Source organism: Nuphar pumila, chromosome 8, assembly GCF_984573655.1.
Source record: "Nuphar pumila chromosome 8, dmNupPumi1.hap1.1, whole genome shotgun sequence".
NCBI lineage: Eukaryota > Viridiplantae > Streptophyta > Magnoliopsida > Nymphaeales > Nymphaeaceae > Nuphar > Nuphar pumila.
This window is the reverse complement of record NC_143256.1, coordinates 95,224,117-95,296,205: the sequence shown is the minus strand read 5'-3', so window position 1 is coordinate 95,296,205 and position 72,089 is coordinate 95,224,117. Positions and strand designations below refer to the sequence as shown.

At 36.7% G+C, this 72,089-nt stretch overlaps 1 protein-coding gene across 1 annotated transcript; it reads right to left on the bottom strand.

Moving 5' to 3' along the window:
• Positions 1 to 19,568: 19,568 nt before the first annotated feature.
• Positions 19,569 to 64,412, bottom strand: MEE55 (Serinc-domain containing serine and sphingolipid biosynthesis protein). Its single transcript, XM_090015359.1, has 12 exons — positions 64,076 to 64,412; positions 62,621 to 62,694; positions 61,550 to 61,709; positions 60,845 to 60,869; positions 59,366 to 59,452; positions 57,815 to 57,986; positions 57,614 to 57,687; positions 21,549 to 21,618; positions 20,802 to 20,873; positions 20,592 to 20,725; positions 19,895 to 19,968; positions 19,569 to 19,640 (listed from the first exon to the last, which is right to left on the bottom strand). The coding sequence occupies exons 1-12, from the start codon at positions 64,410 to 64,412 to the stop codon at positions 19,582 to 19,584; spliced, it is 1,338 nt and encodes a 445-aa protein (XP_089871485.1). The 3' UTR covers positions 19,569 to 19,581.
• Positions 64,413 to 72,089: the final 7,677 nt, after the last annotated feature.

Sequence of the window (72,089 nt, the reverse complement as noted above, 5' to 3'; positions counted from 1 at the left end):
ATATGAATACTTATTAAAAACCAAAACTACATGACTAATCAAATTTTCATAGTGTCATGGATCAAAAGGCCACTGATACACAACCTTTTAATGCAAAACACATGAGTATAAAATATTCTAGCCCAAGCTTATATGCATCTAATGATCCATGACATGGATCATCCACAAAAATCGGTAATACCCTAATGTAAAGACTTAGCAAACCATTTGAATCATCAAATGAATTTGGTTTTAGCATGAAAATAATAGTGGACAGGATTTTTATTTTGAAAAGGATGACAAGAATAAAAAATACATCCTTTTTCATGGATTTTCTAAAAAACATTGTATGAAAATCCAATCTATATCAATTTCTCACTTGATTCAAGAGAGAAAACTCATACCATGAATAAAAACTTGAAGAAAAACAATGGTGAAAATTGAAAAACATGGGTAAATGGTTGGAGATGGCCCAAACTCCTCTTCTTCCTCCTTTTTCCTCTCTTTTCCTCACTTTATCTCTCCTCCTTTTTTTCCTTCTCTTTCCCTTTTATCTCTCTTTTTGGGGGTCTTTTTATAGGCCCCATAGGGGAGGTCTCTCCTCCCTTTTTCTCCAGCCCTCTCTAAAAGCGTTTCCAAAAGATGAAACTCTCTCTCTCCCTTTGTTTCCTATTTTTTTTTGAAACTCTTTCAAATGTTGATTTTTTCAGAATTTTGTTAAAAAAGAAGTCTTAGTCTCTCAAATCCTCTTGAACGCTTTCATAGGTGTTTAAAGGCTCTTTCAAGAGTCCTAAACAAACCCCAAAATAAATTTTTTGAATTGCATTAAATTAATTAATTAATATTAAATTATAAATAAATTTCTAAAAGTTTTCAAAATTACCAAATTAATGTTGGAGGCTTCTTAACATAAATAAACCCCAATTTAAAGGTTTTTTATGAACTTAAAGTTAGAAAATTATTGGGCATGGATCTGGATCCAGATCCAAGATCCAAATCTACATCTGAAATCCAAATGGGTTTTAAATTGAATCAAATCCAGATTAATATGGGTCTAGGATAGGGTCCAAATCCATATTAATTTGAATCAAATCCCTCAGATCCGGTTTGATCCAAGTCCGAATCTGAACCGACAAACTACTTAATTTTTAAAAAAATGCAATTTTTGGCCCAACCGTAGCCTAAATCAAGAAAAATAAAATAACATTGCGCTCAGAATTTTGAGATGCATCCAACGACATATTACATAAATATCAAATTCTGAATTTCATGCAAAAACAACCCAAATTTTGCTCAAATTTAAAGGTCAGAAATAAAACTTTTTCTCACATTTTAAGTGGCTCATTTAGACCTAGTTGATGAGACCTGGGCCAAGCCCAGACTCAAAAGCATCAATCTAAAATAGCGGTTCAAACAATTTTTCTTTTATACTTAGACAAATTTTCGAAAAACCTAAAAATGACTAAGTATAAAAATATGTGATATTATAATAGACATCACGATCACCTAACCTTTTTTGGGTAGACATAAGACGATTTCAAACCACAGAACATTTTGGTACCTCCAGTGTAATGACCCAAATGATTTCAAAGCAAAAATATCATTTTTTTCTAAGGTTAAATTTATATTTTTCTTTTCTTTGTTTTTTCTCTCTAAAATATAATAATGCAACGACTCATCAACAGACTCGTTTTAACCGTACCAAGTACTAGATGGCTCACCTGAGCACAAGCACAAGCGTGTCTTAGCCTCCTAGTACCAGATCCAGTATGAAATCATCCATTAACGAATCTGATTGAACTATTACATAAAAGAAATTATTAATATACCAAGTTTTTCATCATTGGCTTCACCTTAATCGAATCAAGCTCTAGGAAGTCAGCCTATGCATGCACCGACGTTTAATAGCTCCATAGAATAAGGTTCAAAGTTAAAGCATCTAAATGATAAAATCTTTATGTTATTATTAGGTGAGTAAACACAGTGAAAAATATTAATTTTTGAAATCAATTTTATAAACTGGATTCTTAGTTAAATCTCCAGACAAATTACATTAAGAGACTACTACCATCACATATCCGAATAGACAGTGACTATGCACAAAGTAACTGAAATTCAAAGTTTAACTAATAATCAAATGTCCAATTAAATAGTATTTTAGCAATTCAGAAATTATTAAAATTTAAATAAAATAAGAAGCCATTGGAATCATAAAAAACATCAGTGTGCACAATGCCCTCTAACTTTCTGCACTCGCTCTGGCCATCACATGTCTCATGAAAAATATTTTATTTTGAAAGAATGAGACTTTTAAAAGTCTCAGTAAAACTCACATAACTAATGCAATGTACAACACATAAAGCTTGCATGATATAAGTATCTCCGAATTTTTATCAACTATCAACAAGCCAAAAATAAAGTTTCAACAAGCTATTCATGAATTCAAAATTTATAAGTATGGAATAATAATCTTAAATATGCTAACATTAAACTCCACATGAGAACAAGACATATATCAATGAGCATGAATTTATCAACTTTCAGGAACAAGAATAATTTGCAGTAATATAAAATAAAGTAAAGCAAAATACAGTAAAGTAATGTGAGCAAGTAATTTATGTTTCATCTCGATTTTCCGGTCTACCTGGGCATGACATAGACCAACCCGAAACAGGTTGACTAGCTCCGGTGTTTATTATGCTATGTATTTTTTTATGCCCGAGTAACCCCCTGAGTCGTATCCCCCAAGGACGAAGCTCAAAACCATGAGAGGAAATGGCCGCTCTGAGAGAACTCTATTCAGAAACGTGACACCAGCATCATAACAATGATCATGATCACTCACTTTTGTAGAAGTACTCAAGAACTGCCACCTAGGACGAATTGACAGTCCTAGTCTCTCAAATCTCTCTGGCAAGGAAATGCCTCTCACGAGTTAAACTGAAGGGTCCAAAGAATTTCATACCTTCTACCCTCTCTAAGGTAGATCGCTGCCAAGCAACCGGTTAAGCATACCTTGATGAAACAAGGCATACCCAGAAGGGTTATCACAAGATATCTTTAAATTAGGCCATATGTAACATATGCAACTGCCATTTAGGTTAGTGCACTTTCCATCTCATTGTTCTCTCTTATAGAACCATTATTATCTTAATTTCATTAAGCACATCAAGTGCCCATCAAATCCTATGAGATATCACACTTCCTAGATGTATTTACAAATACTGCATACTAAATTCATAACATGCATTCTCAAAAGTCCAGAATTATGTTAACATGCCATTTAACAATCCACTCATGCAGAATTATATTATTTCCAATATTCTAGGATAAACATGCAACAATATCATATATACATCATTATGCATCTGCATTTATGGCTAACATGAAACAACATTAACATGCTCACTAATCATTTTTCACATGCTTTGCAATTACAGTCATGCTCAAAATCGATTTATCATAAAAATCACACAATCAAACTGCTATAATTGAACAGGACCATAAATCTCACTTGCAACATATATAGAAACAATAAATCTTACCATTAACTCTATCACAAATACTTAAAGCACTGAATTTATGAAAAGTTTAAAGAAACATCAAAACATAATCAAAGTCATTAACACAACTTTCCTGATAAGAGCTCCCATAAATTCTTACCAATCAAATCGATATGATTATAATTAATATTTTAAACTTTCAGTCCTCAAATCATATTAAACCTAATTAAAATATCTAAGGTAGCATACACATTAAAGACCTCATTACAACTGGCCCGTAACTAAAAACACATAAGTCTTTTTCCCCGATCCAAGCTCTCATAAGCCCGAACCGGAAAGACTCACATATTTTTAATTACATTTAATTGTAATCCTACTTAAACAAGATGAATACACATTACTTAAACTCAGTTCATGTCATACAAACTACCAACAATTCATATCTCAATGGAATATGCCTTTCAGAATCGATCAAAATAATAAATTTGCAAAACAATATGAAAAGAGTTATGTTTTACACATACGATTTACATAAACATCCCAATCAGATCTTCTCACATGGATAGATCATTAATCTTGATGCAATATAACATAAAATCATTAATAATATTCAATACATATCAGAAATATATCAAAATTATAAGTTTCTCACATGTTGCTAATTAAAAACAAGTATAAGTTATTGAAACAAATTCAGATCTTTGGTAACTCAATTTTATAAAATCTGTCAAGAATAGTAGAACACTGATAAAATCATGGTATTTTTACTGTGGTTACCTGTACTGTGCAGAAAACATATAAGTGATGATAAATGAGCAATAACACGATTATACCTGATTTTCTGAGGAAAAAGCATGGATGATTGCAATTTTTAGAAAAGTGAAAGGAAAAAGGTTTTACTGTGGAGGCATGTACATTCTAAATCTATCGTGATAATGTAATTGCCTGAAATAATTTCTTACACTAATTTCTTAATTGCCTAATGTTCTCATTCATGCATGACAAAAATGTTTGTGGGTAGCATCACTATAAACCCTCACGAGACCTTACTCATCCACTAAGGTAGCCCAGGGGTTTAAAGAGATTATTGCATGAGCTAAATTTAACCGTGATTCCTACGAAAGTGAGTTAGACTAGTTAAGAATTGTATATTATTATTTGTTATCATTTGCATGTTTATTATTTTTGAGTTTCATAGGTTAGATAGTTTAGCTTTAGTTTGCTCGGGACTAGCAAACATTCAAGCATGGGGGCATTTGATGAGGCATGAAATGCATATCATTTTTTACTAATAATTCATGCATTTATATATATTTTAAAGGATAAAAACTCATGTTTATGTTGCTTTAGGTATAAATGAGCTACAGTTCAAATTTCACTCGAATCAGAATTAAAATGAGAAAATAGAGCACTTTTAAGGTTTTAAAGCAATTTTCAAGACCATTCAGATCCAGATCTAACCCAAGAGCTCAAGTTTGAATCATGGATTAGTTATCAAGCCAAATTTATCTAGTATTCATGTGATCCAAGGTTTGAAATATGAAAAAATTCAAAAGATCCTCCTAAAGGTGGCGCCTAGGCTAGCTTGTAATTTATTTTAAGTGTAGTATTGTTTTAAAAAAACTAATTTTTGCTTAAGTAGTTTTAGGAATTAACACTAACTTAGGAGAGTTTAAAAACTAAAAAGAAAACCCTAGAGAGACATCCCTACTGCTGGATTGGCGCCTCTCTCTCCCCTTTTAATTCTTCTTCTCTTTCTTCTTCATCTTCTTCCATATTTTCTCAAAATTCCATCTATTGTGTGCCATCTTCTTCTCCAACGTCCAATGTGTCTTCTTCCTTTGTCTTTTCCTTGTTCTTTGTGTGCTCTTTTGTTGTGTTTTGCAGATTGCAGCAGTCCAAGTGAAGGACTTGTTCGGATTCGGTTCACCGTCTACCACTCTCAAGGATTGACTGTGCTCTCTCTCCACCATGACTCTTCCTCTTCGCATCTCAGTTTTCACTTGGACACAACAACATAATGAGTGTATCAGCCCTACCAAGGACGTGTGGAGAGTCATTCATCACAAGGGACTGCTCTTTCTCTCTCCAAATTGTGGACGACTGTGAGGTACGTCTTCTCGTCCCTTTCTTCTAGTTAAAACTGTGTCAAGTGTCGAGTTGTGTCCGAGCGTCGATCTAGGTTTTAGGCATCCATGTGAATATCAAATGTTCATTTTTGTTTAAAGATCTTATTGATTAAAGGTCTGATTGTGTTCTTGCATGAACAAGAACCGATCTGTGTTTTTAGTCCAGCCGATTGAGTCAAGCAACGTCAATTTCAATCCTTGAGGCTGCAGCCGGCTGAATCATGTACATAGATTTGTTTTTAATTAAATAAGGATTTTTTTAGTGATCTGATCGTGATTTAGCTACAACTAGATCCGATTGTAGCAGTTCGGGTCCTTAGAATTAGAAGTTATTTGATTTAAGTTAGTGGTTGGATTTGGTTAATTGTAATTAGTAGGTCAATAGGTAACTACTTAATATTGAATTTTATAGTCTTGATTCGGTTATTAACAGTAGGTTAACATTAGTGATTAAATTATATTTTCTTTTGTCAAGTATTGAAATTAATTGTAGTTAGTTAGTTAGTTAGTTAGGGTAACATTACATAATTGGTTTTAGGGTTAATTGAGTAGATTAATTTCCTTTACATTCAATTTTGTCATTAATTTCTATTTAATCTAATTAGGTTAAGTTAGGTTAATTAGAATTAGGTTAATATAATCTTTTTAGGTCATAAAGTCATGAATTAGCATATGAGGTTAGTATAGAATTTTTATTTCAATTTTTTAGTAAGGATTGACTTTGAATTAGGGTTGTAAATTTTGGCTAGGCTATTTTTGGAAATTAAATCATATTTGCTTTGACCTTAGTGTAATTTCCCTTTTCAATTCTTAAGTGGGATTCTGATTTTAAATTGATTAGAGTAATTTCTAGATTTTGCTTGATTTGTTTAATCAAGGTCATTGATTAGGTTTCCTTAGAAATCATGTAGTTGGTCATTTTAGGTAATCTATTTAATTGTTTTCTTTAGCCTTAGCAAAATTCTTATTTTAAATTCTTAGGTCAATTTCACAATTTCATTCCATTGTTTTGATTTTGGTAAGTATTAATTCTGGTAGGCTTAAATTGGTAACTAGGGTTATCTTTGCATTTTTTAGCAAGAATTGACTTTGCATTAAGATTTTCAAAATCGTGTAGTAGGGTGAATTAAGTAAGTTAGTTGTTTCTTCCATTAAGTTTTGAATTAAACTCTTAAGATAGTTTCCAAATTTTTTATTGTGTGGTCTAATTAGACTAGGTCATTCTCTTTGGTAAGTAAATCGAGAATAGCTTTAATTATTTTAGACGGTTTTCAAATCTTGTTTTCAAATGCTTTCCTTTCTCATTCTTGAATTTATTGTTAGTAATTTAGTTTTAGTTAATATATTTTGTTTACTTTCTTTATTTAATTAGTTAAGCAATTGTTATTTGTTTTGTCAAGTGTATTTAGTTCTTAGTGGGGTCCACTAACATGAGAAATTAAATCAAATAAATTCAAAAATTGCCCCTTGTGCCCTAATTAGGTTTACTTCACTTAATTTAGTGTTAAATTGTTTTAAGTAAGATAGTTTAGCATGCATGAAAGGAATATCAATGATATGAAATCAACACAACTATAATATGTAAACCTAAGTTACTTAATGAAATACACAACTAATTACTTAAGTTACGTATGGACTAACTAATGTTTAGAGTAAGCAAATAACTCATGTAACTTAAAACAATAAAAATAAATTAACTTATGGTACTTAACGTATACTATACTAAGTTAACTTGAATTTAAAGATGGTAGTTCCTTAGTAGGTAATTTATGATTAGTTAATGTGTTTAGTTCAATTAAGTAATTTAGTTTATTTAGAATTTCTTAGTTAACGCTTAGATTTGTTAGTGTAATGGTAGTTGGTTAGTTCAATAGTTGTTTCTTTATTTATTTTGTTTAATTCCCTGCTTAAGATTAGGTTTAAAGTCATGCATTTTCTGTTCTTCTTAGCAGTAATTAAGTTTTTATCAATTAGTTCTCTTGCTTTTACCTTTTTAGTTAATTAATTAGTCAATCAAAACCAAAATAATAAATCCTGCAGACTTCAGATTTTCAGTCAACTTAAGGTTGTTATTTCATGAATGTTTTCAACGAGTTTTGACCTGAATTTTTTACACTGGTTTTATCAGCATGTCTATTGTGCCTTTGCCAAATTTCAGAATTTTTCATGTTGATTTGGTTAGGTAATTAAATTTTTTTTGAAAACTGGTTCTGTAGAAATTACTGTTTTGATTCATTGCTATCAAGGAGCATTTTTATAATTTCAAAAATCATTTTATAAAGATTTCGGAAAAATTTTTAAACTTTGTAAATTGGGCATGATCCCTGAGTGTGTCTAGCATCTCTCTGTAAAAATTCAGAGCAATCTTATCTTGGTTACACTTTCAAATCCCCAATTTCCCAAAAGTTGTCCTAAAGTGTCTTGTTTGATCAATAGCTAGGTTAGTTTAGTAATTTCTTTTAGAATTAGGTTTTAATTTTTATTGTAATATTTTTCTGATTATTTTTAGTTAGAATAGGTCCTGTTATTATGTCAGAAGTAAGTAATTTGGTTTTGATTAATTTAGTTAAATCATTAGTTAATTAACTAATTGTTTGATTCATTAGCTTTTATAGTGTAGTTGTAATTGCATTCATCGTAGCATTAGTTTAATTATTTTCTATTCATTGCATTTTTTTATTGCTTTATTAGTTAGATATTTAGTTGTTAATTATTTCATTGAGATTGTCTATGTATGTTTGTTTATTGTTAAGTAGAGTAAATACTAACATTGTTATTTTAGTTGCATAGAGTAATTTATTTTAGCAGGCATATAGAGGAGGGCGTGTAGTGAAAGTTGATCATTTGGTTTCTTCTCCAGACATTGGAGTCCCAGAGTATAGATTAGGATTTTATTATTTGTTATTTGTGAATTTATAGTCATTGTAATTATGTATTTTTGAGTTATTAATAAAGTAAATAATTCGGGTGAATTGAGTGTTGCCTTATTTTGTTCCCTGAGTTCAACTTGGTCTTACCACTACTGTAAGTTGGTATTTTATCATTTGATGAATGGTTTACACAAGAGTTTTATTGAAAAATATTGTTTTGAAATTGTTTTTATAAAAGTTACACCACTTTAGAATCTAATTATTTTTTGTTTGATCTAACTTAATAGAGGTTAATACATGAATAACACCATAAAAAATCATATTATGATTAGATCTAATACGAAATAATAAAAAAGCCCTAATTTCGCATGTTTCATAAAATTGTTTTTGGGAAAAATATAATATTTATATTTTTTATTCAAGAAACGATTTCTTCAACCAAAAAAACATGTAAAACAAATCAAGAACATATTTAAAGTTGTTGAAAATCAAAACACTTCAATCATACATACTAAGTGTGTAAAAACATCGGCTATGTAAATCTTACCTGTCTACGATCGATTTTTATGGTAGGATGAAGAAAATGAGTGATGTGGCTCCTACTCCAGCACCACCAATCAAATAAGTGTAGGTCTAATGGCTGCACAAGAGTTCTCCATACCTTCTACACGTTTTGGAGGAGAAAAGAAATTAAAAAACATAGAAAAAAGAGAAAAGAGAGAGAGAGAGAGAGAGAGAGAGAGAGATGATTAACATTGTTAATCATTCTCATGAGGGCCTCTAGTTATAGATGAGCTTAGACAAGATTTATATCTCTAATATAAGAGGTTAATATTTATTAATTTCTTTTATTAATAAAATAAGAAAATAAATTATAATACCTAATTTATTAAATTTCGAAATTACTTAAGCTATAAAAGAAAAGTAGGGACTTCTTACCCTGGCTTGGGCTCTAGTGATATGATAACCTTCTAGGAGGCCTACAAACCTAAAGACTCATCAGAATTGGATGTTTAAATAGTCGATTTGATAGCCCTTAAAACATAGACCATTGTGGTGATCTTCGATTTAATCGTACATACACATATTGTCAACAAAATTTAGTCGATGTCGAAAAATGTTAATTTTTGATATATAATTAGGCATAAACTTTGGTTGGTGATAAAATGCTCAAATCTATACCAATTTGGGCATGTAGATAGTCTATTTTGATGCCCTCAAAAAGAGAAACATTAAGGTTAAATCCGATTTGATAGGTGAGTTACTAATCGACCAAACTTTTGTCAAAATAATAATGATATTGTTCAGAGTGTTCGATGCTAAGGGTCCAATCCAATGATATTAGATCAAAATCCAAAATCCATAGTCTAAAATTATTTACTTTCTTGTTTAGTTCACATATTTTAGCTTTTTCAATTATTCTTGAAATAATCTTCATAACTTGAGACAAAGGTTCATAATTAATCAAAATCAAGAAAATAAAAAATTTACAATTATAGTCATAAATACACCAATAATTCATTATTTATTCACTTTAATTATTAAGAAAAAAATCTCAGGTTTTACATCCACGGTGGATAGTGTACTACTACGCGCTTCCCAGAATATTTCCTCTCTTAGCTCAAGGTTATTTGGGACCCATATCCTTTCTTCCATCCATATTTCTCCATCTTCTTTCAAGTGAAAGAAAGTATCGTCCTTGATAGCCCTTGCTTTCAATTTGATATATTGGTGGTTTTTGAATTGTTTGGCTACAATATGGTTGAAGATCTCAGGATGCATTGTCAGACTTGACAATCAAATCTTGCCTGGATCAGCCAAGAATGACTTCCAGTCGACAAAATCTTTCATCAACTTTCATTGTCCTGCGAGACTGGCAAGAGTGCCAATAATCTTGCGACTAAGGGCATCGACTACAACATTTGCCTTTCCAGGGTGATAGAAAAGCACGAATTTGTAGTCTTTGAGGAATTTCAACCATCATCATTTCCGTATATTCAGTTTTTTTTTAGAGAAAGGGTATTTCAAACTTTTATGGTCCGACATGACCTCAAACTTTTTTCTATACAGGTAGTGTCGCCAAATTTTAAGCGCGAACACTACCACGGCAAGCTCCAGGTCATGGCTTGTATAATTCTTTTCATGTATCCTCAACTTCTTGACTAAAAGGTAAGGTATGGATAGGGGTCATAGTAAAACTCTATTTCAGAATCTCAAAACACTCCTTACACTGGTCGTTTTATTCGAACTTAACTCCCCTTTTCAACAGTTTTGTCATGGGTAAGGCAATTCGGGAGAAGTCCTGTATGAACTTTCGGTAGTATCCAACAAGTCTCAAGAAGTTGCGGATATCAGTGATATTCTTCGATTGTTTCCAATCCAGCACAACTTCTACTTTCGAAGGATCTACTGTAATTCCCTCCTTAGAGATTACATGACCAAGGAACATCACTTTATCTAGCCAGAATTCATATTTTGAAAACTTGGAATAAAGTTGATTATCTCGAAGGGCCTTCAAAATAATTCTCAAGTACTCCATGTGTTGTTCCTTGTTTTCTGAATAAACGTGAATGTCATCGATGAAGATGATGACAAATGTGTCCAAATAGGGCCCGAGTACTCGATTCATCATGTATATAAAGGCAGTAGGCGCATTAGTGAGTCTGAACGACATTACTACGAACTCATAATGGCCATATCTCGTTCTAAAGGCTGTCTTGGGTATATCCTCCTCCTTAACTCTAAGTTGATGATACCCAAACCTGAGATCGATCTTAGAGAATAGTGTAACACGTGCGATTTTGATGTAGTTTAACTTTTAAATTAAAGTTAAAATAAAGTTAAATTTAGGCAAAATTCAAGAATTTAAGTTGAACTAGGGCTTTAGTTAGATCCGTTATGAGGCGTAGATCTCGTAGGAGATCCGATTAAGTGAATTTGGATTTTGGTTGGTTAAAAAAAATGCAATTTCTTGGTTTTCTTAAAATTCTTGATTTTCTTAATTTTTTTGATTTCGAGTTATTATGAAATTAAGACTCAAGTTATGAAGAATATTTCAAGAATAATTATAGAATTTAAAATATATAGCTTAAATAAGAGAATAAATGATTTTTTTCATACATTCGTATTATGGATCTTGGATTGAATTAGGTTCAGATCCAAACCTGAGTTGGATATAGTGTTGTTTTGGATTTGGTGTTTGAATATAATTCTCTATGATGTTATTCATGCATTAACCCATATTAAGTTAGATCAAACAAAAAATAATCTGATATATTTTTTTAACCTATTTTGAAAATAAATCGATAACTTTATGAATATCAGTCCAAAAAATCTAAATAAAATCACTACAATTATCTATACATCTTGATCTTAAATTTAGAATCTTGTTTCACTCATTTTGGATCCTTATTGATGCATATATGCCTATTTTAATATAGCCCCAATTTCTAGGCCTGTTTACAAGATGATTTCAACCTATCTTTGATAAACATTATAAACGCCTATGAAAAAGAACTCCAAATATTTTATAAAAATTTAGGGTGAATCTTAATACCTAATATCAGACTGTGTCAAAAGGTTTTTGTCAAAAATATTTTACAAAAATTCCAAGAAATGTCTTAATCAGATTAAAATCTTAGAGATTACAGATACTGGATCAAAACTCTGTCAGGACATGGTTTTGTAAAAGATTTTTAATTATTTTTATATTTATTATTTTTGTAAACGGTCTATTGAGTTGTATTCTTGATAGGTACAGGTAACCACATGATTTTATAAGTATTCTGTTATTCTTGACAGATTTCATAAAATAGGGTCACCAGAAATCCGAATTTGTCCTGTAAACTTATATTTATTTTTAGTTACTTAATTAATTAAGGAAAATAGTAACAATATACATGGATTAGGACTCTGAGAGATTAGCCCTAGAGTGTACCACGTGAATTGGTGCTCCAAGGAGAGGAAGCCCCCCCTTGGGTGGATTTTAATTATATTATCTTGCAGGAGCAATTAAACACATCACCTTGTGTTAGGACGTTGCAAGTTCGAACCCAAAATGGTATGGTTGTATGACTGGTAGGGGTCTGCTTAATCCCAGCTTTCTTTATCAAAAACAACATAGCCTTAAAAATGTTTTTGCCAAAACCTTCATTAAAACGATCTTTTGCATACAAGAACATTGATTCAAGCATATAACGATTTTTCAGATCATATAAAACCTATATTTCATCAATATAAACTAAGATTAGCATATTAATTATACTGGAATAATAAGATCCACCAAAAACATTAAAGAACCTATCCCCAAAACATTTTTTTCTTTACAAGCTCGTAAATCGTCGTGTTTCAAAAATTGCTTTTCTTTTTCTATTTTTTAATAACATACATTCATAAAAATATGTTCTCTAGATTGAAAATCAACCTTAGAGAGGTGTTTCAAGATTTGATCCACCATTGGTTTAGATATGAAAATTGCCTCACGCATATTTCATGCGTTTGGAAAAATCGGTGTCTACGCGATTGATGTACCTACCTTAATCAAGTTTTTAACCATAGATCGACCTTCATCTCCCATCTTAGAACCTTGGTAGAGCTCCAATGGCTGTTGAAAAAGGTCCAAGAAAGAGAAAGAAGAAGAAGAAGAAAAGAGTTGGAAATAAGAATAAGAGAGAACTCTCTTTTTTTATATATAATAAAAATCCACCAAGGGGTGGCTTCCCATCCTTGGAGCACCAATTCATGTGGTACACTCTAGGGCTAATCCCTAAGAGTCCTAATCCATGTATATTATAACTATTTTCCTTAAATAATTAAGTAATTAAAAATAAATATAAGTTTACAGGACAAATTCAGATTTCTGTTAACCCTATTTTATAAAATCTTTCAAGAATAGCAGAGTGCTTATAAAATCATGATATTTTAACTGTGGTTACCTGTCCTGTCAAGAATATAACCTAATCAACCGTTTATAAAAATAATGAACATAAAAATAATTAAAAATTACTTATGATTACAGTAATTTTATTTAGATTTTTCAGACTTGTATTCATAGAGTTATCAATTTATTTTTAAAACTAGTCAGAAAAAATATATCAAACATCATAGCTTTAGGTTTCTCAGAAAATGATTTTGTAAAAACCTTTTTTAAGATTATAAAACCTTTAGAATCTGATTATTTTTTGTTTGATCTAACTTAATACGGGTTAATACATGAATAACACCATAAATAATCATATTCAAACACCAAATAAAAAAAATACTAGATCCAACTCAGGTTTGGATCCAAACCTAATTCAATCCAAGATCCATAATACGAATGTATGAAAAAAATCGTTTATTCTCTTATTTAAGCTATAATTTTTAAATTCTATAATTTTTATTAAAATATTCTTCTTAAATTGAGTCTTAATTTTATAATAACTCGAAAAAAAAACAAGAAATTCAAGAATTTCAAGAAAACCAAGAAATTGCAATTTTTAAAACCAACAAAAATCCAAAATCACTTATTCAGATCTCCTATGAGATCTACAGCTCATAACGGATCTAACTAGAGTCCTAGTTCAACTTAAATTATTGAATTTTGCCTAAATTTAACATAATCTTAACCTGAATTTAAAAGTTAAACTACCTCAAAATCGCAGGTGTCATATTCTAACCCTCTTAAAGAAAATTTGATATAGGCATCAAACAAAAGAACTACCAAAATATAGTTCATCAAGCTTTCACTACGCACTCTGATAAAATATTTACCCTCAAAGATTAATACTTATTCATTAAAAAAATAAATATTTATGTAAGTTTTAAGACCCTACAATCAGGTTTGTCATGTGAGGTCCCTATCATGTTTCTATGTTCTCGCATTACACTATATAGTTTCAACAACAGAAATCAAATAATCAAAAATTTAAATCGGACCATACTTATAGTGATGATTGAATGCTCGACGGGCCAAGAGTCACAAATTCTTTAACTTAGCTATGATACCAAGACTATAACACCCAAATTTTTTAAACCGAAAATTTAAGATTTTTTTTCTTTCTTTAATGTAATAATACAACAGTCTCATCAACAAACTTGTTCTAACCGTACTAAGTACTAGATGGCCCACCTGAGCGCAAGCGCGAGCGTGTCTTAACCTCCTTGTATCAGGTCTAGTACGGAACCATCGTCAACGAATCCGATTGAACCATTACATATAATTTTTTTTTAAAATAATATTTCATCATTGGCCTTGCCTTAACCAAATTTAGCTCTAGGGAGTCAGTCTGCGCATGCACCAGTGTTTAATAGTTTCGTAAAACTAAGTTTAAAATTAAAGCATCCAAATCACAAAATTATTAAATTATTACTTTTCAAGAAACACAGTGGAAACTTTTTTAAAATATGATTCAAGCCTTGGGCAGGTTATAGATACAACACACACGTATAAAACTAGAATAATTAAATCAAACAATCCATTTAACAAATCAAATACTAGTCTCAAACTTTATCAGAGTTGACATGACTTAATCAAGTAAATAAATGTCAAAATATTAAGTCCCCTCGAAGCCGTAAAGAACTATGACCCTCTTGGCGCTGGATTATCCAAGAAAGAAAGAAAAAACATAGTTACCATAATCAAATGTGCGTAAGAGAAGCAATGCATAAAGCAACAATAGAAAAATGAACATCAATAATATTTATAAATCATTTGAAGCAATAAAGGAAAATGTGCAGGAAGTGACGTAGAAAGAGAAGAGAATAGAAAATAGGGAAAAATTCATTTAAGGGCCAACCTGCCCTGGGCAAGCTTTTCCTGAAAACCCTCAAACAAGGGTTTGCATGTATTATTGTCCAAGTCAAATTACAACGGTGGTCTTCATCATTAAAAGTTTACATAGTTTACTGTTTGTTTTTTATACTTTTCAGTTTTCAAGGGACAATACAAAAAACAAAAAAGGACTCATGTTTTCCATTATGATGGGTGTTGACCTGAGGTCCCTATTTGACACTTTCAAGAAAAATTTGTCTTATATTTGAAATTTCATAAACGTGTGACTCATATTTGAAATTATGGCCAAAGGTTGCCTCCCTCCCAGATGGAATTTTCCTAGAAAATAACATGAAATGGCTATAAGTTAACATAAAAGTGAATATAAGCATGTTATAAATGAAAATAACACCTGATAATGTAAAAAAAAAGGCCACATGTGAAAGCAATTGGGAAGAGAATGAGAAGCGCGATTTCCACTAGTGACAAGTGCATTTCCTCACACTTAGCAATACAAACTGATTGGGTTGAATCTGAGATCTTATTATCGGGTATAGATAATCGAATTAACATCCCTAGATTGGGTTAGGGTTTACACATTCAAACCATTTTTGGAACTTGGATCAGGTTTTAGACAACATTCTATATTGGATCTACGTTCAAATTAGATATAATCCAATTTATTTGTACAATTGACATGTAAAAACCTTGATATCGGTCTCCTACTAGAACCAGTATCACCATATAGATTTGGATCTCTATTCAGTCTTACATCATATCATCAGTTTCAAACTCGGATAGACTGCACAAAATTCAGATTCAGATTGGGATCAGACAAGGTCTTGCCTCTACGTTACCTCTTGCGTTGACTGCTGTCAGAGTTTGGTCAGAAGTTTGGGTAGCTCTTTAGAAGCTTCATTAACTATTGTATTTACCATGGTTGCTAGTCGAGGAAGCGGAAAGCAATACTGGAAGCGAAAGCGGAAAGCGGAAAGCGTGGCACTTTCAAAATTTTAGGAAGCGGGAAGCGTGGGACGACTTAAAAACAAATCAAGAATCGTCTCGAAAGCGACCCAAGAAGCGAGGGGGAAGCGGAAAAAAAAATTACAAAAAAAATATAAAATGGGGAGAAGCGCGCTTCCCATAAATGAGAAGCGCGTTTCCTAAAAATGGGAAGCGTGTTTCCTATAAATGAGAAGCGCATTTCCTATAAAAGAGAAACGTGCTTCCCAAAAAAAATCGACGCTTCCCAGTGCATTTCGAAAGCGCGACGTTTCACGCTTCTCCACTAGGCTAGGCGCTTCTGGTAACTCTGGTATTTACGCATACCTATATATATATACTTATATATCTATACACATTAGGTTTTAGTGAACTTGGCATAGCTGTTGCTTTTCTAAAATAATAATAAAAAAATTCTTTGTTTTCTAGTGTTTTCTCATTTAGGTTTAATCGCTTCCGCATCATACACTTGGCGTGAACGAGACCGACCTCCCATAGTCGGTCATGTTTACATCAGATTGCCACTTGTTCATGTGAACTTTCCACACATAATTCAAGTGTTATATATGATTTGATAATACTCAGAAGAGAAAAATCATCTTACATGGCTGTATGGGAGAGTCATGACTACTAAAAATCCCCCCATGGCATAATAGTAAATTAGTTGCTCGTGCTTATGATGTTAATTGCTTTTCTGAAGTATATATGACAAACTGAACCTTTTGGTAGAGCACATCTCACTGATTTATAGGAGAAGAGAAGGCTTTGGATTTAGAGGATCTAACCAGAACATTGGAAGGAAGGGAAGCAGACACCATATGTGGATATGGGGTAAAGATGTCTTTTAGTTATTAATTGCTATTTGTCATTGGTGGAATACTTGACATGATCATTCCCCACAACAGTTGCTTGGAGCTATGGTCCTTCACCAAGGATCATCCATTCCTTTGCCTGGTTGGTACCTTCCTGTAAGCCTGCTTGCATAAATTGCAAGCTGGAGGGTGATACTTGATGGATGAAATAATGTTGCATTTCACACATTTCTTTCTTCTGGCCAAACTTTTAACTTTAGCATTTTCCGAGCGAAGAGGGGCTTTTACTTGTAGAAAATCGTTGTTGGGTCAGTGGATTTGAGATAGGGAATGGTTCCATATTCGTAGATGGTGGCTTCTAACTACGTTGTGGTTGTTAAGTTATATATATATATATATATATATATATATATATATATATATATATATATATATTTGGTTCATATTGTAGATATATACATATATATGTTTTATTTATAATGATGTAATAGGTAAATACGCATTAAGGGTATTTTGATCATTTTAGTCATTGTAATAGGCTGTGCCCATGAGGGGCACTTAAGTACTTTTACTTTATTCTTTTCTTTTTGTTATTTTTTGTTTTTATAGGGACTATATGGTCAAATACCAAATAAGGTTGTTGGGTTTTTTTTGGACTAGTAAACATAGAGTTGACTAGTCAATAGAGTTGTTGGAACAGACCAACAACTCTATTGTGGTCTCTCTCTGTCCTGTATGTGTATAAATAGGGGCTTTTATCCCCTTTCATTTCTTAATGCTTCTCTTAAGCATTCATGCTCAATAAGATGAATATTTTTTATGTTTTGTGTTCTTCTCTTAAGTTCTTTAATGTCTTGAATGCACTTAGCGCTTGTGTTGTGCCTTTGTGCTCTTGTATTGTCCCTTAGTTGGACTTATGTATGTGCATGTGCACTTTATGTTTATAATCTTGTAAGCCCTTAAAGGCCCTCATTTTGTATTTTCAATATATTTCATTACAGTGGTCCAATTGGAGGCTGAGTGATGGGCATATTTTTAATGATGAACCTCATTACTTCACTCCAAACATGCACATATCAAAAGATATTTATGCTTTTGATGACCCTGCAAAATGAGTTAGGTGTACATCAGTTTCTGTTCATCCTCATCCACATCCTTTGAAGATGAAGTGGATAGAGTTGTTCATAGGTTATGTTTATCCATTTTTAGTCCATCTCTGAATCCATATCTGACTAGATCCATCTCTTTGTCCAACCTGTTGATATTCAACAGCATTTGTTTTATTTAATTTTTAAAATATGTGTTATACAAAAGATTTGTATCCATGATGACAGAATGTCATCCATGACATGGATCACATTCTGGGTGGCCAATTGATATCCAAAAGTTTTCAGTCTTATCTCTTGGGCATCCATCAAAAGGAGTCAACTTCTTCTGTATTGGACCTTGTTATGTGAATGGGATTCCCCACTTGATGGTGTTTGTTACTCTTATTTCTTTTACTCACTTTGTACTTCTGGGTGGCACATTGCCACTGTTTCCTTTGCCTAAAGCTTTATCAATTTGTCTTATATAAAAGCTGCTGTTTTGTCATTGTGAAGCATGCTTTTGCTTTCTAATTTGCTGACATCATCATTTTAAAGCAGTTTGGCTGTAGGCTTGGTTGTTTAGTTTATGCTTAAGTGCAGAAAGTTAGATCTGTGAACATGTCTAATCCAGGTGGTCCTATCTGGCTCATTGCCAACAATGTTCTTTAATTGGCAGGTCAACCTATGCAGCTGGATCTGTGTTCTGGCCTGATACAACTTTCTGGGCCAACTCCAACTAAAATGGATATACTTCCATTTCTTTTCAATGATGTTCACTTGCAGAAAACAGTGGAAACTTACAAAGATAGTGAAGCAGGTAAGTTGCTAAAGGATTTATACATGATGAATTGACAAATTATGCAAAATATTTAACTTAACAATATCAAATATAGGCAGAATCCTATAGTACGAGCTATATGTTTTCCTTATATGAAAAGCAAGTAAATCTGATTAGTATTTGAATTGGAAAAATATCTATTGCATGTGCGTAGGGAGGCTGAGCTGCAGAAAGTATTACAGTGTAATTAACAAAGCTTGTAGTAATCCAATACAGAAGGAATCTGAAAAGAGGTAGGATTTAAAAGGCACAAACTTATCTAATTAATTGCACGAAACTGCATGACTTGGTAGGAGATCACCTGCCCCTAATTCTCTTCAAACTAAATGAGCACTGAATAAAGACCATGAGCCAAGCATATAAAATACAAGCTTTCCTACACAATATAAGGATGAAGAAACAAGCTTTGAAGTTTTTTATTCTGGGGACTTTTACAAATACTTATAGAGAGTTTCTATATGGCCATAGCTATCCTCCTGGTTGCTTGGTAGACATGATTAAATGTAGTCAATTTCTGTATTGAACTATAAAATACAAAAATGGAATTTAACTATGTACATAAGAAAAGGAAGATAGGAAATAAGGAATGAGGTGAAGTATCATTCAACATCAAGAAGTTCCAATAGACAGCCTGTTGTTCCAAACAAGTGGCGCAATCAGCATCCATACTGCACATAACAGATAATTACAAAATTACACCAGTTTACAAAATTCTATGTTTTCAATTGTTTTTCATATGTAACATATAAAACTAATAGATAAATCTTAATCACGCCTTTCTAAAAATGGAAGAAAACCTAAATTGAAGTTATATGTCAGTTTTGAGTGGAAGCATGTTGTAGTTACCTTGAGGTTACATTGGTATTATTTTGGAAATATTAGTTGCTTATAAGAACTAGATGTTATAACATCAATTGCTCACCATAAACACCTGCTGCAAGCCATTCATTGAGAACTCGTACCCAAGTACTGGTCCATCCGACATCTATTGTCCACCTTCAAAGAAAAAATCAAAGGACTTCTTTTGAGTAATGAATTGCAGATATCAGGAGAACTGCTCTCAAAGGAATAAACAGACAAACTCAAAAATGAAGAACTGATGAACAGATGGAATAACATGTTATTCCTGGAATCAAATAATATTTTCTCTGTTTGAATCAGGAGTTATAGGAGAATCTCATATATTCACATTTATTCTTCCAAGCAACATTACTTGGAGGATGTTTGTACCAAATGAGGATGATGTCTCTCATGATTTAGATCAGTTGACACTCTATCCTGTATCGGGCAACTTTTCGTTGTCTGGTATTCAGTTTAAAGTAACAAATGCTAGGCAAAGATATTTGAGCTCAGAAGCTAACTTTGCGCATTTGGTGATAATGGTTTCAATGCAGAATAATTTTACAGAAGAATGATTAGGTTTGACATTGTTATACAACTCTTCCTTGATGCATGGGATCTTAACCTGGCAATTCATTGGCTAAAGTCTCAAAATTCACTTGCTTGGTAGTTTTTGTTCTAACATTTTATGACTAGGAGTACCTGATGAGTTCTATGATCTGTTGAGCATTTGGTAACAGAATGATCATGTTGGATGCCCAATGATGGAAGAAGCTTACTTTTGCAGAGTTTGATGTACATTCCAGCCTATTAGTAGCATGGCGAAGTACATGGTCCCGATAGCGAATACAAAATGAAAGAAACCATAACCGTATGGTACATTATCTTCTGATTGGGGTTCAACCTTCCTGAACTGCAAGTATTATGATTAGAAAGTTTCTTACAGAAGATATCATGAAAACTAAAATCAGTTTGACATGGCCGTGCACCTGAAAAGTTTTATAGTCGATTCCAGCAGAAAATGTTGCTATCGCAATAGCTATAAATGCAATTATGAAGCTCTGTTGACATGGAAATTCCAATTAGACATAAACATGTTCATTCTGTATGATCTGGCTATTGCAATTCAGATGAAAGGTTGAAAGTAGAAAATATACAAGCAAGAAATTAGTCATTATTAACTAAGTGCAGAAATGTGTGATGGTGTTTCTGAAAAAACTAGTAAATAAAAAAACTGAAGATAATCCAAAAAAGTTGCTGCTCAAAATTGTTTTGAATGATGTATGATGAGATGGTGATGTTATTCATTTACAATTTACAAGTAGTTTCCTTTAAGTAAAAAAAATCCTGCAAATTGTGTAGGAAATTTTCTTCATGAAATGTAACATGATTTTGATAACCCTATGTTTTTGTGTTGAATTGGTCTAAAATGATGGATTGCTCAAAGTTTTCTCATGAATATAGTGTGATTCAGAGTCTTATTAAATTGAACAAGTAACCAAAAGCACTGTAATATTGATATTATTCATACTCCTGTTGTTTTCTCTTTTAGCAATGAAGTGAGAAGATAATTACTGAATAAAGAAGAAAATAATGACAACAATGCTGTGATAATGCAGATATCATTGGCTAAGTTTATGCTTTGCTTATTATCAAAGACTCATTTTAAAGGTAAGGATCTCTGACAATATTTGTAGGTTCCTGTGCAATTATAAGAAATCTGCTATATGCATTACTATGATGGTAAGCGAGTCTCCACTCCCTGCAGCCTCTGATTTTGTGCCGCAATTTGATGTAGGTGGTTCACTGCCAGCACATGTCAGATACAAGAACTTGTGAATGAAACCAAGAGACATATAAAACTGAAATAAAGGTACTTTCAGTTTTTGCATTAGCCAAACAGAAAAAGTAAGAAAGAAACCATTAATAAGGCATGCAGTTTAATTTTCCAGGCAGATAACATTAGATAATGCAAGGTAGCTGATTCATGACAATAACAATCTTTGATCATGCTTGCTGATCATGCATATTTTACTCATATTTTTATACATTCTTATGCATGATCTTGTGCATATTTAATGTTTAAATGCTCATGTTTAGTTGTTTTACGTGTGTTTTCTGGTAGAGAAGCCAGAGGTAAGTACCAGTCAAAATTCAAAATTTGAGATTTGATCCATTTTAGAGGGCCTAAAATACCTTAACACCCCTAGTGGGGCGTTAACCACTCTTTAGAATTAGTGTAAGTTCTAACATTGTTTTAAAAAATAATTGTTGAGTTGAGGTGTTTTGTAAATTTTGAAAAAATAAGTCTTTCTTTAATAATTTTACAAAACTACCCATCTAACCCTAGAATAGCCTATTTAAGCTTCATTGGGACATGTGAGAGGGCGTCTTTGCCTCCTTGGAATTGCCTCCCCCTCATTCTTCCTCATTCCCATTTCTTACCCAAGGTGCCGCCATGCCCTACCTCGATTGTTACGCCATCAGAGCCTCCTCTCCAGCCTAGATGCCGGCTGAACCCTTCTTTCTCCTTAGCCGGTATCTTCTTTTCTCCTGCACACTTTTCTCATATCCGTTGCTCGGCAAAGAAGGCGATGCGCGATTGAGTGAAAGGTGAACCTTGTGGATTTCGACTCGAAAGGAAGGCAGCCAAGTGTGTGAACAGGTATAGACCACTCTCTTCTTCCCCAAGCTCCTCGGAGGTGCCGAAAGGTACGCTCTTTCCTACCTCTTCTTTAGTTTAGGTGCATATAGATTAGGGATTTTGTTTTTCTTCTTTGCTGCATATTGCGTTGCATATATTTAGTTGAGGGTCACGTGTTTGCACCTGTTTTGCATTTATTTTAGCATTACAATTAGATTTTATTTTTGTTAAAACTTGTTTTTGAAAATTGGCAGCTAGCGCAGCCAGTCGGCCCAACCCAATCTGCCGGCCAGGCCTGGTCAGCAACAAACAGTCGGTCAGACCTGGTTTTGTGTTGATTTTTTGTTAGGTTTAGTCGTCGATCAGTAGCTTTACTAATTTTTATATTAGGTTAGCAGGTTAGTTAGTGGTCAGCATGTTATGTTAACAGTTTTGCAAAAGATCCAAGCGAGTTTGATGATAAAAACCTGGTTTTGAGCAGTTTTCATAAAACCGAGTTTTATGAAAACTCACCATTTGTCATAATTAAGTTTATTTCAATTATTTGCTTTATTGGGACTAATTGTAGCTAGATTAGATAGTCTAGTTTTTCTTCTTCGTTTTTTTGTTTGTTTCGTGTTTTTTAGGTGATGCCGTGAGTTTCATTGAGTTTAGGTGGAGGGTGGGCTGAGGTGAACATATCGAGGCACGCTCGTACACACGAAGACAATAGGAGTTAGTTCGCGAGCAGACAAAGACTTGTTATATTTTTTAGTAGGGCATTAGGTCAATTATTTATGTTGGGTTGTATTAATTTTTATTTTCGCTCAAACATTTGTAATAGGCTTGATTGAACATTTGTTTATTTTCAAGGCAATAAAGAGTGTATTTTGTTTGGAGTACAAGGTTTTGACCCGTTTCCCTGTGTTCGACACAGACTTCACCACTAGTGTGAGCCGGTATTTATAATTTGTTGCACAGTTTACACTGACAATTTTCATTGAAAATATCTTTTTAAAATACCTTTGAGAAAAGTGCTACCAAATTTTGGCACCGTTGCCGGGGAAACGACAATTTAAAAACAAAGTACTCACTTTATTGTCTTTGATCACTGATATTTAGGATTGTTAGTTTGCTTTTGCATTTTTTTTAGGATTGTTTAATTTATTTTCCTGCAAATATTCTAGGACTGCTTAGTTTGCTTTTGTTTCTTACTTAGGATTGTAGAACCACGTTGAGTGTTAGCCCTAGAGACAATTTAATTTTTTTGCTGCCCACCTACTAGGATACCCCTTTTAGGCAACTGAGCATCTAGTTTGCTTTTTGTTTCTTTAAGTGTAACACCCCAAAATTTCAAACTTGCGAACCATTCAGAAAACAGACAAGAGGGTAGAAGAAAATATCTTTCCTTTCAGAGTTTGTTTATATAATCAGTGGAAGATAATTCTTTTGTTGAATTTAGAAAGACAAGCTGACAACTTTGAGCACGTTAGCTAAAAGAACCAAAAAGTACAAAATTCGGATATCCAAAGGAAAACCCGTGACAAAACCCCAAAATATCCAGGACGCGAGCTAAGAGCAGGAAAAAGGAAATCTTGAAGCCATCTTGTCATCGCGCCATAGCCCGTGGTGTACCTAATCATTACCTGTACCCATAGAATGAGTTAGTTTCGTGAAAAACTAGTAAGTGCACAGGAGAGACTACAAGAAACTGAATTAAGAGCATTTAATTCAGCATGCTAAGCAGTTTAAAGAAATGCAGTTAAACAAATAAGTCATTCAAAACAGGTAAGCAGTTCAAAGCAAGTAAGCAGTGCAACTGTCAAATGCAGCATGACGATTCATTTGATCGTAAGCTATAAACTACCACGCAACAAGCTTGTTTTCATTCCTAGAACGGGGTCTCTGCATTTAATCATTATCAGGTCATCGTTTGTCGCTCTCACTATTTCTAACAAACTCTTTGTCCTGAACAACCTTAATTTATTCTCATCTCTCAAGGCCTTACGCGGCCAACTGTCACCTGATATGACTCACTTAAGGCGTCATACTTTCTCATAAAAGCCTACCCTTCCATAGAAGGTCCAAAACATGATCTTGATCAATAAAGATCTGATTCTTACATCTGAGTCCTGCATGAAATCATGCTAAAACAGAAAAGCCAAATCTATAGATTCATAACTGACTATTTTAATCAATCTCAGAAGATCATCACAGCTCATCATAACTTTTTATGATAATAAAAAATCACAAGTTTCATGTCGGATTGCTTAGTCTGGGAAATGTACGACCTCACAAGGAATTACCGCCCTAGATGGTATACCTGGCCTTGGACACTACACTTCCTCACAGGATTTCACCGTCTTTGCGACTACCCGCTCTTAGACAGTGTACATCCTCATAGAGATTCTACTGCTCTAGCCGATTACCAGATCTTGATCATACATACCCTCACAGAGAATCCTTTGGAAACCCGGTCCTCAACAAATGCTATATCCAATAAAAAATATTGTGATACATGTATCAACACAAATGACCGCTCTCAGGGTCGATAGCCACTATTATAATTAACAAGATCAACGCCGGATCACCTGGTCTGAGAAATGTACAACCTCACAAGGAATTACCGCCCTAGATGGTATACCTGGTGTTGGACCATACACTTCCTCACAGGAGTTCACTGTCTTTGCGGCTACCCGCTCGTGGACAGTGTACATCCTCACAGAGAATCTACCACTCTAGCTTGGTCACCTGATCTTGATCATACACACCCTCGCAAATAATCCTTTGAAGATAAGGTCCTTAACAGATACCATACTCAGTGATGCATACATCAATACAATCGACTGCTCCGAACAATTGACCGCTCTAGGGGTCAGTAGCCATAAATATGGGCATAAGCATGTATAACAGCAATATGCATCGAATCACTTCACATAGTAAAACAAATCACAAGATCACACATTCCTCCAATAAGGTTCCATGAACCATGAACATTTATCGCATGCTTTCAACATTTCTTATCACGTGGCATTTCAATCACATCATACAAAACCATATAATACTACGCATCGTATCATTGCCACAAGGAACATTACATCCTTCAAATAGGACCTCAAAGCATGCATAAACAAAGCATGAGTTCTATACACATGAAAACACGCAGATTACATAATATGAATAAACTAAACATCAACATATGTAACTCCTACGTAGTTCAATAAATTTACATAGGATTCAAGTTATATGTGCAAATATTCAAATCATTGCATCATCATATGCATTCATAATTCTCATCTCAAGGCACATCGCGTGTAACCCATGGACATATCTTCAAGACATATTAATCAAATATTCATTATACTTATCAATCATGTTATACAGGTGTGATATATTCACACAAACAATCATAATGCAATCTTCTATAATACAACTATGTAGGCATGATGTGTCATTTACCTGCATAAGCATCATAATCATAAGAATCTCGGAGACACTAAAGTCATATGTAATTTCATCAATAAACTTTTACTTGACAAATCCAAAACACACGAAAGTCTTATGACCCATCAACCAGTGTGAATAAACTTTATGTTTCGATATTACTGGCCTGCGGGTACGCGCAGACAAATCATAAAAACAACGAAAACTAGTTCGGGCATCTGTTATTCTATGTATTTTCAATAACCCGAATAGCTAGTTGAGTCCGCTCCTAAGAGGACGACTTTAGCCGAGAGAGGATTCCCCAAAGGCAAGTACTTGACAATAGATGCATCCAACTTCTGTAGAAGTCCATGGGATCTACCACCTAGGATAATGTCTGGTAGTCCCTTCCCTAATTCCAATGACTGGGGAGGCCGGATCTTTGCCCGTGGGGTGGTTGTTAACAACCTGTCTATTGGAGTTTTGTACCGCTCTGTCCTCTCCTTTGACAGACTACAAGAAACAAATGGGTGCGTTAGGTGTTGCTTGACTAACGACCCATTCTAATGCTGTGGTTTTTAAACCACTCGAGCATCTTGCTTGTGAAGGCGAATAATCACCATTTTATGTGATTACAACATTATGCATTAGGCACTGTTCGAGGTCGCACGACCGTCTCATCCGATCATCACAGTACTAGCGTGTAGTGAACGACTACAAATACTCTAGGATGAAAGGGGTATAGTTCCTCAATAGGAGCCTCAACAAAAGTGTTTCACAAATATGTAATGTTTCTCAAACTTTATTTTTGACATTCTTATCTTTTGAAATAGCCAACAACTTGTGCCAACATTTGGCATGCGATTTCTAGAATCTCATCCGCTATCGTGGTATCTACATGCCTCACATGACTCGATACCGACCTCGATAGACGGGATACAGGTTTCTCAACAGAACCCCCACTAAGAAGTTCGCTCAAGCCCCAATTTAGGGTTACCCGAGATATATCGGATAGATGAACAGAACCAACCAATCACATTCTTCCAAATACTTTGATTTAGGCAGTCATGATGCTTTTGCGCAGCTTCCTAAATTCTCAAGTCTACTTTGCAGGACTGCTCATTCGAAAAGCCAAGATCCCTGCTAGGGATCCCTCTCCTTAGACGAGAATGTATCATTAATCTCCTGACTCAACTCTTGTCGCAAGAGGGAGAGTGGTAAATGCCTCTTGCATCCTTCACGAGGATGCCTTTATAGCACATGCAATGAGCGAAAAGCCTGAGTGTCACCTGCAATGGCAAGACAGTAACAAAACATTTGCAAAAGCAGGAGCTTGGGCGCTAAGCGCGACGGCAAAGTAAAGACATGACAGAAGGTAAAGGACAAGGATCGCGAAACCCCGTCCTTAAGTTAAATGCGTACTCGTATAAATATATATATGCATATATATTTATTTATTTATCCTTTTTAGTTAATTGAACTCAATTCAATTGTCCAAGTCCTCCGTGCAATCTTCCCCTACCTTGGGGAGTTGTGAGTCCTCGTACGCCTGCAGCGTAGGTAAGCATGAGCTCGAGCCAAGGAAAGGGCGAGCTGGTTCCGCCGTTCAACCTGCGATGCTAAAAAGGTTAGTATACCAAAATACAAACGAGAAGTGGGTCTTGTAAGACCTGCAGCAGTACCGGACCCTCATACGAGGGTAGCTCAACTCCCTACAAAAAAGCAACAAAGGCAGCAAGGCAAGGGCCCCTCAGTTCCCTGCCTGCTGGGACAACAAAGGCCCCCTCACAGGGCCTTGCTGACCACCAACAGTAAGCAGTGGCAGAGGCGGAGAGGCCTTCTCCCAAACATCAGCGATGCAGAGGCAGGGGCAGAGGCACTGCACCCTGCCTACAAGGGTGCAGGAGGCAGGGGCCTCACTCTTGCCGACAAAAAGCCACAGAGGCAGGGAGCTCATGCTCCCTGCCTGTAATAACCTCATTTTTTGACAACTAATTGTTTAAGTTTAATTGGAAAATAACGGGTATTTTTCTAAATTTGGGTCTGGGATCCAAATTTCAGATCCAGGACCCATAAAGAGATTTTTCGAATAAATTTACCTTGTAAATTTGATATGTATGTATAAGTATAATAATTTTTAATTAATTAAATAATTCGGGGAATAATTATTTAAAAGGGGTGCGTAGATGGGTCTGGGATCCACATACCGGATCCATATACCTATATATATTTTAATATATCTATATATATGTATAATCATAAATAAATAAAATTTTAATTTTTAAAAGTTAATCTGAGGATCCACAGTTGGATCCATATGGTTTGGAGTCGGGTTACGGGTCTCGGGTCCGGACCCGAGCCCCACCCTGTGTAACAACCTTTTAAAAAAAAAAAAGGGCAACCCGATAAGGGTTGCCCGATAATGCCATAACAGAAACAAGAAAGGGGGGCAAGGGGGGGGGGGGTTACGTAGGGCGTAACTGACCTCGCACCTTTCCGTAGAGGAGGGGTTTTGGGGCCGATAAAAGGAGGAGTGGAGAGAGGGTTTTGCCCTCTTCTCTTGAGCTTTCCCTCTTCCCCCGTCTCTCTCTCTCTCTGTCAGTGTACGCACGCCGGAGGGAGGGTCTTGTCGCTGGTGAGCTTTGGCCACCAGCAACCACCGAAGGCCGCGGCAAACAGCAACCGCACTCCCTGTCACGGCAGCAGGGAAGGGCGACTCCAGCCAGCTCGATACTTCCGCCACGGCAGCCTCCGATTGCCGGAAAGATCGTCGGAAAATTCTTCAAAAAGGTACAGTGCTTCTTGGATTTGGGGTGAGGGATTGAACCTGAGTTCAATTTCGGGTAGTGATTTGAGAGGTGGGGTTCGTAACGCCGGAAAAATTCTGAGAAATTTGGGGTTTTCGGTAGGGATTCGGTTTCTTTTCTTTGTTTTGGTGTATTCGAGCATTGATGGGATTTCGGTGGTTGGTAGGATGCTGTGTTTTTCTTTAGGATTATTGAAGATGCTTAGGTTGTGATAGTTGGGGATTTTGGTAAATCCCATATCGGAAAACCCCAAATCTTTGATTTGGGGGTTTCGGTTGTCACGAATAAGAGAATGGGAGAAGATTATGAGGGTTGACGGAAACCCCAAAGCAATCAAAATTGGGGGATTCGGCTGCCATGATCAAAATAAAATAAAACTTGATTTGGGGGTTTTTCGATCTTGGAAATGATAACTCGAATCTATGTGGTTTCGAATTCAGTTTAGGTATACGAATTTGGGCATGGGGTTCTTTATTTTGAAAGTGCATATGGAGAGTAATGTATAACCTGATTTAGGCAGGTTACATTCATACAATATAAATCAGTATGAAGTTTTCAGTCAGATCTTTTTATGCTATGGGATTAAAAATTTCATATGTCCTTAGGAGGTAGAACAACCAGTGTAATTTGGTTCTGTTATAATAAGGGTGAATAATGAATTGATGGTTTTATGGAAATCTTCATACTAGCCCTGTACATTGATGTGTTAGGTTACTGAATTTCACTCCTACATGTTTTGATAAATCTGAAAATGTTGGCATCAACGAATCTGCGTTTTTGGAATCTCAATTCAAATCTGCTTAACGGATGTCTGAGTATGTTTAGGTACTATCATGTTAATGTTACAAACTAAGGCACGTTCTGATCATTGTCCATGCTAACTATAACTGAAATTGTAATCACCTGTTCCGGTTAATTTACTTGCTTAAAATTATAGTGGGTGCAAACTTTTAAATGTTCAGAGGTTTCTTCATGTCCTGAGTATACTCCCATGCTTAAAAGTATCACATGTTCTAAATTTTTATATTCATATTTTTGTGTGTTAAATCCACAGGGGCTGATTTTATTTTTAATCTCGGTTTAGGTATGCTGTGTTCTATGGACATGATTGAGTTTCATCAGTCTGTGTTCTGAAAGTTAATATTGAATTGAGTTTTGGTCTGAGAATGTGCAATTTGATGAATTGAAGTAGAATGAGTTTTAGTAAGGACAACTTGACAATCTTTAATTACGATTCAGCATATATAATTTCATCAATCAGGGTTCGGAACTGTGATTACGTTACATGGTAAAAAAAAAAATATAAACACATGATTATGTACCTTTGAGTAGACTACAATTTGCTCGGCAACATTTACTGTTACTGTTATCATGGATTGGGCTGCAATATATCACTTACTGATCAGCAACGGTTGGGTTAAAGATAGATTAAGTCTTCATTGAATTTATTTTGTATGTTGTTCATAATGTTAATATTGTTCATTCATGTTAGGTTGACACATGTGTTCATGCATGAAAGTTATAAGTTCTGCCCAGCAATATGTATATGTGGTTAATCTTGCTAAGCAGTGGTTCATTGTCCTGGTGATGCTATCATTACTGTGAGAATGTGTTGTCATTTAACTACCAAAGTTATTGAGATTTTTGTAAGCATGTATGCTTGATGAGTATGTGTAATTTATGAGCACACTCACACTCAAAGGAAATGTGCATTGGTTAATACACGTATGTGATGTAGCTACCAAACATAGTAAAAGTGCATATGATTGAGTAATTTCATGTACATGTTTGGGTTTATATTTGCATGAATATACATGCATTTGACACTTTGGCTTAGTGTATGAATAAATATTACTTGGGTTTTATTGTGTGATGCATAGATGGCCTAAATGGACCATCACCGGCCTGGAGAGCCGTGGGTTTGGTTTGCTTTCACATATGTTTTTAACTGCATCACTTGAACCACATAAGATGGTTTGGCACATTATTACAATGTTCTAGTGGTTTATACGGGCTGAAGTCCCGAATGGGTCCCCCGCAAGGGAGGATGCGGGTTTTCACTTTACTTTTGCATATGGTGTTGCAAACTTAAAGAATTAACTTTAATAAAAATATAATAAGAACAGTGTAATATACATTCTGGGATATCTCATCTGGAGTATGAGAATCTTAGAGATCCGGTCTTGGTGAGACTGTGAGGATACAAAAACTCCGTGTGCTGTAATTTGGTCCCCTGAACCCGATATTGAGGTTCTTTCTTCTGGCCACGGTTTTAGGGAGAGTACGCCACTTTACCCGGGAGTGGTGTGTTTGACACAACTGTTGTTATGGTACCAAGGAAGTGGCACATGTGGGCGTGGGGTGTCCCTTGTGTCCCCGACATTAGATGTAGAGGTCTAATGTTCCGAAGGTGATTCGGTCGAGGGCTAAGTTGGAACCCAGTAATAAAATACAAATTGTGTATTAAGCTACCCTGAGAACCTACTTGACCTCGGGGATTGTACCCGTTTGGTGTATCCGCGGGCAACGGTAATTAAAAAGAGGAACTTAAAGTTGTGTGCATTTAATAGGGCATGCATATGGAAAGATGAAACTTAAATGAAAGATAACAAAAAAGGAATCATGCATTGCACAGAATCATGCATTTTCCTGTTATGCATTAGATCATACATGTTTGAATCATTCTCTATATCATGACATGATTTGGTGGTAGCATATGATTTACTTCTTGAAATCATGCTGCAAGGTTTGGTCATTTAGTTCTTGATATATGGTACTGCTTTACTGTTCTTGACTGGTAAGCATATGTAATTGTTGGTAGATATGGATATTTGAATCCTGCAAATTTTATATGTGCACTCACTCAAATCATTGCATGGAATCTTATCCATATTCTTTGTCTCACCTGATTTCTTTAGAAGTAGCTGTGCTCAGAATTTCGGTTCTGACACCCTACTTTGTTGGTTTTTCACAGGACATAGTGAACAGTGAGGCTGGACTGACTACTGGAAATGGATGAGAGTCATACTTGAGCTTGTCAGCTTTAGCAGGGGACATAGTGGCTTTATTTTTGCTTCTTTTAGTTTTTTTAAATTTCTGCAGTTGTTACTTCACTTTTGAGTTGTGTATGAGACTCTTATTGGTTCGTTAATAAAGGAATTGGCTTGGTTCTTATGGATGATGGTTGCAACTTCGTTTGTGGTGGTTGGGCTATCCAATGGAAATTGGAACTGTGAGGACCCCAGATCTCTGGGAAGGTTTCCGCATTGAAAAAAAAATATTTCGCATTTTCAAAAGGTATGGATTGGGGTCGTTACACTGCCTGCCAGGACAGAAAAGGCAGGGGAGGGAGCAGAGACTCCCTGCCAAACCTGCCACAACAGGACAGGAGGGGGGGAGGGACACCCCCTGTCGGAACGCGAATCAAATGTCGTGTCAAGACCGGGGAATAATGTGAAGACCTATAGACCTCCTCATTTCAAGAACCAAGGTCAAGGAGGAAATGATCGGTATGGCAAAAAAGACTATAGCAAATTAAATTGCCATTTTTGTAAAGAACCACGACATATCAAACCCATGTGCCCTAAATGGAAGAAATTAATTGCAACGGCTATGGCATCCCAATCGGAGGAACGACCTTTATCATCAAGTGGGTCTCTTTCTCTTCAACAAATCGTAGAAGCATTACAACCTCTTCTCAAGGGAGGCATTTCCGGAGCCGCTATGTCATATTCTTCTCCCCCCGGTAAGACATCTTGGCTTTTAGATTCCGGGGCATCTTTTCACATGACCCCAAGTACTTGCTCTCTTTCAAATTTTTCTAAAAACTCTCTTCCATCCTTTGTCTCAATCGCGGATGGAACACCTCTTGAAATTAAAAGAATAGGCAATTTTGAAAAACAAGATTTCTTTGTTCCAAAAATTCGTCTTATCTCAAAACTAAATTTAAATCTTCTTTCTGTCTCCCAACTCTCGGACCATGGTTGCGATATAAAATTCCCTTCTAATAAATGTGGGATACAGGATCGCCAGTCCAGGAGATTGATTGGGGAAGGCTCTAGAAGAGGAGACCTCTATTACGTTGATTTTCTTCAAGTTCCCAAAAGTCAATTTTGTAATGTTGTTCAAAACAAAGATATTCATGTATGGCATAAGAGATTGGGTCATCCCAATATTGTTAAAATCTCCTATTTTCCTTTTATTAAACATTTTTGTAAAAGTGATTTTTTTATGTAATGAATGTATTCTTGGGAAGATGAAGTGTTTACCCTTTCCTCAAAGATCCATGTTTACAACAAAACCTTTTGAAATTGTCCATTCCCATATATGGGGTCCGGCTCCTGTGATATCTAAGGGAGGATTTTCATACCATGTGATTTTTGTGGATGACTACACTAAGTTTTGTTGGATTTATTTTCTTAAACATAAACATGAAGTTTTTTCAACTTTTAAAAATTTTCATATGATGATTTTAAATCAATTCAACTCCGCCTGTGTATAACTATTTAGTTATACACTGTCGGTCCCAAGCCCGGATAAAGGAGGAGGGTTGCGGTAGGCCTGTGACAGCCAGCATAAAAACTTAGTCATACCCTATGAAAATGAACCAATATGAGAATTTCGTTGGGGCGTTCCCTACTGAGCGACACACTGTACTCTCTAGGCCCGGAGGCAGTGATAAATGGGCAAGGGTTGCTAGGTCGTCGCCCAGAAGCGACGCGTCACATCGGCGCCCGGGTGTGGTGTCAAATAGGCAAGGGTTCCCTCACTTTGTTGGACGGGTGGGGGTAAAGAAGTTAGTCCAAGACCATAAAATTAGGTTAGCCACTTGGAACATAGGGTCTTTAACTGGTAAGTTGGTAGAGTTAGTAGATGTTATGTGTAGGAGAAAGATTGATATTTTATGTCTACAAGAGACCAAATGGGTAGGTGAGAAAGCAAAAGTGATAGAACCTTGGGGATATAAGATTTGGTATACAGGAATAAATAGGAATAGGAATGGAGTAGGGATTGTTATGAGTCGTCAGTTTATAGATAATGTAGTTGAGGTCCGTAGGAAGGGTGATAGAATTTTACTTATTAAATTAGTATTAGGTACGGATATTATTAATATTATTAGTGTTTATGGACCTCAAGTGGGTTTAGATGAGTCCATTAAGCATCAATTTTGGGAAGATTTAGATGTAGTACAAGGGATATCTTATGGAGAAAGGTTTTTCATCGGCGGTGACCTTAATGGGCATGTAGGCATTAGTAGGGATGGATTTGAGAGTATCCATGGAGGCTATGGTATAGGAGAAAGAAACTATAGTGGAGAAAGGATTTTAGATTTTTGTTTGTCCTATGATATGATCTTAGCAAACACTTGGTTTAGGAAGAGGGAGTCTCACCTAGTAACATTTAAAAGTGGGGTTAATACGAGTCAGATAGATTTTTTCCTACTTAGAAAGAGACATAGGGGTCGTTGCATCGATTGTAAGGTTATACCGGGAGAAAGTGTAGCTACACAACATAGAGTCTTAATTTTAGATCTTAGAATTAGACAATGCCGTAAAAGGGATAGACATAGGATAGATCCTAGAATTAAGTGGTGGGCACTGAAAGGAGCTAAACAAGGAATGTTTGTAGAGCAGGTAGTTAAGGAAGCTGATTGGTGTCTCGAGGAGGATTCAGAATCAATGTGGAATAAGATAGCGGGTGGCATGAAAAAAGTGGCTAAGGAGGTATTGGGTGAGTCTAAAGGCGGTGCACCACTAGGTAAGGATACATCATGGTGGAACGAGGATGTCAAATTAGCTATTAAGGTTAAAAGAGAGTGTTATAGAAATCTAAGTAAGAGTCGTGATAATGAGAATTTGGAGAAGTATATGATAGCAAAGAAGGAAGCTAAAAAAGTAGTTCGAAACGCGAGGGCTAAGGTATATAAGGAGGTTTATGACAAGTTGGATACCAAAGAAGGCGAGAAAGATATTTATAGGCTTGCAAAGATGAGAGATAGGAAATCGAGGGATTTGGGTATGGTTAGATGTATCAAAGATGAAACGCAAAGGGTTTTAGTCAAAGATGAGGAGATTAAGGAGAGATGGAAAGATTATTTTGATAAGCTATTTAATGATAGTCATGCTCAAGATCTTGGAGACTTATCCATTCCTTTTCATGAGATAAATCGTGACTTTATGTGCAAGATTCAAAAGAAATAAATTACAGAGGCTTTGAAGAAAATGAAATCAAGAAGGGCAGTTGGCCCAGATGGTATACCTATCAAGGCTTGGAAATGCTTGGGAGAGAAAGGTTTAGAATGGTTGACAAATCTTTTTAACTTGATTTGGCGAACAAATAAGATGCCTAATGAGTGGAGGAAGAGTACTTTGGTGCCTTTATATAAGAATAAGGGTGATATACAAGATTGCACAAACTATCGTGGTATAAAACTCATGAGTCATACTATGAAACTTTGGGAGAGGGTGATTGAGTCTAGGTTGAGAAAGGTTGTCATGATATCGGAGAATCAATTTGGTTTTATGCCTGAAAGATCAACTATGGAAGCTATACATCTTCTTAGACAACTTATTGAAAGATATAGAGAGAGGAACAAAGATTTGCATATGGTTTTTATTGATTTAGAGAAGGCATACGATAGAGTACCTAGGGACGTTCTCTGGTGGACAATGATGAAGAAAGGTGTTTCTCTCAAGTACATTAGTATAATTAAAGATATGTATGAAAGAGTAGTAACCAATGTCCGCACTTGTGGAGGGGTGACAACCAATTTTCCGATAACGGTTGGGTTACATCAATGATCTGCTTTAAGCCCTTTCCTATTTGCGATAGTGATGGATGAGCTTACGAGATCAATTCAAGAAAATGTACCGTGGTGTATGTTGTTTGCTGATGATATTGTTTTGATTGATAAGTCTAGAGCTGAGGTTAATGCTAAGTTAGAATTATGGAGACAGACATTGGAAGCTAGAGGTTTAAAGTTGAGTAAGAGTAAGACTGAATATATGGAATGTCGGTTTAGTAAGCAACGAAGTAGTGATGGGAGTGTAGTGAAGCTTGGTGAGCAAGAAATACCGGTGAATGATTATTTCAAATATTTGGGATCCATCATTCAAAAGTATGGAGAAATTGATGGAGATGTAAATCATAGGATAAAGGTTGGGTGGATGAAATAGAAAAGTGCAACTGAAGTGTTGTGCGATCGTAGAATGCCATTGCAGTTGAAGGGAAAGTTTTATAGGACGACTATTAGACCCACTTTACTATATGGTACGGAATGTTGGGCTGCCAAGAGACATCATATTCAAAAAATGAGTGTAGCTGAGATGCCGATGCTTAGATGGATGTGTGGAAATACAATAAAAGATAAGATTCAGAACGAGGAGATACGTAAGAAGGTAGGTGTTGCACCCATTGAAAATAAGATGCGAGAGAATCGTTTACGGTGGTTTGGACATATTCGGCGAAGGCCTAATGATGCTCCAGTTAGAAGGTTGGTGAAATGGGAAAATATATTAGTTAAAAGAGGTCGGGGTAGGCCTAGGAAGACTTGGATGGAGATGATAGGAAAGGATATGAATGCTTTGAACCTCACCGAGGACATGGCATTGGATAGAAATGATTGGAGGAAAAGGATTCATGTGGAAGACCCAAAATGAATTTCTTTTTTGGTTCATATCGCTGACCCCAATTGTTTTGGGATGAAGGCGTAGTAGTTGTTGTTGTTGTTGTATGATTTTAAATCAATTCAATGGAAGCCTAAAAATCCTTAGGTCCAACTCTGGAGGAGAATACCTCTCAAATGAATTCAAGAGTTATCTTGAAAGTTTTGGTATTCTTCACCAAAAATCTTGTCTGAAACCCCTCAACAAAATGGGTTAGCCGAACGAAAGCATAGGCATATCATTGAAACAACTAGGACTTTGGTTATTTCACAAAACATTCCAAAGAATCTCTGGGCTGAAGCATCCCTTACCTCTGTCTATCTCATAAACAGACTTCCATCAAAAAATTTAAGCAAAATTTCTCCCTTTGAAAAATTATACGAAAAGGAACCTGATTATAGCAGGTTAAGGGTCTTTGGGTGTAAATGTTTTGTTCTTACTGATAAAAATAACAAACTTTCTCCAAAGGCCATTCTTTGTGCATTTCTTGGCTATTCTGAAACCCAAAAGAGTTTTCGTTGTTATGATGTCAAAAGTGATAAACTGTATGTTTCCAGAAATATGAGTTTTTTGGAAAATCTTAGTGGCTTCGAACATTGTGAATCTCATGATGAGAATGTAGATTATTCTTTTCTATTTGATCTACTAGATAAAAATGATGATACTAGTGATGATGAGTCAGATCAAAATGACTCAAGTGATATTGAAACTGAGGAAAACATTCCCTTGCTCTCTTCATCTCATCAACATATTGATAAAGGATTACCTAGAGATCCTATCATCTATATTCATAGAGACTGAAACACCTTTAGAAGTGCACTTGAAAGATATGATAATGCTAGTCCAAGTGCTCCTCAGAGTGAAGTGATCCCCCGTAGAACCGAAAGAAGTAGAAAAGCTCCTTCTAGGTTCATTTCCTATGACTCTTTTTCACCTAAATATAGAGCATGTCTTAGTGCCATTCATTCTTATATAGAACCTAGAAACTTTGAATAAGAACGAAAGTGCCCTGAATGGATTACAACAATGGATAATGAACTTGGAGCTCTGAGAAAAGCCAAAACTTGGGAGTTTCAAAATCTTCCTAAAGGAAAGAAAACAATAGGGTATAGATGGGTTTTCAAAGTAAAGACTAAAAGTGATGGATCCCTTGAAAGATATAAAGCTCGATTGGTTGCAAAAGGATATAGTCAAGAGTATGGTATTGACTATGAGGAAACTTTTGCTCCCGTAGCTAGTATGATCATTGTTCGATGTCTTATAATTGTTGCCTCTATCAACAAGTGGAACATCAATCAAATGGATGTTAAAAATACTTTTTTAAATGGCGATTTAAATGAAGAAGTTTATATGGATGCTCCACCTAGAATGAAGGTTCCCAAGGGAAAAGTGTTTTATCTTCAAAAATCACTTTATGGTCTAAAACAAGCCCCCAAGGCTTGGTATGATAGATTTAATTCTGTAATGATTGAAAATGGTTTTTCTTCTTGCTTTACTGACACCGCTCTATTTGTTAGAAAATCCAATGCAGAGATTGTGATTTTATTATTATATGTGGATGACATGCTCATCACTGGGAGTAATTCTAACGGGGTTAAAAGTATAAAATCTATTTTGAAAGATAAATTTGAAATGTCTGATTTGGGTTTTCTAACTTACTTTTTGGGGATTGAAGTAACATACTCTCTTAGAGGGTATTTTTTATCTCAAACTAAGCTTGCTTCTAAGATCATTGATAGGTCAGGCATTACAGATGAGAAGGTTTGTGAAACTCCTGTTGTAGTAGGGGCAAAGATGAAAATTGATGATGGTGTTCCTCTTTCGGATCCTACACCCTACAGACAGCTTGTAGGATCTTTGATGTATCTGAGTATTACCAGACCAGATATATCTCATGCAGTCCATACTACAAGCCAGTTTCATCATACGCCTACATCAGTTCACATGAGTGTCATCTTGCGAGTCGTAAGATACATAAAGGGTACTCTAAATAAGGAAGTTTTTTGTCCTTTTCTTCTGATTTAAAATTAATTGCTTATACTAACTCTGATTGGGGAGGTGACCCAAATAACCATCACTCCACCACTGGTTTTTGTGTATTCTTAGGAGACTCACTAATTTCGTGGAGATGCAAGAAGCAACAAAATGTGTCGCTCTCCTCAACCGAAGCTAAATATCGTGCTATGACGACTACTACCATGGAAATTGTATGGATTCATCAGTTGTTAGAAGACATGGGGATCACAATAGAAGAGCCCACCAAGCTGTGTTGCGACAACAAGAGTGCAATCTACATTGCGAAAAATCACACTTTTCATGAGGGGACTAAACACATCGAGATGGACTGTCACTATGTTCGTGAGGCGTATCTCAAAGGAGTCATTGACCTTCCTTATGTCACATCGGAATATCAGTTGGCAGATTTCTTTACTAAAGCTTTGTGTGATCCACAGTTCAACTTCCTCCTTGGCAAACTCTCGGTCATCTTGCCCTAAGTTTGAGGGGGGGTGTTAAATTATGTAAATCCAATATGTAATTTAGTATATATATTATATATATATAAGGTAATACATATACATATTATATATATATATGTATCTACCTATTATATATAAAATATATATATTTCTATCTTTAATCTTAGGGGTAGTTTAGGTATTTTACACATATTCTTTTTCGTGAATATGTTTGTATTTTTATTTTCCTTTTTCTTAATTTCTTTTTCTTTTAATAAAGTGATAGTGTACTTGCCTTGGGAAGGGTCCAACCCACTAGTCGTTGGACCCCTCCAACAGTCACATTTATGACCGTTGGAGGGGCTCCAACGACTATGTGGAGCCCCTTCCAAGGCCTCCCAATGCCCTATAAATATGGGCACTATTTCTTGTATTCTCTTAAGGGTTTGGGGACTATTGCCCAACCTTTTGTTGTTTATGAATCTTATGAGTGTATTTGCACATTTGTGAGTTCGTGTTTTGTGCTTTTGTGCACAAGTGTTTCTTGTTGTGCGTATGTGCACGTATTTATTTTCAAGGATATTGTTCTATTGATTATAGTATCTTGTTGAAGATACTTTATCCTCCCCAACTGGTCCCATGGCAGCATTAAAGATGTTTAATCGCACATTCTTGTTGCCAAAGGAGACGTCCATCCCCCCCCCCTATGGCAATTAATGCATGCATTAGCCGTTTCTAAGAACGGCATGCGAAGAATAATCGGGGTCTGTCGATGGGCATCAACTCCCTCCATGTCCAAGATTATGAAGTCAATAGGGAAATAGAACTCGTCGACCTTGACTAAAACATCCTCCATGATCCCTCTCGGAACCTTGATGGATCGATCTGCTAACTGCAGGGTCATCAAAGTTGACTTCATCTCTCCCAACCTAAATGAATCATAGAAGAATCCTAACAAGATGTTCATATTCACCCCCAAGTCTAGCAGTGCTCGCTTAACGGTGATGTCTCCTATTACGCATAAAATAATTGGGGCCTCTGGATCCTTGAGCTTTGGTGGCGTTTGGTGTTGTAGCATTGAACTCACCTGCTCGAGGAGCACAACTCTGGTAGGAATCATGGCTCTAGATTTCCTCTTCTGCGTACATAACTCATTGAGGAACTTGGCATAGGTTGGGACCAGTTGTATTGCATCAAGCAAGGGAAGATTAATATGCACTTACTTGAACAAATCCAACATTTCCTATATCTTCACTCCCAAAGGCCTAGGGTTCTGAAGTGCTTGGGGAAAGGGAGGCTTGGGAATATAAACTTGGGGGTTCGGTTCCCTTTTCCCCTAGACTTTCTCTTTTGGGCCTTAGGTGTAGTTTGGTCTTGTCTCTGTGGCTTAGAGGACACTGGTGCCTTACGATGGTACTGCTTTCCGCTCCCAATGGCTAGGACTGTCTTTGCCTGCTCTAGATGTGAATCAGTCATGTGCAGGCCGACAAACATAGGTTCCTTCCCTTTGGGGTTTTCTACAGGTTGGCTAGGTAGGCTATCCTCCCCTTGTCTGTTCAAGGTCTCTGCAAGTTGTCCCATCTAAAGTTCTAACTTAGAAATGTACTGGGAATGAGAATGCAAGAACTAGTTATACTTTTCCATGGCACTTTGGTTGCTTGCTTTCATGTTTGTAAGTGCCTGAAAAAATCTCTTTTCGAATAGTTGGGGTGTGGACCATGGTTGTCAGTCGAGGAAGCGAGAGCGGGAAGCGATACGGGAAGCGAAAGCGAGAAGCAAGGCACTTTCAAAATTTTAGGAAGCGGAAAGTATGGGACGACTTAGAAGCCAATCAAGAATCGTCTCGGAAGTGAACCGGAAGCGACCTAGGAAGCGAGGGGAAAGCGAAAAAAGAGAAAAATAAAATAAAAATAAAATGAAAAAGGGGGGAAGCATGCTTCCCAAAAAAAATTGGTGCTTCCCAAAAAAATTTGGTGCTTCCTAGCGCATTTCGGAAGTGCGACGTTTCGCGCTTTGGAGAAGCGCGCTTCCCCACTTGGCTAGGCATTTTCGGCAAGTCTAATGTAGACTCTACAGGAGGAGGTATGGTTTGGGTAGGCCTCGAGTATGCCTGAGGAAACGTAGGCTACGACTGGTCAAAAGCATTAGGTCTGGCCTGGGATAGAGGTAAGGCAGAAATAGCAGGCTGAGAGTTCTTTCAGGAAAAATTTGGGTGATTCCTCAAACCTGGGTTACATGTGTTGGAATATGGGTTATTCACAGGTTTGGGGAATCCCTGAGCAATTTGGACTTGCTCTTGAATGAACTCGGGATACTGGGTTGCAGATGGGCACTCAGTCACAGAATGGGCTGGACTAGAACATAGGGTACACACTGGATGGATTGTATAGGGTCCTGCAAGAAGATGGTCAAATTTCTGAGTGAGCAAGTCCACTTTGCTCTGCAACTCAGCCATCACACCAATTTTGAGGACACCTCCTTTCTTGGGGTTGCTCGGTGTGACCCTCTCAAATCGTGAGGTAGAAGTATGATCAAGCGAATTTTCACTCAACGTTTCAAACAATCTCCATGCTTCATCCTCGCTCTGAAGCCTGAAAGTACCCCCACATGAGGCATTAATCATCCGATGGTTTCATTCAGACAATTCATCATAGAAGCACTATACCAACTGCCATTTGAGCACCTAGTGGTGGGGACACTTCCTGAGGAGATTCTTCATTCTCTCCCAGATCTCATGGAATTGCTCACTGTGTAGCTAAAAAAAAGTCGTAATGGCTCGCTTGAACTGGTTTGTATGACCTATGGGAAAGTATTTCCTAAGGAACTCCTTTTGCATTTGATCCCATGTGTGTATCTCAACAGTGTCCAAAGAATGAAGCCAATGCTTAGCTTTATCTGAGCGAAAACGAGAACAAGGTAAGACGCAGGGCATCCTCATTAAAATTTTGGATCCGGACTGTAGAGCAGATTTCTAAGAACTCCTCGAGGTGCCTATAGGGATCTTCATGATTAAGGCAACATTTGAATAACGTTGACCTTAATCTCGTACTGTGGAGCTCCTATATCGGATCTTCTAATGCAGGAGGCCTGGGTATACTCCATAGGGACGAAGTACTCCCGAAGAGATCGTGCTGGCGCAATTTGCTGCAGTTGGTCACCCATTGCATTCAGTTTGTGAGAAGAGTATAAAATCTTCTTGGGATAGTCTACAAATGGATGTAACGGGGCATGCAGCAACCGACGGCGTTGCATAAACTGACACTACACCAGGTATGCACCTAACCTACTCGAAATTCTATCTAGCATACAAACCATGATAGATAATAAGCTAAAGCAAATAAACAACCACCACTTAAGTGCACTTAATGTAAAACCTGGTAAAAAAAATTGTTTGGATTCGGGCCGGATCCGACCCGGGTGATAAGTCGGCTGCATGCTTATAAAAGTATGCAGCGGCAAAGGGGGAGGCTTCTCGAAACCCCCTTCCCCTCTGCTCTCTCATTCTCACTCTCGCCTATTCTCTCTCCTCTCCGCCTCCTCTCGTCCCCCGCAGCCACCAACGCCCACAGTCGCCGGCGACCGAAGCCGTCGGCCACCACCTTCTTCCTTTTCTCTGCTACGAAGGCGCCGACAATCCGCCACCACCTTTCGCTCTGGCAACCTCGGTCGACATCCCCGACATCGCCCAAGCTTTCTCTCTCCCGTATTCTCTCTACGGCCAGCGACCACCGCCTTCGGTGACCCGCCGACCCCTTCTTCCCTCTCTTCTACCGCCTGTGACCACCGTGCCTGGCGATAGCAGCCGCTGACGACGGTGCCACCAGCCTTTTGTTTCCTCTTCTCTGTACCCTCCAGCCATTCGAAGCCTTTCTCGTTGTTTTCACCAAAACTCCAACGCTGGTGGTTCCCAGGTAAACCCCCCTCGTGCCTCCTGTGGTCTTCCGGCAGGGGGCTCTGTCCCCTGCCCCCATCCTGTTTTCGCCCCTGCCTTGTGTTCCCCGACAAGGGGCGAAGCCCCCTACTCTCCTGTTGCTTCCCGGCTGGGGGTCCGACCCCCCATGCGTCCTGTGTTTTCGAGCAGGAGGGCGCCTTCTTGAGTAGAAGAGGCAGCAAGAATGCTAGGATTACTCTTGCTAATCCCCATACGGGTTTCTTCACCACTTAGCTTAGTAATTATATCTTCAAGTGAGAGAGATGTGAAGGCGAAGAGAAGAGAGGACCGAACTTGTTCAAATTCGGGTCTAAGACCATTTAGAAAGTTGAAGAACCGGTCTTCCTCAAGTTGTGTGTGCCTTAATTCGATTGTTTCTCCACTTCATTTTGGTTCAAGGATGGTAAGCTCGTCCTAAATAGAGGATAATTCGGTAAAGTACTCCCAAATGGACATCTCATTTTGTTGGAGGGTCAAAGCCCTCTTTTGGAGATAGTACTTGTGAGATAAGTCTCTTGAAGTGTACATTTTCTCAAGATACAACCAAGCTTCATAAGCTTTTTTAAACTTGATGATATTGGCGTTTATCTTGGTCTCAACGGATGAAAAAATCCAAGATAAGATCTTGAAGTTCTTCATCTCCCAATCATCATGCTTTTTAGAATATTCTTCAAGAGGCCTTTGTCTTTCTTCCCCTTCAAGGATCTTAATATCCCCTTTTTCAATGATGGTGATTTTGGGTTCCGGTTCCGATATTGAACCATGAACGTAACCCCAAAGCCCCTTTCCTTTAATATGGGCTTCCATATTACCGGCCCAAACATGATAGTTTGAGCCATTAAGTTTAAACCCAAGAGAGAAATGTGTCTTTTTCGCCCATTAGAGAGGAAAGAAGACAAGAAATAATACGTACCTCAAATATTTTTCGCGTCTTTCTTGATAAAAGAGACTTCTAAAATATTGCCCGAAGAAGATGATCCACTTCAAACTTCAAAAACTTGAAGGCACACTTTTCGAGGTACTTAAACGAAGGAGACTCGCAATTCTTCTTCTTCAACGAGGCTTTGATACCATGTGAAAGTATCTTCAACAAGATACTATAATCAATAGAACAATATCCTTGAAAATAAATACGTGCACATATGCACAACAAGAACACTTGTGCACAAAACACGAACTTACAAATGTGCAAATGCACTCATAAGATTCATAAACAACAAAAGGCTGGGCAATAGTCCCAAAACCCTTAAGAGAATACAAGAAATAGTGCCCATATTTATAGGGCATTGGGAGGCCTTGGAAGGGGCTCCACATAGTCGTTGGAGCCCCTCCAACGGTCACAAATGTGACCGTTGGAGGGGTCCAACGACTAGTGGGTTGAGCCCTTCCCAAGGCAAGTACACTATCACTTTATTAAAAGAAAAAGAAATTAAGAAAAAGGGAAATAAAAATACAAACATATTCACGAAAAAGAATATGTGTAAAATGCCTAAACTACCCCTAAGACTAAAGATAGAAATATATATATTTTATATATATAATAGGTAGATACATATACATATATATATAATATATGTATATGTATTACCTTATATATATAAAATATATATACTAAATTACAAATTGGATTTACATAATTTAACAACCTGTTTCCAGATTAATACAATACAGAAGATTTTAGAAGCAAATCCATCAATGTATATTCCTAGCGATTTGTGGCAGTCTTACACTGTTTTGTACGATGATGTAGATGCCATCGATAGTGTAGAGAGTAGGAACTTGTTAGGTAGGATGGATGTGTTTTTCGTAGAGTCCAGACCACCAACGCATTCATAGAAATTTGAATCCCTTCCTGAGCTAGCCGAGTCTCATACCAAACCATCCATAGAGATCCCTCCTGAACTTGAGCTAAAGCCCTTATCGGCTTTGCTTAAGTATGCCTTTTTAGGAAAGGACAACACGCTGCCAGTTATTATTGCAGCAGATCTGACTCCTCAGCAAGAAGAGCAATTGTTGCATATGCTTAAAAAGTATAAGACAACGATTAGGTGGTTTGTAGCGGACTTGAAGGGTATTGATCTGTCTTTCTGCATGCATAGGATATACTATGATGAGAATGTCAAGCCTGTGCGAGAAATGCAGAGACGCTTGAACCCAAACATGAAGGAGGCCGTTAAGAAAGATGTGGTTAAGTGGTTGGATGCGGGGATCATATTCCCCATCTCTGATAGTCAGTGAATGAGTACTACGCAAGTAGTGCCCAAGAAGTCGGGGCTCACCGTGGTTCAGAACAAAAAATGAGCGAGCATCCCCACGAGGACAACCACTGGGTGGCGAGTCTGTATCAATTACAAAAAGTTGAATGTTGCCACGAGGAAGGACCACTTCTCGTTGTCATTCATTGGTCAAATCTTGGAGAGACTCGCAGGCCAGAGCTACTATTGCTTCCTGGATTAATATTCAGGATATAATCAGGTGGTCGTACACCCAGAAGATCAAGAGAAGACTACGTTCACCTGTCCCTACAAAACTTTTGTGTTTTGACACATGCCATTTGGGCTTTGCAACTCCCCGGCTACGTTTCAGCGTTGTATGATGGTCGTATTCTCTAACATGGTGGACAAAGACTTAGAGATCTTCATGGACGACTTCTCTGTCTATGGCCCTTCATTTGAGGATTGTCTCAAAAAGTTGAAAAGGGTATTACAGAGATGTGTTAAAACAAACCTAGTATTAAGTTGGGAAAAGAGCCACTTTATGGTGCACCAAGGGATAGTACTTGGGCATGTTGTATCGGCAAGAGGCATAGAGGTAGACAAGGCGAAAGTTGAGGCTATTTTCAAGTTGTCTCCGCCGATATCAGTTAAGCAAGTGAGATCGTTTTTAGGGCATGCAGGTTTTTACAAGTGGTTCATCAAAGATTTTAGCAAGATTTCTAGACCGCTATGCAACCTGCGGAGCAAAGACCAACCATTTTCCTTTGATTCAGAGTGTGTAGCGGCCTTTGAGCATTTGAAGAAGGCCTTGACCACAACACCGATTATCCAACCTCCTGACTGGTCACTACCCTTTGAAATCATGTGTGATGCATTAGATTATGCTATAGGAGCGATCTTAGACCAGCGAATAGATCGAAAACCCCATGTCATTTACTATGCGAGCAGGACTTTCTCTGATGCTCAATTAAACTACACCAATACGGAGAAAGAATTGCTTGTTGTAGTCTTTGCTTTAGAGAAGTTTAGGTCTTACCTGCCGAGATCTAAAGTTATTGTCTTCTCGAATCATTCAACACTCAAATACTTGTTATTCAAGAAAGACACCAAGCCTCGGCTCATTAGGTGGGTTCTGCTACTCCAGAAGTTCGATCTCGATATTCGAGACAAGAGCAGGAGTGAAAATGTTGTGGCAGATCACTTATCTCACCTGACAGTTGAGTCCATTGTGGATAGTACGCCTATAGGCGAGACTTTCCCTGATGACCAACTGTTGGTTGACCAGACTCCAGAGCACATGTGTTCCTTGGTTTACACACATTGTAAATTATCTGGCAACTAGATATGTACCTTAGCATTGGTCTAAAAGTGAGATACAACACTTTAAAGGCTCAGGCAAAGTACTATTTCTAGGAGGACCCAGAGTTATTCAGAGCATGTGTGGACCAAGTGATTCGCAGATGTGTACTAGAGGAGGAGGTGGAATCGATCTTGAGTTTTTGTCATTCTCTAGTGTGTGGTGGCCATTTTAGCGATCGCAAGATGACTGCTAAGGTTTTACAGTCTAGATTTTATTGGCCAACACTGCATAAAGATGCAGCAGAGTTATGCAAGAAATGTGTTTGCTGCCAACAGATCGGCAATTTGTGTTAAAATACATGTAATCAATATATATATATTCAGTTATACCCAATAAAGGTATTCCTGTAATTCTGCCCAATAGGGGCACTATAGTCTTTTTTTTATTTTCTTTTTTCTTTCTTTTATTTTTTTGTTTTCTTTTTCCTAAAATGCATTTAATGCATTCACATTGGGGGTCCCAACTAGGAGTCGTTGGGCTCCCAACGATCACAATTATGACCATTGGGAGCCCAACGACACCTTGTTGGGCCTCCCAATGTGGTGTCTCTCTCTTACTTTTCTCCCTCTCTCTCACTCCTCCTTGCCTATAAATAAGTGGGGTCTCCCCCTTTGTAAAGCATTGGCTTCTTGAAGCCCTTTCTTGCATTTATAAGAATTTATGTTTGCAAGCCATTATTGACTTTTGTGTATGTCCTTTTGGACTTGTGCTTTGCTTTCTATATGTGAATGTCCATTGTATAACATTGTTTTTAATTCCGCATATTTCATTACATGGTATCAGAGCCAAGTGTATGCTCTTGATTCTTGATATAGCTAGTTGACTAGTTATATTTTTCATTTTGTATTTCTCTTTCTTGGTTTGTCTTCTTGAGTTTAAAATGGAAGGAGAACAAAAGATTGATCTCTCCTTCAAACTTAATGGTTCCAACTACATGATGTGGGTCGCCGCTATGGAGAACAACCTCAAGGGTAAAAAGCTTTGGGGATATGTCATGGGCACTATTCCGGAACTGCAACTCCAACTCACCAAGATGGATGGTGATCAAGAAAAAGCTCTTGAAGGAAATGCCCGCATGAAGACCATTGAAGATCACCAATCTAAAGTGAAAGATTGGGAAAGCAACCATGCAAAAATTCTTGCTTGGTTCATGAACAATGTGGAGCTTAAAATTTGCGTCAACATTGCTAAATTTCGGATGGAAAATGAAGCATGGTTCTTTATGAAAGGTATGTATACTCAAAAAGACCTTGCTTGTCAATTCTTTCTCCAAAAAAAAATCCAGACTATTAAGCAAGGGGAAATGGGTGTAAGAGATTACTTTAGCACCCTTGGACCTTTATGGGAAGAGCTATCTCTACTAGAACCAAAGTGGGTTTCTAGTGAAGATGTGGAACTAAGAAGAGAACAAATAAAAAAAAACACTTTTTCCAATTTCTACATGGGCTTAGGCCCGAATATGAACAAGTTAGATCTTCCCTACTTCATAGATGTAAGCCTCTTTCTTTGAAAGATTTCATAGCCGAAATATGCTAAGAAGAAACTCGTCTTGGCATGATTAAGGGAAGAGATGAAGTTTTGGCGGTGTCTAAACCCGACAATCATGTGAAAGCCTATAAGCCTCCATACTTTGGGAGGCAAAATAACTATAATGGAAACTATAGAAAAGCCATTTGCCATCATTGCTAAGAACTGGGTCATATAAGACCTAATTGCCCTAAGCTAAATGAAGCACCAAAAAATAAGGTTGCCTCCGTTGAAGAAATTACTCAAAAGAAGGAGACTATCAAAGGGAAGGAGTCAATCTCTCTTGCTCAACTATCGGAAGCACTTCAAATTCTACTCAAATCGCCATCAACTTTGGATGTCGCCATAGCTTCTTCTTCTCCTCTAGGTATGTCTTCTTGGATTCTTGATTTTTGAGCCTCCTTTCATATGACCCTTCTTGAAATTGGGCTTTCCGATTTATGTAATAACTCTGAAAACTCTTATGTTTCAACCGCCAATGGTACATCTTTACAAGTAAAAAGTTTTAGAACTTTAAAATTTTCTAAAGATTTCTTTGTGCCAAACATAAGAGTGGTACCTCAACTTAATTTAAATCTCCTTTCTGTTTCTCAAATATGTGATCATGGATATTAAATCTCCTTCTCAACTAAGGATTGCTCTATACAGGATCTCTGGTCCGGGAAGCAGATTGGGCAAGGCCATAGGAGGGGAGATCTCTATTACATGAGCAACTTGAAACTTCCTACTAATTCTTGTTGTAATCATGTCTAAGATAAAAATATTGAAACTTGGCACCAAAGACTTGGACATCCAAGTTTATCAAAAATGTACTCCTTTCATTTTGGAAAGAAATTTTGTAATGAGAAACATTTTGTTTGCAAGAATTGTATTTTTGGAAAAATGAAATCCATTTCTTTTCCAAATAAAACTTTTGTCCAAAAGACCTTTTGAGTTAGTCCATTCGGACGTTTGGGACCCTTCTCCGGTCATATCGAAAGGAGGATACTCCTATTATGTTACTTTCATTGATGACTATACTAGATATGTGTGAATCTATTTTCTCAATTTAAAATCCGAAGTCTTTGACTTCTTCAAGAAATTTCATATACAAACAACAACAACAACAACTACGCCTTCATCCCAAAACAATTGGGGTTCAAGAAATTTCATATGATAGTCAAAAATCAATTTTCAAGTAATATCTATACTCTTAGATCTGATTCGGGTGGATAGTATCTATCAAATGAATTTCAAAATTATTTGGAAACAAATGGAATTTGTCATCAAAGATCATGTCCTAGGACTCCTCAATAAAATGGTCTAGCCGAAAGAAAGCATAGACACATTTTGGAAATCACTAGGACACTTCTTATTTCCAAAGAAATTCCAAAAAGTTTTTGGGCCGAAGCCGCTTTAACTTCAACTTACTTGATAAATAGAATGATATCTTCATCCTTACAAAATACATCTCCATATGAAAAATTATTTGAAAGAACACCCGATTTCAATAGATTAAGAATTTTTGGGTGTAAATGTTTTGTCCTTACACATAAAAGAGATAAATTATCTCCTAAAGCTATTGAATGTGTTTTCTTAGGATATGGAGAAAATCAAAAGGGTTTTAGATGCTTCGACCTTAAAAATAGCAAACTATATGTATCTAAAGATGTAACCTTTTTAGAAAATGAAAATGGTTTTGAGAAAACTAAAGATATTGACGAAAGCGAATATGCTTTCTTATTTGATCTTGTCTCTCAAGAAGATGTGACTCCTCAAGAAGAGGAAATCTCTAACGATTTGTTGAATGATCTAGAGGATATTCCTCTTAACAATGTTGAAAATGAAAGTGATAGACCCATCCAAACCTATGTTAGGCGTGGTCAACAAGTTTCCATGAGTGCCTTAGAAAAATACTCTCAAGGTTCCAACATAGAAGAAATCTCTTTAAGGAGATCCGTCTGAATCTCCAATCCTCCTAATAGGTTTGTTTCCTATGAGTCTCTAACACCAAAGTATAGAGCGTGTCTAAGTGCGTTACACTCTTTTCATGAACCTTCACATTATAATGAAGCCAAAAACACTCCCCAGTGGGTTGAAGCCATGAACTTAGAACTTAGTGCCCTTGAAAAGGCAAAAACTTGGGAAATAACCTCATTACCCACTGGAAAGAGATCTATTGGATGTAGATGGGTCTTCAAAATTAAAACTAAAAGTGATGGGTCATTAGAATGTTATAAAGCTCGGTTGGTAGCAAAAGGATACGCTCAAGAATACAGTATAGACTATGAAAAAAACTTTGCTCCCGTAGCTAGGATGACTAGTATTAGGACTCTTATTGCCGTTGCGTCAGTTAAAAAATGGCCTATTTATCAATTAGATGTTAAGAATGCATTCCTAAATGGTGAATTAAATGAAGAGGTTTACATGGATCCTCTACCAGGAGTATGTATTGGTGAAAATAAAATTCTCAAACTTAAAAAGGCATTATATGGTTTAAAGCAAGCTCTAAAGGCCTGGCATGATAGATTTAGCAATGTAATGACAAGTTTGAATTTTCGCTCATGCTATACTGACATTGCTTTGTTTGTGAAAAGTGCAGGGTCTTCAGTAGTTATTCTACTACTTTATGTTGATGATATGATCATCACTGAAAGTGATGAGCAAGGAATCAATGATATTAAGAAAGTTTTAAAAGAGAATTTTGACATGTGTGACATTGGTTTCTTAAGATATTTTTTAGGAATTGAAGTAGCGTACTCTCCCCGAGGGTACATTCTATCTCAGATGAAACTTGCTCTTGACATTTGCTCCAAGTTTGGCATCTCCGATGATAAGAAGACAGAAACCCCCAAAGTTATCAATGCGAAGTTAAGGTTGGAAGATGGAACACTCCTCGAGGATCCTACTCCCTACCGCCAACTTGTTGGGTCTCTGACCTACTTATCCATCACTCGGCCGGACATAGCTCATGCAGTTCACTCAGTCAGTCAGTTTCAACATGCACCTACAACTGTGCGCATGAGTGCAATCTTAAGGATAGTCAGATACATCAAAAACACCATAACTAAGAGATTTTTTCTTTCCTCTTCATCATCATTTGATTTAATTGCTTATACTGATGCTGATTAGGGAGGAAATCCCAATGATAGAGTCTCAACTACTGGCTTTTGTATTTTCTTAAGTGACTCTATGATTTCTTGGAGATGCAAGAAGCAACACAAAGTATCATTGTCCTCAATAGAAGCAGAGTATCGTGCAATGGACACTACAACCATGGAGCTTGTGTGGCTTAGAAGTCTCCTCAGTGACATGGGCATAGTCATCTCTACTCCTTCGAAGATGTGTTGTGACAACAAAAGCGCAATCTATATCGCAAGCAATCACACCTTCCATGAGCGTACTAAACACATCAAGATGGACTGTCACTACGTTCGTGATGAATACCTAAGAGGAACCATAGCACTTCCTTACGTTACATCCGAGTACTAGTTGGCGGACTTCTTCACTAAAGCCCTTGCTGCTCCTCGTTTTATGTTTCTTCTCAACAAGCTTTCGGTTATGTCCCCGTAAAGCTTGAGGGAGGGTGTTAAAATACATGTAATCAATATATATATATATAAATATATATATATATATATATTCAGTCATACCCGATAAGGGTATTCCTGTAATTCTGCTCAATAGGGGCATTGTAGTCTTTTTTATTTTTGTTTTTCTTTTTCTTTCTTTTATTTTTTTGTTTTCTTTTTCCTAAAATGCATTTAATGCATTCACATTGGGGGTCCCAACTAGGAGTCATTGGGCCCCCAATGGTCACAATTGTGACCGTTGGGAGCCCAACGACACCTTGTTGGGCCTCCCAATGTGGTCTCTCTCTCTTACTTTTCTCCCTCTCTCTCACTCCTCCTTGCCTATAAATAAGTGGGGTCTCCCCCTTTGCAAAGCATTGGCTTCTTGAAGCCCTTTCTTGCATTTATAAGAATTTATGTTTGCAAGCCATTGTTGGCTTTTGTGTATGTCCTTTTTGGACTTGTTCTTTGCTTTCTATATGTGAATGTCCATTGTAGGACATTGTTTTTAATTCCGCATATTTCATTACAATTTATTCAAGCGAGACATGATGCCATTGGTTCTCATTCTGATTGTAGAGATATTTGATGTTTGGGGAATCGACTTTATGGGCCCGTTTCCACAGTCATTTGGCAATTTATATATCTTATTGGGAGTGGATTACGTCTCAAAGTGGGTAGAAGCAGTGGCCACCAAAACCAATGACTATAAAGTGGTGCTTAAGTTCATTAAGCACAATATTTTTAGCAGGTTTGGTGTGCCTCGTGCGATTATTAGCTATGGGGGTAAACACTTTAAGAACATCCACATGGCTTCCCTTTTAAGGAAGTACTCAGTGTTCCACAAAATTGCTACCCCATATCACTCACAGACGAGTGGCCAGGCCGAAGTCTCGAACAGGGAGATTAAGCGCATTCTGGAAAAGACGGTTAGGCCAGACCGCAAGGATTGGTCACAGAGATTAGATGATGTGCTCTGGGCTTACCGCACTGCGTACAAAACTCCTGTTGGCATGTTGCCCTATCGATTGGTTTTTGGGAAGCCGTGTCATCTGCCAATCGAGCTAGAGCATACTAGGCAATTAAGAAATTTAATTTCGACATGGCCCAAGCAGAAGCAGAGCGACAATTGCAGTTAAGTGAGTTAGAGGAGCTACGTAATGAGGCGTATGAAAATGCCAAAATTTATAAGGAACGAATGGAGGTTTTTCATGACAAGCATATTTAGCGAAAATCATTTGTCCTAGGGCAAAAGGTTTGGCTTTTCAATTCTCAGTTACAGGCAAGCTCATATCGAGATGGGATGGACCTTACATTGTTAGAGAAGTGTTCCCATATGGTGTTGTGACTGTGTTTGAGCTGCGTACGAGGAGGATATTCAAGGTCAATGGGCAGAGACTGAAGCCCTACATCTCGGATCTCACTACGGGACAGGATAACGAGTCAGTCGATCTCATTGATTGCCAGGACTAGGGCAGCACTATTCGGTTTGCATATTACTCATAGTTTAGGATTCATGTGGTTTGCATTTTATTCTTTCTTTCTAGTTAGGATAAATAATTGTCATGTATATATGGATCTTATGCGCTTTTTAGTGTTTATGAATTTGCAGGAATAGAACAGAAAGAAGCCTTGTAGGAGCAATTTCAACGCCAACTCGGCAGAAAACCGCACATCTGAGAGTTCATGGTGGTGGTGCAAGGACATAGCGACAACGAGCTCAAGAGAGTTCCAGATCATGAACACGTTGTATCTATCATTTCCCTGATACTCTTTTCTTTACCTTCCTTAGATGTGCATTTTCATTTGCATTTTGCATCGAAGTATGCCACTAAAGACAATGTCATTCAAGCATGGGGGGAGGGTACGGTATGCATGGTATGCACACCCAAAAAAATTCTATCCATGTATTTGTTTTCATTAAAACTCATGAAAATTAGGCTTTGAGAAAACAAGTTTAGCATTATACTAGTGAATTTTGTAGGAACCGACATTTTAGAAGATTTTTAAAAAGCCCCATGTGATTTTTTTTTGTCTTTTGAAACCAATCTAAAGCTAGTGGTTAGTTATGTGGATTTCAAAGAAAAGAATGTATATGAATGTAACGTTTGTTTTGAATTACACGTATGAATATGCATAAATATTTTTGAAAAACAAGTAATAAATAGATAGAAAAAGAAAGAAAAAGAGCACACATGTAGTTTGTTTTGATTTTCTTAGTTGATCCTTAGTAGTTGGGTTCAGACACAATGTAAATTGTTTGCGCTCACGCGAATAGGGCAACTAGGATAGTCAAACCTCCTGTTTGGTCGACACTTGTGGCCTTTTGGGTTCGAGCAATTGAGCCTGAGGGGTGTTCTACACCTGGTGCCTTAAAGTCAATTGGTGTGGGAGCCCTAGCCTAAAGCTCACTACATGGACCCATTAGAAAGCCTAAGAGGTGTACGCATTGTACATGGCAGGGCGAAAACTATATGTAGTTATCAAAATCTAGGGCCTAGTGACTCGAGCAATTAGGTCTGAGGGATACTTTGTATCTAGTGCCCTAAGGTCGTCTGTCCTGGGAGTCACTGACCCAAAGCTCGCTACATAGGTCACGAAAGCTTGAAAATTGACATAGTGCTCAATGTGAAAAAAAGAGAAAGAGAGAGCTTAATGAAAATTCATTGCTTGGCAATTTGTGAAAATTGTGCAGAAAATATATATGTGAGGATAAATGGGCAATAATATGAATATACATGATTTTCTAAGAGAGAAACATAAATAACTGTGAATTTTAGAAAGGTAGAAAGAGAAATTTTACTGTTGTAGTGGCGTGATTTGACTATAATTTGTTATGAGAATGCAATTTCATGAAATATGTATCTAAACTAGCTTTTTTGGATGCCTAATATTTTTTAAAAAGATTAAATGCATACTTGACAGAGGTGTTTGTGGGTAGCATCACTGCAAACCCTCACAAGACCTTACTCGTCCACTGCGGTAACCCGGGGATTTAAAGGGCTTGTTGCATATGCTAAATGCAACCGTGATTCCTACGAAAGTGAGTTAGACTAGTTAGATGTTTTACATTAGTTTTTGCATTTAGGGCTTTGCTTTGCATATTTTATTCTGCTTTCTTTTAGTTTACGAATAAAGTTCGCTCGAGGACTAGCAAACAATAAGCATGGAAAAATTTGGTCATGCATATTTTACTCATATTTTTATACATTCTTATGCATGATCTTATGCATATTTAATGTTTAAATGCTCATGTTTAATTGTTTTACGTGTGTTTTCTGGTAGGAAAGCTTTGGTTCAAATTTCGCAAAAAATAGAGTTAAGATGAGCTTTTCAGAGCAGTTTGAAGGTATTTGGATCAAATCTAGAGGTAAGTACCAGTCAAAATCCAAAATTTGAGATTTGATCCATTTTAGAGGGCCTAAAATACCTAAACACCCCTAGTGGGGCATCAACCACTCTTTAGAATTTGTGTAAGTTCTAACATTGTTTTAAAAATTAGTTGTTGAGTTGAGGTGTTTTGTAAATTTTGAAAAAATAAGCCTTTCTTTAATAATTTTACAAAACTACTCATCTAACCCTAGAATAGCCTACTTAAGCATAATTGGGACATTTGAGAGGGCATCTTTGCCTCCTTGGAATTGTCACCCCCTTCTTCTTCCTCTTTCCCATTTCTTACCTAAGGTGCCGCCATGCCCTACCTCGATTGTTGTGCCATCAGAGCCTCCTCTCCAACCTAGATGTTGCCATGATGCTGGCCAAACCCTTCTTTCTCCTTAGTTGGTATCTTCTTTTCTCCCGCACACTTCTCCCATATTTGTTGCTTAGCAAAGAAGGCGATACGCGATCGAGGGAATGGTGAACCTTGTGAATTTCAACTCAAAAGGAAGGCAGCCACATGTGTGAACAGGTATAGACCGCTCTCTTCTTCCCCAAGCTCCTTGGAGGTGCCGAAAGGTATGCTCTTTCCTACCTCTTCTTTAGTTTAGGTGCATATAGATTAGGGATTTTGTTTTTCTTCTTTGTTGCATATTGCATTGCATATATTTAGTTGAGGGTCACGTGTTTGCATTTATTTCAGCATTACAATTAGTTTTTATTTTTGTTAAAACTTGTTTTTGAAAATCGACAGTCAGGCGGCCCAACCCAATCTGCTGGCCAGGCCTCGTCAGCCACAAACAGTCGGCCAAACCTGGTTTTGTGTTGATTTTTGGTTAGGTTTAGTGGTCAATCAGTAGCTTTACTAATTTTTATATTAGGTTAGCAGGTTAGTTAGTGGTCATCATGTTAGGTTAACGGTTTTGCAAAAGATCCAAGAGAGTTTGATGATAAAAACTTGGTTTTGAGCAGTTTTCATAAAACCGAGTTTTACATGTTCAAAATCGGTTTTAGGCAAAATCGTGTTCTAGTCTTTTCCTAGTTAAAGCTGTTTCTTTTCTTAGATTTAGTTGCAGCCATTTGTCATAATTAAGTTTATTTCAATTATTTGCTTTATTGGGACTAACTGTAGCTAGAATAGATAGTCTAGTTTTTCTTCTTCGTTTTTGTGTTTGTTTCGTGTTTTGTAGGTGATGTCGTGAGCTTGATTGAATTAGGTGGAGGGTGGGCTGAGGTGGACATATCGAGGCACGCCCGTACACACAAGGACAACAGGAGTTAGTTCGCGAACAGACGAAGACTTGTTATATTTTTTTAGTACGGCATTAGGCCAATTATTTATGTTGGGTTGTATTAATTTTTATTTTCGCTCGAACATTTGTAATAGTCTTGATTGCACATTTGTTTGTTTTCAAGGCAATAAAGAGTGTGTTTTGTTTGGAGTACAAGGTTTTGACCCGTTTCCCTGTGTTCGACCCGGACTTCACCACTAGTATTAGCCGGTATTTATAATTTGGTGCACGGTTTACACTGACAATTTTCATTGAAAATATTTTTTTTAAATACCTTTGAGAAAAGTGCTACCACTTGCTTTTCAGAAATCTTTCAAAAGCTTTCAAAAGGAATTAAAATTGCAAATAATTACAGAAACATATAAAGAATTCACAACTAATGCAAGTTCTATTATGAAAAATTCAAAAATGAATAGTGCTAGAAGCCAAAATAAGGAATATGATCACAAAAGAGCTAAATGTTCTGCCATAACTCGCAATCAAGGCTGAGTTTTTTAAGTCATTATGACCAATAACTAGGTTTGGCATTCAAAATATTCTTAACAAGCAGATTACTTGTATTCATTAGAGAAAAAAAGAAGATTGGAACCATCAATGATGCCAGAACACCATGCTTTTGGAAATTCAATAACACAGTATGCACTGATCGGGCCACGTAACAAACAGAACAGTGCCAATTATGCAGACAGCCGAAGGCCATAAAAAATTTCACCTGAACAATTTGAATCTGATATTCTAATGTTTTAACCTCTCCTGAATGTCTATGCTAATAATTTCTGTTTATTTTTCATTGTTCACATGTTTTTGTTTGAATATTGAATCTGCCTCTGAAAATCATTGGCAATTTTAGCATTCCTAGGGAAGTTGGGGGGATTTTCTTTGCTATGTACTGTTGATGATTCTGTGGATTCATTGTTTTATTTTTTTTCTGGAGTTATACAGTTAGTAGGTGCTTGCTAAGAAACTATATATTGCAAGAAGAAAAGCTGATGATAATAATGATTATGTTTTTGTCAATGCTTATGAGAAATATTTGATTCTCCCTAATTTTGACAGTATTGCTTACTTCATTCTCTCTAATTTTGACAGGTGTTTATTAAAATGTTTTCTTAGCATATGCGACTAAGGATTTGTATTGCATATGAGGTTCTACTTGCATGCAGGAAGTATTTGGCTATGAGGAACTTGACTTCCAACTGGACATGAGAAGAGCTTCATGAACATTGAAAGATATCAAAATATGCTTCTACAGCTACTTTGGGTACACAGAATATATTTACAACACATCTGTTCATGAATCAATTGTGAAAGTTGGTGGACACAATGACCCTGAACCCTCTGCATAGAGATAGGTTGCATACTCTAGCATTCAGATTTCAATGAGTAAAAATTCAAATTATGTATGTATAAGGATTTGTAGAACTCCTGTATGATTACCAATACATATAACTTTATATTGAAAAAGAAAGAGAAAAGAAATGAGGAATAATGGCAATAATGTTATATAGTGTTAATATTGGGTGTAAAAATATTATGCAAGGTATGGTAGCAAAATAAAAAATAAAAATGGTACCTCCTGGCTGCACACCAGCACATGAAAATTAGATACATCCCCATAAGCCCGGGGCTTATTAGTCCTGCATTTACCTGCTTCGAACAGGTTATTGTCAAGAGTTGAGGTGTAAGAAAGAGGAGAAAAAAAAGAAGAAAGCCTGAGGTTGTTTCTGACAGTTGATGGGAATTCCATAGAGCCACGATATGAAAATAAACTTACTTTTGAGTGGATAGAGACCCATGTTATGATTATAATCAGCACCAATGTCCAGGTGATGAGGAAGATGTTAGTCTTGCAGGATGGTGTGGGAGCATACCAGACATACATCAATACGATCCCCAGAAAGATGGCAACATAGGCAGCAATTGCTATGTACAAGATTTGGAGACGGCTGTAGTACACAAGTGAGCAGATTAGTTGTACATGCATTATGAAGACAGTTCTAAATGCATACATTGCTATTCTAAGAAACATACTGGTGGTAAATTAAACAGTTTATGTAACTCTACATACTACTGAGTTACTTGAAAAACACAACTATATGGATGTATCCTGAAGAAGAACTAAATGTTGATTGTGAGAAGATGTTATAACTTTCTAGATCTTGCACCAATAAATGTTTTGCATTACATGGTGATATTTCCTAAAGGGATGAAATCAAATCCTTTTGCTGTTGAACAATATTCCTAGAATCCTTATGCCTGTCACAAGCTATTTTATGCTCTAGGTAGCACATAATCCAAAGATAAGTAATATTTCCTGCAAATTTTTTCCCAGCATAAGACAATGGTTTTCCTTTGTTCTGCTTTATATGGTTTCATGTTTGTTATCTTGTAGGAGTTGAAGCCTCAAATTTTGATTGCATCTAACATAAAAAATAAAAGGCAAATTTCAAGATTATGTGTATCAGAGGCATCTCTTAAGGCAACAGCAAATGATTTCACCTAAAACAAAATTGAACTTTAAGAATATTGAAATGTGAATAGATGAGATATCATGAATTCAAGATTGCATTTTTTATGCAAATGATAGGTAGAAGATGTTTCCTAAAGATTGGATTTCTTATACCAAAACCTCAATATAAAGATTAAAGTATGAACTAATTGAAAACTAAACAGGTTTGAAAAGCAAGAAAAACAATGAAAGACAAGTAGGTGGTGAAAAACTAAAGTTTTTCAACGACTCCAATCTCTTCAAGAAATCACAATAAGCCTATCTAAACTATAACCTAATTTTATCATAGCATATAGGTATAGGTCGATCTTGGATTTTGGATCAATTTTGGACTAAAACAGTGCGTACCACATCAAAAGTTAGATCTGAATCTTCAATTAGGGTCAACATCTTGCTTCTGGTCTGCAATAAGTTTTGCAATGCTTATGGCATTTCCAAAATCACTTTTGTTCATATAAGCATATGGGCTCAAGGTGACCTTTAATCACATGGAATCTTAATGTCTTACAATCAGGCTTAAAGGATAGAGATTCTACCATAAAGAGGAACGAATGAAGGGATATTTTCCAACATTATGTAGGGTACATACGCCCTTTCTTAGAAGTGAGCATTTTAAAACAAAACTGATGACCTTGTAAAATCAAAGCATGAAGTTCCTACTTTGTGAATTTGTGATATATCTAAAGCAACTAATTACGTTAATTACAACTTGTAACACAATGTTTTTGCACTGTTTATTTCTATTATAAGATGTAAGATAAACTGCATGAATATACTTAGTTCACTTTGAGTAGGGTGATGCTGATGACCTCATACCATTTTGTGTACTTCTCCGAGTGAATGCAGGCATTGAACCAACTTATGAAACTGATGACACTGAACAGTTGGATGACAAGGAAAACTCTGTAAAGAAATTGTCAGCACATCAATTTCAAATGGCAGTGATAGATAACGCTACTGTCTAATGTGTTTTGAGCTGTTATACATAGGGATGGGGATTGGGATCGGGTACCTGATGGGTAGTCAGTCAGGTACCTAACCCTAGATGGGCTGGGTTTGGCTGCCTTGTGCAGCCTGATAAGTTTCAGGACTGATGGCCCGATCAGTACATGGACTGGGTCCAGGTAGGGAGGAGAAATATCAAGGAAGCCGGGTCGGCTTGGCCCATTTACTGGTCGGGATTAAAGGGCCGTACAGACCCACTTGGAACCCAGCCTGATAAGACCCTGGCACTTCCTGATGTCCACCCCTGGTTATACAGGCAGAAAATGAAGGCTGAAGCTAAGGCTGTGTGATGACAAACCAACGTGCAAAGTGCGTTGAGAAAACTTCATGAATCTGTTTGCATAAAATTATGTATGGTCGATTATCTCCCTTCCCCGGCACCTCCCCCAAAAAATAAAAAAATAAAAATAAAAATAAATAAATAAAAAAGTTGCAATTCAGAGCATGACATGTTTGCAAACTCACCTGGGAAAGTGGCCTATGAATCATTTCCTTAGGTGAGAAAAAATTTCATAGCAAAAACTCTCATCTAATAAAGCAGTTGTTCTTTTCCCATGAAAAAAATGATTTGTACATTTGCAAAACATATAAAATATTTACTTTGGGCAAAATGGTGTACTTTCCTCCTGGAAAAAAAGTTTCCCAGGTTTTGCAAACATGATGGTTTTATCTACGCTTAAGCGGGCTTGGGCTTTTGAGATTTTCAAACAATGGATTGCTCTGATACTTGACCTGAAGGGTTTGGATCCAGATCCACCATTGTGGTTCTCGTAACTTTCTTCAGAATTGATCAATAGGATCCAATTCCGAGACTGATGCAGAACTCCTTCACTTATAACTTTAGGTTTAAAAAGATGGTTTTAAAATTTTAATAACCAATAAGTTCGAACTTAATTAGGTCTAGGCATAGACCAAGACCAAGATCTGGACCAGATAAAGGTTAATTAAGATGAGACAGGAATTGGTCCCATTTGGGTCCAGCAAGAGTTCAACCTGTTGGATACTAGTTCTGATTGTTCCAAACATTTTACCAAGGCATTCAGAAAGAATGCATGTTTGGGTGCCAACAGAATCCTGGATTTCCTTTGGGATTCCTTTTTCTACTGGAAAACTGGGTGTTAGGAGAGAGAGAGAGAGAGAGAGAGACTCTGTTCATGAACTCCACGTTCTATTTCATATAAAAGTCTCATCCTCCCCCATTATTTCTGCCACAACGGAAACATCTTCGTGAACTTGGGCCACATCACAAAAAGCCAAACATACTCTTGAAAGAAGGAGAAGGATACATACCCAGCTCCAAAGTGTGCTAGTCTCCCTGAAAAACAAGGCATTATATGACTTATTATGTGACCAAAAAGCCTATGTTAGCAAGCAAACCATAATATATCAGTCTAAGATGAAAGAAGAAAGGCCGAGTTTGGCTGATACAACAACAACAACTACACCAAAAAAGAAAATCATTCTGGGTCTAAGATGAAAGAAGAAAGGCCGAGTTTGGCCGACTCATAGTTGGCGAAAAATTAAGAACGTTCAATTCACCTAGATGGGAAAGATGCCCACTTTTCATTCAAGGGTAATGTCGTGGATCTCGAGGAGATCCATGGACACGTGGACCAAGGCATGGGCCCCACACCTTCTCAAACGACGGATCTCCGATCCCATGATCTGAGATCCCCGTTTTAGGCTATTCTGCACGAGAGCAGATCAGGTGATCCGTCAAATCACTTTAAGAAAGCGATTTGACATCTTCACCGTCCATGAGGACAATTTGTGGATGGTGAGGATGCCAAATCACTTTCTTTAAAGTGATTTGGCAGATCACCTGATCTGCTCTCATGCCCAACCCCCACAATCCCTTGGTTCCGGGATATGAGGGATTCAAACGCCCTTTAATTGCTTATTTCATCGGAGTAGACTCCGAATCCAAATAGGCAATGCCCGTTTATATCCAACCCATTTACATCCCAGCTGTGATGGTGTTGGTGTTTGGCTTACCATAGAGCTGAATCCAGTCAGAGGGAGCCAAAAACTGCAGTAGTGTAAAGACAAACCATAACAGGATCTTTGCAGACCACCAGCTGCAGTGCCAAGTCCCTCTAGGGTCATCCAACCTTGTGGTTCCAACGGTCAAAAGAAGCATAATAAAATAAAATATCTGCCGTCCGAGAGTTAAGCATAAACAAATATCACTGAGATCAGAGAGGCTAATGAAGAATGGTCTTCTAATCTCTCACCAAATCAACGCTTAACATTAATATGACAATGGATCAGGTCCAACATAACCCATACCAAGGTCCAACTTGGTCCTGGTCATGTGAGCAGTACAACAGGCTTACCAGATCCAGTCAGTAGGTTTCAACTTTCAACTCCTTGATATATCCAAATCTAGTTTGGCATTTCTGAACAGGATCTTGATCTGGGTCTCACTCCTTTCTAGTCTCAACTGCACGAGGGCATATGATGTATAGGGAGGATTAGTCAAATTCCCTACGGGCTACAATTGCAAGATTACGAGATAATAGTTTCCACCTAAACTGATCTGGTTGGGATGGATCGGATCCCGTGACTCACCACCCCTTGATCCAACCTGCTTAGATCCCTGCATGAAGAGTATAAATTTTACCCCTGCCAATTAGCTGGATACTAATACGACTCCCAAACAGAGAGCATCCTATAAGATTGGCACCATACCACTATCAGGATGAGTCAATCCCAACTAGGTTTGCATCCGAGCCCGTTAAGACAATTTGGACTTCCAGCCCCTGCTGGACTGGGTCCACCAAAATAAGCTATCTAGACTGACAACATAAACAAAATATTTTAACTCATTGTAAGTTGGACGCTCTATATGGATCCACTCAAACCCAGTCCAAAGTTTGCATATGGATGCAGATGGGTCGTGGAATATTGGTTTTGGATATGGGCCTAGATCCAGACCCGATTGAGTTCAACCCAATTGAAATCCGATGTGGATGATGGGATTTGGAGAATTAAGTTGTCTTGGGAATAAAGCAAAGGAAAACAAAGTAAAGAGATCACTCTGTCCCTGGTAAAGAAAAAGGATACAACAGAACCAAGGCTCACTCTTAGCACCCCTTCTGCTCCAAGGCAGTATCCACCACCCCTACATTCTTTCAGCCCTGCAATTCAAGAAAAAAGAGTCCCAAAACTGAAGTTAGGAAATCACATGACCAAGATTCCTTCCATATGTTGCCTTGTGTTCCTGTTTACAAAAGGATGCAGCATGACTTATATGCTTATTTAGTTTATTAGACTTTTTTTTTTCTTTTTTCTTTTCAAGAATTGGAGAAGACGCCCATTCAATTGTTTATAGAAATATACAGCCACAATTTCAAAGAGGCAGGCATCAGAAAGCAACCTATGCATAAGATAAAAAGCCGATTAAAAAAAAAATCAAAAGATGGCATTTTGGCAGTAAAAATGGCAACATAAAAAAAGAAAAGAAAAAGAAGTTTTCCAAGTTGGTGTTTACATGCATTGTTTAAGGGTTGCCAACTTGTTTTTTAGTGCTTTAAGTTAGAGTTTCCAATTAAAAATATGTTAATCACCATTCAAGCTATTCACAATGATAATAAAAATACTAAATTAGGAAAGGTAAATGAAAAATTGGGAAAATTTAAACTTCATTATTACTTAAGAATGTTTATTTAATGCCGCTGAATCTAATGATGGCACACTATCTAGAAAAGAAGGGACCAACTTTTAGCAATTTCGCAACTATCGTATCTTTTCTGTGACTTGCCTGCAATTATGCTTGCATTCATCAGCATGCATATGTGTATTGAAAGGGTGAAGCTACCCATAAATTCCTACTATCCCATTAAAAACTAGAAAACTGTATAAGATAATGTATCATGGTACCAAACCACCGAAGGAGTACGTGGCATAACCATGCATACATGCTTGATTTTGTTGGAATTGGTTCTTTGATCATCCATATGAGCTGGTTCTTTTAGGGATTGAGGATGAACTACCCTGAATTTTTATATATATTGGAATTATTGATAAATCATATATTCTTTTCATAACAAAACACAATCTAAATATTGGATTCCTACCAAATGGACAAGATTTGCAAAAGACTGTTGAAAATGGGTACCTATTAATGACTAATTAGTTATAGTGTGGTTGCTACTTGTGCATAGTCTATGAATGTCTATCTATCATCTCAAAAGTTTCACCTCTATATGATAGGCAACAGCCTTTTCCCAAGCCTTGCCTAGCCCTCTGTTTATTGGGCTAGGTTGGCTACTAAGCTAATTTTGAATGGGATTTTGATCTAACCAACAGAACCAAAAGGCTAATTAAACCATGCCCGACTCCTTGGTCTAATTTGTAGAAATTTAAAGAGATCTTGACTCAAGAATTAAAGATTCATCCTCTAATTAATCAAGATTCTTATCAAGTCATTGTCCCATATCCAAGGGCTGGCCTTGTGGCCAGGAAAACAAATCTAAAATGATTAAAATGCATAATTGAGTTCTTAAGAATGATCCTTACTCTTTAGCTCCGATAGCAAATCATGGCCATAATCCCGAACAGTCCAGGCCACTATGTTGGTGATAACAAACATCAACGCGTACAAGTATCTCGCCGTCATGGGGGAGGGTGTGGAGCGTAAGCAGATGTTCCAAGTCTTAGCCATTAGACCGTAAACGCGACTTAACGATCCAAGATTGATGCTAGAACGTAAGTAACCACAACAACTAGACATGAAGACGTTGCATCTAGTACTGCCAGCAGCACCCTCGCAACTCGCAGTTGCACCCTGGTTGCCGCCGCCATTGTTAGTACCCTCTGCAACTTGATCAACCACTGCTTTCATGCTAGACGGCATCGTACCTATCTCAGATCGATGTTGCACCAAAATTGGAGCTCAAGTCTCTTAGTCTTCCAATACAATGCAAGAAAGAGTGAGAAGTTGGTTAAGTAAAGCAGAATGCTTTATTTTAATTGGATTTAGAATGTGGTTTTGCTGGAAAAAGGCTCAGGTGACCACCTTTAGTGACCCTTAAATATAATGTCCTATGATGTGATCCAACATAAAGAAGTAAACAATACTTTTCTTAAAGTGTCTTTTCATTCTTGATGCTGAACCACGCAGGACCATGCATGAGTCTTTTCTTTTTTCTGAAAGAAAGGAATAAGACCATGCAGGCCAAAGGGTGGGATGGACCCGTTAAAATGTTACGATCATAGTTTGCAAAACTTGCTCACATGCAAGGGCTCCACCTTCTTAGCCAGTGGCGACTTGGTTTGTCATCTGACATAAGAGCAATGTTAAAATCGGTTCTCTAGGTGAATTGGTTTCTTAAAAAAAGAAAAAAGAAAAATCGAATCGATCTTTAATCAACCTTTTTTTACCATCAGATGACACGTCCTTAAAAATAAAAAAAAAACATTACATTATTTTTTTGACCTTCATGAAAATATTAAAAAAAAAATTTACGCCGATTTGATCTGATTCAGACTGATTTTGATAACATTGCATGAGATGATCAAGGTTCCAACCAATAAGGAGCTTCTCTTTCCGAAAGGTTAACGTTGGTGGACTGAGTAAGCACGAGGACGTCAAGGATTTTACTGACTGGAGGCCTTCCAGTGTACAACTGGTGAAGGGTTTTGTTTTCTTGCCCAATGGAGCTAGTTAGCTTTACCCGATGGAGCAAGATCCATTTGGATCTTTATTGGATCTGGGTCAGACCCAAATCCATCCCATATTAAAACCCCACCTTTCCCCCTCTCTCACGATCAGCTTCTCCTCTACCTCTTTCTTGCATTTGATGCCCTAATTATCCCCTCTCTCTTTCTTCATGCATCTTCTTCCTCCACCGTCCAGCCACCCTCTCCTCTCTTTTTTCAACATCGCCAGTAGTGTGCCACCCTTAGCTCGTCGACCTCCTCCTTTCCTTTGTGTCTTGCATCTGTGGGAAACCCTCATCTTTGTTGTTGCTGCGAGTGGAAGACACTCAACCCCGTAGAACCAAGGAAAGAATGACTTTAGGTAGGTCGTTCCCTCCCTTCAATTAGCCAAAGCCCGAGTAGGAAAACACCCTAATGCACAAAGGATACATCTTTTCCAAGGCAAACAAATCATAGCATGTCATAACTTATAAACTTAACAAAGTTAATGATCACAACAATACTAATTTAATCATGCAAGATTACACAATAATTCATTCTTATCATCATGTAATGTACATGCATCATATCATTAGTAATCAAGATAATAATCAGATTCATATATGCCAACATATGCATAAACTAAAAATTGTACCTGACATGCATATAATTTTATACTAACATACAATGAATCATTTAACCACTTGTGAACCTAATCTAATGCATTATTTCTCTTTCCTTTCTTGAGGGGTACACGCCCAAGACCTAATCCTGACTTAGCAATCAGATGAATGTTTATTATACTATGTATTTTAATTAACCCACCAATTTGAAATGCCAGACCAAACATTTACTAAAGTGGTCTTTAACCGAAAGAGAGACTTAACAATGATCTAGAGAATCGATTGCTACTCTGCAGAGCCTAACTGTCTAGTTAGGATAAATTGACAGCCCTAACCCCCTGCACTGACGATTGGGGGCTTAAGACGTGTCAATGCCCTCAAAATGTGTCAGTCGACGTGTGTACCACTTACCCTCTTCAAAGTAGGTTGTACAACCAAATGGGTTATTAGGTGTTATTTAAATTGGGTCCAACTACAACACTGGGTGTACTCAGCACCAGACTCAATAGCGCCGAGCTCTACTATGGGCAGTTCAAACCATTGCCTCATAAGGCATGAACCCACACCCACCCGAAGTCACTGAGGTGCATTAAAGATAGCTCATTTGATCTACTCAAGGTATGTACTCAACTTAAGGAGCACCCAAGAGTATCTCAAGGTACATACTCGCATTAAGAAGTACCCAAGAGTATCTCAAAGTATGTACTCAATTTAAGGAATACCAAAAAATTTAACTTAAAAGGTGTGTGTACAAGCATGTTTATTACAACTTAACTGGGTGCTCACTAGCAACCTTGGTTCCACCGAACCTGATTCACATTCGAGCCCTATTATGCATGTCTCACATGACTTACAACATATCATACTACATGATGCATGAGACCCATTTCAATTTGGCATGAACCATGAATTTCATAAAAATAACATATGCATGCCTATGCACACTACATGGCCCAATCATCATGCTTAAATCTCATATTGTAACATGTAGTCTCATATGCCATCATGCACAACTAATCTACATGCTTGCATACAACATATTCATGACAAATCCCACATCCACATATACATCATTAACATCTCATCTCATAATCAAGCATATAGATTTAGCAAAATAGATTCACAAGTCAAGATATTATAAAGAATCAAGAATTATATAATATCAGAATTTACATGTTGTTCACTAGTCTAACAGACCATCAAAACAAATAGATATATCTTTATAAAAATTTACAATAATATCAGTGGCTATTAACTTTCAAATCCAAGTAATAGATCTCAAAAAAGCTATTTTGTTTGCCCATAGATATCCATGGACCCAAGACTGTTTTTTTGTTCTAATAGAACCTGCCAAAATCTTGCTTCACAAAAAAGCAATCACCAGACCTAATCCGAGAGGGAATTTGTCCTCCCAAATGTTTTGTTGAAAGGTATACTTGTTAGCTTTCAGAATCATCTAAGTTTGACAAAAAACTTTATCATATGAATTTTCTAGATTTTCTGGACCTGACCCTGTCTGTGATAGTTCTAGATCTAGAATTTCTGCAGAATCTTGAATTTTATACAATTTGTGTGAGTCCTCAAGATTTACAGAGAACAAAACGTATTTTTATTTTATTTTTCTTAGATATACTCATATGATATGCATAACATATCAAAAAAACAGCCATGAACTCGAAACCATTGATTTATTAGATGTTTTGCAAAACCGACTATCAAGAATCGCTCTGCACACAGGACAAAATTTTTGTCTTAGGTTGCAGCATCCATAACTCTTACTTTTGTACCACAATAAGGCTCAATATTTTTCTAAGACACCTCCAGATGTCTGAAAGGTCTCTATAAAAGTGTTTGGCCATTGGTGATCCGATTTGAGAGTTATATTTATTTTATTGCAATGAGTTTGTTAAGAAAATCAAGACAACATGAAAAATATAATATAAATCATGATAAAAATAAGAAAACTCAAGCACAAACATGAAATATTTATTTTTAATCATACATCAACATATAGACAATATCTAAATACTAAGTACAATTATAAAGAGACGTCATATGATCATAACACATGCTTTAGAATCTAAACTATCAAAATAAATCATGATTTTTGCATATAATAACTAGATTAAGATGCTAGCATGTGAAAACACCATGGAACACATGAAATAAATTTGCAGGAACATGATTCATACTGTAAACATATGAAAGAAAGAAAATATACATCCAATCGTGTTGGGAACAAAGATATAACTATCCAAAATTACCTAAGAATATGAAACTATGAGTTTCGCAAAAATACATCCAATTTCCTGGTTTAGCCATCTGGGCATAGATTTACCAAAAACAATTTTGTAAATCAATTTTACAGCATAATATTAAATTTAAAACACTGTTAAAACCTTTTTAATCCTATTTCAGATCTGATCCACCATGGATCAGCCCGTAGAATAAGCAAGACACATGGTTTAAGTGTTTGCATTCGATCTTTGCTACACGTAGGATGAATCCTACTTGAAACGTGTTTTCAGAACCACCAATACCTTCGTCTCACATCATAGCACTTTGGAGCAGCTTAAATGGCTGCTGGAAAAACTGTAAAGAAGAAGAAGGTAGAAGAAGAAAGGAATAGGAAAGAAGAAGATAAGAGAGAGACTTTTCTCTTTTCTTTTCTTTTCTTTTTATTTATATTAAAACTCCACCAATGGAGGGCAGCGTCCCCTCCTTAGAATCCTAATTCATTTAAAAATCTTACCTAATCTGATCCCTAAGAGTCCTATTCACAAATTTCTCTAACTACATAATTAAATAATTAATTAATTTAATTAACTAATTGTGAACACCTCAAATTTTTCAAAATTTTGTAAAAATTCCCTTTATGCCCCTGGCCCTGACTTTCTAAGAAAATTGAGTCAATTTCAATCTAAATTTTAGTTATTCTTCGAATTTACTGGAATCAAATTCATTTTCTATATCTAACTCAATTTCGTATCTGGATCCAGTGTTAAAATCCAAATATGAGCCTCGTTATCCGAATTTTAAATTAAATTTATAAAAATATCAAAAATAATTTTTGAAAGGCTCAGACAGTCGATCCGGTGTTCATTTGGATTCGATGCTTTGTATTTCTCAATTTGAGGTTCAAGACTCGAACATTTCCTCAAAATTCGGATCTAAACCCATTTTCTGAAGAAATCAAACCCGAATTCTTAGAAAACCTTTCTTTTGTAAATATTTCTCCAAAAATATAAAAAAATAGTTTTAAATCCCTTATTTTCCCATAGTTTTAGAGTTTTATTTCAAAAATACTAAAAAAAATTGTAGAAAATATTAGAAAAAGAAACAAAAAAATAGAAATAGAAAAAAGAAAATACAAAAAAAGCTTTTAAGCCCCTTTTAGAAATTCGTTTTTGTTAAAAACCACATTTCAAAAAAAAATTTGTGAAAAGGACATTGTTTTTGAAAATTTTTAAAAAATGAGAGGGACCCAATCGAAAGAGAGCCTAACGGCCTCCTGTTATAAAACAGGAGGCGCAGGGGTCTCCTCCGGCATCCATTCTCGCCCCTTCCATTGCCTATAATCATCTTCGCTCCCTCTTCTAAGGTTCCTGCAAGCAAAAGGGAGCCAGTGAGCCTCTCTCTCTAGTTTTTTTTGTTTCCTCCTCCCCTGGTGCCTTCCCTCTTCTCCTTCAACAGAAGAGAATTCCCACGGTAGAAGAGGGAACTCCCTCCTTCAAGACCCAAAGCAATCAGGTAAGTTGCCATTCAACCTTCGTTCTGATTTCTTCTTCTTTAATTTCCCCGTTTTTCTCCTGTTTTACCCCATTAACGCACTATAGGTGGTGTTGAATTACTTATAGCAATTTCAACCCATCTCGTGCAATAACAACAGGATCTTCTAATCCCAACATTCATTTTCATGATTTATTTCATCAGATTTCCTCAATCTATATATGAGTAAAATCCTGTTTATGTTGCTCCGTAGTCAACTTTTCCCTTTAGTTTACCTTTTCAGTTCCCTTTTGTCATTCCATGTTTATGAAATTTTGCATTCCATTGCCATTACTCTGCAGCGTGTTGTTGTTGCCTCAGCAATTTGGAACGATTGAAATTGCCTTGGCGATAGGCATTCTCTAAGATCACATTTCTGTAAATGATGATCTGGAGCTTGTTGGTTCATTCAGCAATCCATTTTGCTCCAGAATGACATACACTTTTCTTAAACACTCACTGCGTTGTATTATGTCCTCAATGTCTGAACATATCATTTCTTTCGTTCTTTCTCCTGCCCAGCGTCTGATTTTAGGTCATCTTTACCATCCATGTATTTGTCTTTAATGGCATTTGCCTATGATCGATTCATCATAATGTTTCCAATGTTTTAACTGGTATATGCTCCCGATGATCTGAAGTTTAGCAATGGTGGTTACATCAATGTTTTTTTTTTTGTTATTCAATGCCTGGAGTATAAGTCGATTTTTTGCATTCTCTCTCGATTTATGTTATTTGTTCTCTCTTTCCTCTTTTTCTTGCATTTATATCATAAGTCTTTTTAATATTTTTATTCACTGGTTGACTTATCGTTTCATTGGTTCTTTTCCTTGCTTAGTTCAGTCATCCATTTTGAAATAATGGATCAGTGAAATGTACCAAAAAAAAAAACATGTTGCTACATTATGGTTTTGATCTTCCTGAATGGGTGTCTAAGCATATTAGGAGGCTTTTGTTATATCGGCAAGAATAGATGTTGGTAGAAAGTCTGTTACGTGTCTCCCTTGAAAGATGAAATGACAAGTTCAGTGCTCACTAGATCTTGCTAATCCCTTGAATTTTATGGTTCTTCTTTCCCTGTAGTTGGCCTTTCATTCAGATAGCATCCTGGAGTCAACTCGTTAAGCTATAGGTTGTTGAATACTTCTTTGCAGGGATTAAATTGTTATCTCCTCACTAAGAATAAGTTTTACTTATTGTGAGTTGTGTGTTGTCTTCTTTGATTGATTCTCTGCAGTGTAAGCCAATATATTAACTGGGATGATACTGATGCCGATCACAGCTGTATATTGCTTCCGTGACATGGACAGTATAGCACCCGTTCCCAATTCCTGATCTGAGAAGTGTATTTTTTTCTGAATGTTCCAGATGCCTATAACATCAAACGTGGTTTCGAATTTTCCACCAGGGCCTGATATCCCTCACTTACTGGAATATTCGCTGCAGTAACTTGAATCTATCTTTATGTTTGTTTGAAATCATTTAAGCGCAGACTGGATGGCTCAATATTATTGCTTGATTATATCCACTGGAAACTCTATGTCAATTGGCTTGTCATCAACAGATAGCCTCTGCTCAGGGATTACGGCCAATAAAGGTTTGCAGTTGCTACACAGTAGCCTGCCTATCTTCCCTGTATTTTTCACTCCCTGCAATCAACATTGTAGCACTGCCATACAATACCTCATTGATTAGCATCATCCCTTCAGCTGAGAATATCATTTGTTGAGCATCATGATCATAGGATAAGAATAGCCCCTTGTGGTGGTTTTGTTGCATCTTAATGTTATGTGTTATAGTTGTGTGATCCTTACAGGCACAACCCTCACTCTTATACCAGCTATACCAGGAGTCAGCATGATCATCCAAGTCAAAAGGTTCAAGGAGATTAAGTATTCTGAAAAGCTTCGCCATCCAAACATTTTTAACCATTATTGGATTTAAAAAAAAAACTGGATTCTTACTCCATGAATTTATGTTGAGTGGGACCTTGAATGAGTACTCGTTTTCAGGTAAGGAATTGTGCTCTTGTGTTTTTGACAACTTGTGGCATCAGTGAATTGCCTTTACTCTCATATTTGAATAACGATCAAGATAGTTCTTGCCATAGAATCTTAACCGTATAGGTAACTGTAAAATGTATATTTCACATGCAGCATTTGAGAAACTAAAGACAATGGGATGTATATATCCTTTTAGGCTAGCCTTTACATTTGTGTCTTTAGAGTTGACTCTCATTCTGTGTAATACGTTCTTAGTTTCAATTATCTTTAATGTTCAATCCAAAGCACTAGGAGTGCTATAGGGATAATAGACTTGTGTTCCATTGATTTTTTTTTTTTTATTTTGCTCTTTGTTATGTTATCACATGTCAATATTCTCACATATCTCACCATCATCACATCCACCTTTGCTTGTGCACCACCTGTTCGCTGTCTCACTATCATACATCAACCCCATTTCCTGCCAGCATCCATTCATTACACAGTCACTACACAACA

Excerpts from the sequence above, each read along its gene's own strand:
- MEE55 (XM_090015359.1), bottom strand. The coding sequence starts at position 64,412 with ATGCCGTCTAGCATGAAAGCAGTGGTTGATCAAGTTGCAGAGGGTACT. Across the intron at positions 59,453-60,844 it reads CTAGCACACTTTGGAGCTGG|AGTTTTCCTTGTCATCCAAC; the intron begins GTATGTATCCTT and ends ATTTCTTTACAG. Across the intron at positions 20,874-21,548 it reads GAGACTCGCTTACCATCATA|AGCTTCATAATTGCATTTAT; the intron begins GTAATGCATATA and ends CCATGTCAACAG.